The sequence below is a fragment of the Glycine soja genome, chromosome 2 (assembly GCF_004193775.1).
Source record: "Glycine soja cultivar W05 chromosome 2, ASM419377v2, whole genome shotgun sequence".
Lineage (NCBI taxonomy): Eukaryota > Viridiplantae > Streptophyta > Magnoliopsida > Fabales > Fabaceae > Glycine > Glycine soja.
This window is the reverse complement of record NC_041003.1, coordinates 46086971-46159059: the sequence shown is the minus strand read 5'-3', so window position 1 is coordinate 46159059 and position 72089 is coordinate 46086971. Positions and strand designations below refer to the sequence as shown.

Here is a 72089-nt window from a genome sequence, read left to right as displayed (position 1 = left end):
ATCAATAATAAGTCGATAACATAAAGGTACCATACTACTTCGGTGTAACAGCATTATACCGTTAAACTAATATATGATACAACAATTAATTATAAGTTATTATAGTTTAAATTTAAATTTAAGTTATAAATTTTTTAAAAAATCAAGTTATAAATAATTTAATAGATAATTTTAAATTTGATATTCCTTTATATTATATATATATATATATATATATATATATATATATATTTGTATACTCATAATTTGAAATGAATAAAATTTTAATTATTTCACTTTTTAATATGATATTATAGAGCCAACAGGTTAATTTATATTGATCCTTCTTTTTTCTTGATGGTCATCTATCATTTGCTTTTAATCTATCCATTAAATATAATTTCTACCAATTATCAAATGACTATCTCCTTGAAGAAACTTTTTGGAGGCTATATAGTGAAATTATATCATGTCCTCCATTTGAAATTATTTATGGTGATTAAGCCTTCTTGCTTATGTCATTTTATGCAATTAAATCATTTTGTTTTTGTCTTTTAGGTGATTAAGTCATTCTTTTGTTTTTGTCTTATAGATGATTAAGTTATCTTATGTTTCTGCCTTTTTAGGTAGTTAAATTTTTTTCTTGTTTATGTCTTTTTAGGTAATTAAGTCTTTTTTTTTTATTTTACCTTATGGTGATTAAGGGTGTTTGCTTCTCTTAAGAAATTAAGTCTTGTGTTATGACTTTTACTTAATGATTAAGTTTTCATTTATTGGTTTTGATAGACTTGCATATTGTCTCTTCAAAGATGTACATTTTCATGCAAAAAAATTATGAAAAACAAGATTGACCTTGACTTCACCATCACCATCTTGCAAGAAAGTGTTAGATTATTGATATAATAGAACAATTAGTTATAAATTGTTATAATTTAAATTCAAGTTATAGATAATTTTTAATTTGTTATTTCTTTATACTCTATATATATCTTGTATACTCATAGTTAGATATAAATAAAATTTTAATTATTCAATTCTTTTAATATAAACATGCTCAGCTCCTGATTCGTGGACATGGCTAGCTAATACACGAATAATGTTTTTAGTTTAGATTCATGATAAAAAAATAATTATAAATTATATTTTTAGGGTGAAAACTAAAATAATAATTCATTACTGTTATTATTTTATGATATTATCATGATTTTGGGAAGTATAATTGATGTTTGGTGTTATCTGAATCCACTAGAATAATGGTGTCTGGAATAATAGGTCATGTTTATGTTTTTGCTCCACACTGTTTTTTCGGTTTATGGGCGAAACGTGCTTGCTTGGTTCTCTAATTAAAATTCTCTGTCTTCCAAAATATAAGGGTTTGCTGGAATAACATTTAAACAAGTATTTTTATAAATTTTAATGTACGAAACATATTGTACTTGTTCAGGACCAAGGTGTATTGAAGCAATTTTTTTTCTTTAGTAGCCTTGCTTAGTACCTCTTTGTCAATTCCTGTTTTGTTTCTCCTACTCCAATTTTTGTAATTTACTCGGCAAGAACACTCCGACACTAAAATTAGGAGTATACTCTGTATGATAATTAAAATGAACCTAACATTCATGCATTGAGAATCTATTTTTTTATATATACAAATATTTATGAATCATAGGATTTATAGACCTTATATTTTGACAGGGACAGATCTGTTTGTTGCACATTGGAGGTAATTGTCTCCACAAATTTTTAATATAATTATAAATTATTTCTGTAGTTTGAAATATAATGCAAACAAACAAATTTATAATATGAGTATTGTCCCCAACAAATTTATGTATATGAATATTGTCCCAATAGCATAAATTTTAATGATTTGTCACTGGGTTTTGATTAAAGAAAATTATAATTTGATATTATCTGATAATAACATATTAACATAAGATGATTAGATTAGGATAATACTAAAGGTCCTTCTTAATCCAAGCTGAGATATACTCGGCCGAGGTACCTTCTGTTGTTTAGGGTAGGAATACTTGGTTATATATGTCTACCATCTACTTATATTCTTCCGCTCTTCCACTTCAAATCTAAAATCTAAAATATATTAAATAATAACAGAAATTATCTATTTAAACTTAAAGTGATCGAAAGAAGTCACGGATCACTTCGTCCTCCTTTACAAACAAAGACATTTCTTTAGTCTTCACCCTAAGTTTTTGTGCCCATGCTTGATCCAAAATTAACACGTTTGGATGAAAAAGTAATTAACTTTTACAGGCAGTTCTATTTTACGCACACTAAGTTAGACATAAGATTATATACTACATAGCATGATTTAAGAGAAAAAAAAATTTGAGTGTCCTTAGACACTTAGACTTCCCATTTGATTAGAAAACATCTGGCAATAATTAATTGGATTTATACACAAATTTGTAGTAATAAGTTACATATAGCTTTGAGGACATCTTTTCAGGAATGAAGTTTTGTTAATTTGTGAGAAGCATACACATTTATTTGCGATTGTTATAAAGAAGATATTTCTCTCTATAATCGAGTTCCTTGAAGGAAAGAGTATGCAATCCTTAAATCAATTATAACCCTTCAAGGAGCTCAACTGTATCATGTTGGTATAGTTAAAAATTTCCCATCATAAGTTATCTTAAAAATAATATATTATTTAAAGATTTTGTAATGCATCAAAATATTATTTTTTTACCAAAACTACACGTGCTTAAATAAATCATTTTATACCTTTATTGACAATATCTGTTATTTTGTTCAATAAAACATTAGACAAACAAAATAGAAAGTAATCAGTATTTTTTAATTTTTAAAATATAAATATTTTAAATTTAAAAGAAAATTACAAATTTCCAATTTCTTACTGTTTATAAATAGGTACCGCATATTTTTATTTTATCCGAGTTAGTTGTTAAATAGCTGTTATTGTTATAAACCTTTTCTTCACTTCTAATAAGAGTTTACAATTTAATTAACATGAGCTTAAAATCTTTAAATTTTTCATAAAATCAAATGCATTTAGACATTATACAAATTTAAGATAAAATTGGCCAACTTGTTCCAACCTGCTGATGAGTCATCGAACTAGGTGAAGCAATAAAAAACATAACCCATAAGAAATTCACATTGGACTTATTGACCTGTTGAGTTGGACTCGATGACTCATTTTAGTATCATTAGTATGTTTTGCTCTCCCTAATTTCTTTTTAAATTCGGTTTAAATATTTCAGAAGTTTTTGTCCTATTTTTTATTCTAGTTTGCTAAATACTTTGTATTGGATCTTTAAAATGCATTTTATGATGGTTTACAACTATCATTAAAATTAAAATCGAATTTCAAAAATTAGAACAAAAATATACTTTAGTTTTTTCCTTTTTTTTTTTAAAGAAATAAAATAACTAAAAAAACAATTTATTGAATAGAAAAGAAAGCTCGCGTACCCGTGCATTTATTGCAGCTAATTTCTGAGTATTCACAGGAATCCCGTGAATCAAGCACTGGCTGACGTGGACCAGTCGTACGTGGGCATCGATGCATCGTCGTCGGATTTCAAGGCTATTATTCAATTTCATTTATACCATTTCCCGCCAAAGCCAAGCAACAGTAACCTTTCTCAAACTAAGTATTCAGCATTTGTTATTAATAAAAAGGCAAAAACACCAAAAGGGGCACTTTTACAAATTATTTATCAAAAAGGGATTCTTTTGTAATTATTTTCAGGAGGGGTCTGTTTTTTTATTGCAAAGCGCCCCCCACCCAAGCGCTTCAACTGTGCACGTGACACGTGTCACAGGGAGGTAGCGCCCCTGACGCAGGCGCCTTTGGTAGTGCCCAGGGGTCAGGCACTACCGGTGGCGCCCCTGCTGCAGGCGCTACGGCTAGCGCAGGGCAGCCAGGCGCCTGCCCCCCCCCCCAGCCTCTTCTTCTCACACCCCCCAGTCTCTTCCCGCACCCCCCACTCCAAAATTTTATATTTTTTATATTGTTTATCAAAAATTTAAATTTTGTTTCATCTTTCTTATTAGTATTATTTGTTATTTTTTTATATTCCCACACCCCCCACCCCAAAATTTCAATAAGATTATTTTTTATACACTCTAAATTGTATATTTTTTAATTTGTTTATCAAAAATTTAATTTTTTTCATTTTTATTATTAGTATTATTTGTTATTTTTTTATGTTTTATTATTCTCTCTTTTTGAAGTATATATAAGTACATTTTCAATAAAATACATTTTCACCTAAAATACATTTTGAAATCCTAAAATGTTTTAAAATGCTTTTTGATTTGGTCAATTCTTTTTTTATTTGGCCATTAAATTACGTTAGAGATCATTTTTTTTTATTTTTATTTATTTGTCGTTTCAATCTTATTGTGCAATGCTTTTAAAATAAATAAAAATAAATAACCATAATGTTAATGACACATAAATCAAAAGTGATCTCTAACGTATTTTAATGGCCAAATCAAAAAAGAATTGACCCAATCAAAAAGCATTTTAAAACATTTTAGGATTTCAAAATGTATTTTAGGTGAAAATGTATTTTATTGAAAATGTACTTATATATACTTCAAAAAGAGAGAATAATAAAACATAAAAAAATAACAAATAATACTATAATAAAAATGAAAAAAAATTTAAATTTTTGATAAACAAATTAAAAAATATACAATTTAGAGTGTATAAAAAATAATCTTATTGAAATTTTGGGGTGGGGGTGTGGGAATATAAAAAAATAACAAATAATACTAATAAGAAAGATGAAACAAAATTTAAATTTTTGATAAACAATATAAAAAATATAAAATTTTGGGGTGGGGGGGTGTGGGAAGAGACTGAGGGGTGTGAGAAGAAGATGTTGAGGGGGGGGGCAGGCGCCTGGCTGCCCTGCGCTAGCCGTAGCGCCTGCAGCAGGGGCGCCACCAGTAGTGCCTGACCCCTGGGCACTACCAAAGACGCCTGCGTCAGGGGCGCTACCTCCCTGTGCCACGTGTCACGTGCACAGTGGAGGCGCCTGAGTGGGGGGCGCTTTGCAATAAAAAAACAGACCGCCCCCCGGAAATAATTGCAAAATAACCCCTTTTTGGTAAATAATTTGTAAAAGTGCCCCTTTTTGGTGTTTTTGCCTTAATAAAAATAAAATATGTGGAGTTTTTCTTTTTTTTGAGATAAAATATGTGGAGTTATAAACTCATAATTCAAAATTATCTGTTTGCATCAATAAATCAATAGGTTGACACGTGACATTGCACAAATTATAGAGGTAAAAAATAAAAAGAAATAGTTATCATGTTAATATTGATTATTGATGATAGTGTGAAAATACATCATTTTTTAAAAAGACTTTAATTCTCTCAAAATTAGAACTTATTTGATCATTTTTAATTAATATGCTAGAATGCACTGTAAGATTTTAGTGTTTTTTTATGTTGTTCTTAATAGTTTAGAGTCATTTTAGATTATTTTTGTTATTTTTTCTAAAGGCAAATAATAATTTATTAATGAAGTTCAAAGAGTACAAGGTGTGATCAATCCGCCAAATTACAGTGCATATGCTGTCTTGCACTCTTCATGCATAAAAACTCTCATTATCTGTCTCTTATTTGATTTTTTTTTTTTATTGTGATACCTAAATTTCATCTTTTTTGTTTAAAGAAGTAAAAATATAAATTTTGAAACCTGTTATACGCATATACAAATTTGAAGCTTAACACACGTTGCGGACGTAATTTCTCATGTATAGTGTAAAATTAGCTGTTCATGTTTGAGTGTCCGTTTGCAAGTTTCAAAACTACGTTTCTGATCCGATCCGATCTGGAGTGTTATTTTTGTGTTGGTATATTAGATTAGTCTTAAAATGCATATCGCATGTTGGATAACAACTCGTACATACTCTATAACTTTAAAGTTATTTTTACGAATAAAAAAATTACTTTTGAATTATTTAAGTGAATTAATAGCACCTAAATTTTTACATTTATTGTATTTTCAAAAACACAAGAGAATAGTTTCTTCTCACACGTGTCTCTTGTGTTTGGTTTTGCATTACTACCACGTAACGTGGTTCTTGGAAGCTAATACATATAGCGTGTGTTTGGAAACAACTTTTAGCTTGACGCGATGTGAATATTTTAAAACAATTATTCTTAGCTTCTCCATCAATACAAGATTTTGACATGAAAAATAAGAGAATACGTGCGTCTAAAATATATTCCCAAACACACATATAGCTTCTTGTTGGGCGTGGGCGTCAAACAAGGAAATTCACTAATGCACCTAGACTTTCAAACATGCACATCATATCTTATGTCGGGATAGTCATGTTCAATCATTAAAGGAGAAATACGTGTTTTTAATTGTACCACTAAGAACATTTGGGACACGATTGTTTATTGCTCAAAAATAAGATGCACTATTTAAGAAAATTTGCCATTCAAACATCTGACCTTGTGATGTTTTTCATGCAATTAATGCTAATTATTTTTTATGAATAAAAAGGTACTTTCCAAATTAAGAAGGAAAATTAAGTAAAGTATAACCTTAGCATTTACTTAAAAAAACTTAACATTAGAGTCAACTTTTATATGGAGTTTTTAAATTTATGTGATATTGAGGAATCCACAAGTTTAACATTAACCATCTATTTAAGCAATTACACAAAAGTTAAACCGATTATTCAATTGCACAACTAATCTTATAATTTAATAAGACTAATTATTCATCGGATCAATTTAATTGATGAATCATTCATTGGATAGAGTTTTTTCTTATAATAATTTTGTTCAATTTAAATAAGATTATATCAAAATATATATATATATATATATATATATATATATATATATATATATATATATAAATCATACTAAAACCAAGAATAATATTTACATTTTCTGTTCACTTGACCTTAAATTTTGAGGAAATATAAGATAATAATGTCAATCCAATTACCCTATTAGTTTTTGTTTCTGAAAAATTGAGATGAGTTAAATCTAAGAAACTCGTTAGGATTAGTCCAACCATTAAGAGGCTAAAAATACTTATAGATATATTTATAAATTATACATTTAACGAAATATTCACATCCAAAGTAAAATTAAACTTTTGCATTAGATTAATAAATATAATGTAACCACAATAATATTAATTAGTATAATAGAAATGTTATTCTAAATAGTACTTGATGATATCTTAATTAATTATCATGTCATAAATTAATTTTTTTTGGATGAATCTTAGTTTTTTAGCAGCAATTAGGTGAATCATAATGAAGTCAGAGATGAAATTTTTAGATACTAAAATTTATTTAAGAAGTTAATCTCTCTCAACATATATTTTGTTGATACTCACATACTAGTGACCAAATGCATGAGCCCATGCTTATCCAAATTATTTACTTATGTATCAATATTTTATCAAATCAATTGAAACTTGGTACCAATTGGCATGCAAGTCAACTCTTGTTTTAGGTTAGCTCAATTACACAATCAATCTGATAATTTACAGGTTAGTTCAATTACACAACTAATCTGATAATTTACTAAGACCAATTTAACATTGATTAAACTAATTTGTGAGCAAATTACGTATTCTTTTAACATAAAAAATCATATTATTCTTATTGTTTATCATTTCTTCTTTTTGAGCACTGTTCATCTACTTGTGAATTTGAAGTAATTGAGTTAAACAAAAATCAGTTGAAGGGTATTAAACAATTGATATTTTTTTGGCTGAGAATTGGCGCGAAACTTGATTTGGGTTGATTGCCTAAAAAGCAGAGAGTGGTGCACTGGTCTCAGGTTATCAGCGATTGCTTCACTTTCGCTTTCACTATCAAAAATATCTGCTGCTGCTTCATAAAAGGCTGACGATACTAGAGGACACTAACACGCGTTGCATTTTCCTGTATCTGTATTCTACGTTTGCTTTTCGTTATCAGTACAGTAAATACTGTAAATTGAGGGAGGATTAGTAACATAATTTTCAATATACATTTTATTTATTTACTAAGATTTATTAAAAAAAATAATAAATATAGAAAAATCATTAATATTTTTTGAATGCTAAATTGAACATTGAATAAGATAGAGATATATATGTAATTGATAATAACGTTTCATTTTATTTAAGAAGTACCAATGATATATAAATCCTATTTCATTAATTCTATTATTGGCAAATGTCCTTTGGAGAAATTTTGTTTCTTTCTATTCGTTCCTTTCATCTTTATTTTGTCAATGCTAATTTAGACATATAATAAGCAATATGTGTTCTACAAAAAACTGATGGGTCAAGTTCTTCACTCCTTCCCATCAAATTAATAACGTGCTAGCAGATCGACCCACATGATCTTTTACCATCCCCGTTACTACTACTCATGAGTGAGATATCATGACAAGTACAGATTAACCACAATGATATTGAGTCAACCTCAATCTTTTTCCTTAATTTCCTGCCTATATTACACTGTTTCCCCGAATACCTCTTGCTCTAAGCTGGCACTTGAAATTTTTCAACAGAGTAGGGTCCAACCTTCACATGTCATACACCTGACATGCACAACCCATTCTATCCCCAACCAAATATATTAAATAACTTTGCTTCCATTTTAATATAAATAAAAGGTGTAAATTTACAACATTCTCTGTTGAAAATATGTATAGCATAAACAAGCCATTTTTAATTATTACTTGCTAAATTTATAGCTAGTTTTTTTCTTTTTAACTTGTTCACAGGAGAATATGGTTAAGAAAATTTCACATCACATATATAGATTAATTAAGTATAACGACATTTTTTTTTTTTTTTTGTATAGAACAAGGTGTTTGATTCTCAATACTGTATGGATGGCCTTTGACGCTGACATAAATTCAAAATAGGTTAAGTTGTTCATTAATGTTGGTATTACTTTTCCCCTTTTGATCAGATGCATGGGATGTGATTCCTTTGGGACTAGTCATTAGAGTATAGTATCCTATCCAACAAGAGGCTCACGTGACTAGCAAAATGATCACGTGATCCATAGACCAAAATTAAACTCTAAAGTCAAAGGTCAAACTTATGGTAAAAGTGCACATGTTTAGTCGTTGAATACTTTGTGCATAAAATTTAATTTCTTGATTATGCTGTACTTAAACAAACAATTAATCAAACAGATAACATGATTTATCTATTCACTATTTAATCACATCTCCATCCAAATTAAGCTAGGGGAGAAGGATATAGTACTATTTTTCCCGTCGTTATCATGTGTGCCAAGATTAAGAATACGACACATACATTCATCGATGCACCTAATAATATATGCTTTGAAATTGGCTTTTTTGGTGGACGTACACCTCCAGCTTCATACAATCCGGCCAAACATATTAGAGTTTAGAGCATAATGCTGGACTAGGAAAAAAACAGTACAAAGTTACAGGCAAACAAACAATCACACAGAGAAGCAGTTATGACTTAATAATATCAACGATTTGGATCTTCTGAATTATTATTACTATTCTTCTTTTTTCATTCAATTTGGACCACTACTACATTAGGGCGCACAATATTTATTAGCTTATTCGATGTTAATACAAACAGATAGGTAAACAATCTCCAGCAGAAGGACAATGATTCGTATTACGATGATAAGTGGTGTCATTGGTTCAACCTTTATGTAACATGGGTTACCGTGCAGTTTCACTTTATTACTTATTTTATGAAAATTTCGTCTTTATGAGCCAATGGTGCATATGCCACCACTTTAACGAGCCAGTACTCTGGTTATATCTAATTTGTATTCTCTATTGTGCTTATATCTAACCAGAAGAATGACAAGGTGTTAATTGATTAATGGGCTAGTTATGGACTACGGTGAAAGTTTATTTTTAACGCATACAAATGTGAAGTTTATGTATCTCTTCAAGTTGAACGGCTTTCAGTTTCATCACATAGCAATGTCAAGAAATAAACGCACCAAATCTGATAACATGTCACGACCACTAACTACTAAAATTCAATTCATTGCCTTTTGGAACAAGAGGAAAGAAAAGAATTAGTTACCCTTGCATTTTTGGAAACAAAAATAAAGCCGACTTATGTTGTAAATAACAAAGAGAGAAAACGTAAATAAAAAGTTTAACACAATTAAAACTGGAAAAATATCTAATTAAAAATTTGAAGAGTGGGAGGAGGGGTTAAAAATAATTGAGAAAAACAATGACTACGTAGGGAATATCGCTATAATCGGACCTAAAACGGGAGAGTAATTTCCACTGAATATGAACAGATAACAAGCACACACAACCAGCAAGCAGCACGTTATTTTAAGCAAAACAATGAAATTACACTCATAAAGTTATAAAATTAACTTAATAATTGAAAATAATAAATTTAATTTTTTATACTTATATTTAAAAAAATTAACTACTAATATTTATCTATAAAAACACGTAAAAAGAAAGAAAGAATGACATTAAATAGTACAACTAGAGATTAATCATGTGGACGAACATTTCTCATTATTATGTGGGGAAGAGAGGACTTGTCGGGGAACTCTGGTTTAGAAGATTCTCGGAGACTTTAGAGTAATTCTTGATTCTTGCCTCCATCAGCAAATTTCCAAGCCTCGGTTACCGTTGCCAACTTTAAAAAAAATCCTAGACTCCTAGTAATGACTAATGAGTAATGACAACTATTGTTTGATAAAAATGCACTGTAGCCAATAATTCAATAATTTATACTATAATATGGTGAAAGGTCTTGGAACTAGGGTTGCATTCCACTGCTCCTCCGGTACCGAGAAGTGTGCATACGCACAATATTTTGTGCATCAGTATTATACACCTTTTTTCGTATTAAAAAAAATTAGGTGAGTTGAGTTTTAATTTAGTGAAACTAGAATAATCTTACAATTCATAAAAATATATAAGATAAACATTCATTAGTCGTGAATGTGTAAATTGATGATGAATTTATCTTTAAAAGATTAAAATTTAAAATTTAATTTTAAAAATATAAAAATAGGATAAATTTATTAGACCATCAACTTTCATCTATTAATGTTGATAAAATAATCTATGTAATATAGAAGGACGAATTTATTACAAAATTAGTTTTTAATGTGGTCATGTTGAATAGATTAGATGAAAATATCAATAAATTACCATTATTAAATCTAAATGTTATTAATTTTTTGTTGGACAAAAATGTTAACAATTTTTTCTTGGACCTAAATATCACTATGTTTCTAGTAGATTAATTTGTTAGACTCGACTCTAAATTTCAATTCATTGAAGAGTAAAATATAACTTTAGAATAAATTTTTCCTAAATTTTAAATTTTAATCTTTTAAAGATAAATTTGTCGGCGATATACAAATTTAGGGATTAAAATGATAATTTAAAAATTGACAAATTTAAAGATAAATTTAATATACAATTACTTTATGAATTTATTTTTATCTTAAATATGTTGTACTTTCATTTGAAATATTATATATATATATATATATATATATACTGCTTTATTAAAAAGAGTGGTTTTTTTGTAGATATTTAGTTTTAATATTTGCATAGATATTATTTAATTTGTTTCAAAATATACAATAATATAAAATACTTAAAGGAAAGGCTAAATGACGTTAATTGGATTTTTATTAAAAAAAAGTCTCTTATTTAATGTTGAATATTGTATCATATTTCAGTTTTGTATTAATTTTTTAAACATTGTATATAATAGTATTAGTATATTTGTTTTACTAATAAACATTTGGGGTATAATAAATTAGTCTAATGGAAATAAACTCATATTTAGATTCAAAAAAAAATTACTGACATATATGTTCAATAAAAAATTATTGGCATTTTGATACAATAGAAAATTAATGATATTGTGGCCTATTAATGATAACTTATTGACAGTCTTGTCCAATGGAAACGTATTGACATTTGGTAAAAAATTAAAATGAATGACATTTTCATCCAATTAAAAATTACTGACATTTAAGTTCAATAATAATAATTTACTGATATTTTTGTCCAATATATTTAGCATGATCATGTTGGTAATTAATTTTATGAAAAATTTGTCTCTCTGTATCACGTATATTATTTTATTAACGATAACGAATTAATAAATTTGTCGCCTTTTTTATATTTTTGGGGATTAAATTTTAAAGCTTAATCTTTTAAGAACAAATTTATTAACGATTTACATATTTAAGGATAAAAATGACTATTCACTCAAATATTTATAGATTTTTTTAGAGGATAGATATTTATAAATAGTACTTAATAATAAAGTGTTAGCAGCGGAGTTTGAAGTTAGGTTCTTATTAGGCATAAGTTCTATCTTTTCAAACTCAACCAACTTTTGTTGGTGTAAGTATGCAATACATGCATCAAGAGTCAGCACGATATATATATATATATATAGAGAGAGAGAGAGAGAGGATGCATTTAATGGTTCGCGAAGGAGGTCATGAATTAATATGCGAAATTGATTGAATGGACTTTCCACAACATGTACATTAATTTGAAGTATACTACAGATACGTGAAACAGTCTTGTCTCCTTCGTGAGGAATGTTATTACTCTGTCTATGGAGTATATCTTACTGACTACTCAACACCGATCTACAGCAACAATAACAATATTAACCTTATTCCACTAAGTGAGATCCACTGTATAGATCATACAACATTATTAGCTTGGTTAAAATCTAAATTCTCAAAGAATATTATTAATCATAAAATATTTCTAATAATTTCCTTCAATGACCTTACTGTTGACTGTTGTCAAATAAATTTTTTAATCCCATGAACTTAAGCCTTTGGCAATGGTCATATCCAACCATCAGGCAGAGAAGTCTGAACTCTCATACTGAATCATCAAAAGGGTGCTCCCCGTTAAGTTAACCAATAGAGGGGATAGAGGAAAGAAAACAATATGCAGATAACTTCATTTTAAAAGGGGAAAGGGAAAAGAAAACGATGCTGATGGCTTATTTTTAAAAATATTGTTCAATCAAAAACAAGTTTAAATGTAGCAAATAAAAAATGCATTGTGGTTAGATTACAATACAAGGAACTAGCTTGTTGAAAGCTGACCAGATATGATATGGTATTATATTTATATATATATGGTGCACTAGTTCAGTAAGCTCACCAATAGAAGATCCTCATCCCTAGCGAAGGTTTTGCGGAGCTTTTAAGGATTTTGATGAAACTTTCTTGTGTTTCCTGCATAACTTTTAGGGAATTCTGAATTTATAAATTTACAAAGTTGAGCAATATTAAATTCTTAGTGTAAGATCAAAATTAAATAAAAGAAATAGTTATCTAGAACGACTACACAATAGTTTATCCACTCTATAATTTGCTGATGTTAGTCATATTCCATCAATTAAAGAAAGAAAACTCTGGCAAATGACAAAGATCATTTGTATATTGTCTTTCGGTATATCAGGAAATCCAATCACAGAAAATAATGAAAATCTAGTTATCTTGAATAGATCTCATAAGATATTGTAGAACCATATATGCACAATTTTTGGCAACAAAATCACATGGATGATTTTTCCTATCATGTACTTGTTTAAATTTATGCAATTTAAGGACAGGAGGGTGCCTAGAGCTCACAGACAATATCTCTACATATTTGCTCCAGCATCATAGCCATATAATATGTACTGACAGTAATGGAAATTGTCTACTTTTTAATTGATTAATTTCAGAATGCTGCAATGAATAGTAACAGAAGTGTGAAGCTACAATGAGAAGAGTGTCTGGTTTCAAATTTTAGAAAAATACCAGCTCTAGTTCACGACTGGAAAGCAAGCACAGTCTTAGAGTTTAGGAATTAATTAGAACTTTAGAAGATCAAAGCTAATTAATAGTCCTTTCAGTGATGTTGAGCAGAAGCATCTACATAAGCTACACTATAGTTTAAGTGTTTAACAGACGCATACACGGGCATGATGATTTAACTAACAAAGGTTCCTGACCTAAGAGTTGAGAAACATGATGGTAGAGTCCAATAAAAGAGAGAATCAACAGTATCTTATTGACGCATATGAGAGAGATGATACAATTAGGCCATATACGTGCCTTATATACAAGTTGAAGATCAATTGTCAACCAACTTCAACTAATTTTAACTACCCATCATAGATTATATTGCTGATGTTTACTTCCAAATGAAGGTTTAGGACAAGAATACAGTTTGAAGGAGTAAATTATGAACCGTGGTCATTATCTTCTGCCCCGAGTCTCAAGTCTGAACCAAAACAAAATATATAGATACTAAGATAGTAGTATATATAATATACTATACCTGCAGCAGCTTTGACATGAAATTTATTAAACGTTATGCATACAATTGTTTCAAATTTCCAATTTCTTTCTGGTTAGGTGCTCCAGCTTCTAAAGCCATTCAAGGGCACGTTAGTAAGGAAGATGGAATCACGATTTGATAAATCTTTTGCTCAATAACATTGAATATCTAATATTTAAGCTACGTGGTTATCACTTATCAGTGTATTTAATTACATGTCTGTTACAACTGACGTATCATTCGTTCAATAGAACTAATAGTTCTAAATTCTAACTATCTAAGAATTAATTGACCTTATCACAATATATGAAAAAATATAGTAAAGTCATGGGATTGAAAACTGGAAACATGCAAAGAACCCGCTCGACAATTCATATTTTTGTCTCTTTCCGTTTTCACGATCAGGATCGACAAGTTGGGCTATACTTGGGCCAACATTGCTTTGGGCTTCATAGTTAATTACTTGACTAATATATCCACTCCGTGTTTTTTTAAGTACACCCCTTCACTATTTTAGTTTTGGTTATGACTTAAATGACCTTCTTTTACAAACCTTATCCTTTCCCTCGTACTATCACACACTCTCTCCCCATGATAATACACTTCTTCCGAGTCAACAAAACACTTCCCTCTCTTAGAATCGTTTCTCTCTTTCCCTCCCCCACGATATAGCGCATTTGACAATTACTTTATAGAAGTAGTTACCTTTGGATCAACAGAGTGAAACTCGTAAAATTGTAAGTTTAGTAATTCCTAATAATAACCTCTCTTTTTTAAATTTTATTAATTTATTTAACTAACGGAGGGCATAACTCTATTTGGGTGGCTCTGGCTATATTTAAAGGTAGACCAAGAGTTAGAGACTTTGTTTGGAAGGCAACGCGGGGAGGGCTTATGAGGAATGACATGCGGTATAGTAGAGACCTGTCAGATCAAGACATTTGCCCCTCGTGTCACATGATGTCTGAATCTGTGTTGCACTCCCAGAGGGATTGCCCTTGCCTGCAACCTATATGTTCTTTCTTTAGAGCTCAAAGGCAAAATCTCTCGTTTTTCAATCATGATCTTAAACCTATGAGTGTGCATATGTTGAAAGCCCCTCCTCCCCTGCAAGCTTCCTTGGGGGCTTTGCTAAGTGCACGAGACATATTGCCCGTGCACCCAACATTAAAATTTAAAAATATCCTTAAATGTTTTTTATTTTTACAGATTATATAATCCGTATAATTCATATGGATTACGTGATCTATAAGTGTTTTTTTTAATTTTTTAATAAATTAATCTTTTTAATGCTAAATATTTTTTATTTATAAAAAAGATATACAAATTAAATAATTCGTATAAGTTATATCAAAATTAATTGTCATAAAATTTATTATTTAAATTTACATGCGCATTAAATATATATTAAAAATTTTAGTGTTATATATAATATTATTTATTTTATAACATAATTGGGTTATTAATGTTAATATCCTGAAAGTCACAGGTTGAATTTCTTTTTGGGTTATTAATTTTAAATTATTTTGTAAAATATATTTTTGAAAAATTTTCGTTGGGTTCCTTGCTTATGTATCTGGGCCTTCGGCCTGTTCTATTAAACTTGTGTAGTCTTGGGCTTTTGCCCTCCTTCAAACCGAAAAAGGCATTATTATTCGCTATTCAGTGAATGGCAAGCTCCTTTCCTATCGCCTTAGTTGAGTGGTGATATTGTGACATGAGTGATTAGGGTTGAATTAAGATGGGACTTCGGGAAAAATATTTCAAATTAGTTAAATGAGTAAAATGGATGTTCGAAAAAAATATATTACTCAACTAGTGAAAGATTTAGAAGAAATTTGAGTCGATACAGATCCAGTCTTGGTTATAGAAAATATTGTTGTTCTTTTATCGTAAGAATCAAACTTTTCAAGGGTGCAAGATTTCAGCCATGTTAGGACTATGTTTAATTATAACATAAAAATCTCATGGAGGAACTAAATCCAAAGTTCAAACAATTATAGTTACTAACTTTGAATTAATGGAAGATTGGAAAGAAATTGAGACTTTGATCCACAACTAATTACGAAATGATCAACAACCATGATAAGAAATCACTGTAAAATTTTAGCAACCACAAAAAAAGGAACATGAAACAACAAAGCAGAATCAAAGCATGCCGGTGTGCCACCTTAAAACCTACGATACTTTACAAAATTTGAAAACAAAATTTCTAATCCTTGGGGGTGGGGGGACCATAATATATAGTGAGTATTTATTTCATAAAATGTTCAGCGCTGCTATTTCAAACAAAGATTCTACGTGAGTTCACATGAAAAGTAATGTAGAATTAATGTTAACATTTTTTAAACAAGTACGTGTTAATTTAATAGAAATCACAGTTCATGTGATTAACGAAAACCGAAACAGTTAGCAATTTTTTTTATTAAATAAAACGTTACATGTTATTTGCTATTGATCTATTTCATTTCAACCCAAAATTAAATCAATGGTGAACTCCAAAAAAACGTAAACAATCGAAGCATTGAAGATGGAAGCTAAGGAAAGGAACTATGAGCAAAACAATTTCCAATTGCGTTGTATGAGGCTAGGATAAAACCTCATAATGGAAGTAGAAAGTAGAGAGGAGTTAGATGGGGATCGACCATTTTCGTATTTGTAGCTATAATTGAAGAATTTATGGAGATTATTGAGGCTCAGAACATCACGTGCTTGGAAATATGGTTACGTTGGTTCGGTTTGAAATCCACCATTGGAAAGGACGTAGTCTTTATTTTGGTTTAAATTCAAACGACTAGTTTAGGTGCAAAAAGTAGAAGAAAAGCTTACCACGAAGATACGGAACTAGCAAGTGGTAAAAGATAATTATTGCGTCGAGAATATGGATTGAAGAGCAACTATACTAATAGCCAAAATGAACCTTTAAATGCAACGCTAAGAAGAAGGATACACCGTGGACCAATAAAACTAATTGCACCTTAATATTAAAAGGAAAAAAAAATCAAGTTGGAATTCATTTATCAACATTTTTTTCTTTCATTTGAACTTATTTAAATACTTCTTTTAGTTGCTTTAATTGGTGTAATTGTTGAGGCTCGTGAATAAGAAATTTTAGAACTAATAATATAGATCCAAATTTAATTGTTAGATTTTATTACATTTATTTTTGTAATGTATTTACCAATTAATAAAAAAACATTCTTAATTTTTAAGATAATTATTATTATAATTAATACATTTATTATGTACAATAAATTTATTGATCATTATACATATAAAAATGAATGGGTTGTTGTAAATCTTATTAATAATAAAGTGCTAAAGTTTGATTTCTAAAATATTATTTATAATAATTTGTGATTAAATGATAATGAAAAATATTTTACACATTATTATTAGTTAAAAAAAAAACTTTTGAACTATGTTGAAATTGCTTCAATAAACAAATCAAAACATTAGTGTTTCTTTTAGATTTTTTATCAGGAAAATCTGCAAGATATTCTTACAGATTTTAAAATCACAAAAAACTTATTATCCACGAGCAATTTACATGCGGATTTGAATCTGCATGAAAATTCATAGAACATATGTTTCCTGCCATTTTTGTGAAAAAACGACAGAAAAATCCGCATCTAATAAGGAAAATTCTAGTAGTGTGATTACATGTAAATTATACTTCTCCATTGACCGATTAATTTGCTGCACATATCATGCATTGCAGGCTAGCCAAAGTACAAAATGTTGTTTAGTTATAGGCACAACCGGTGAATTACTCCTTGCATAAACAAGTTAATGGGTGATGCCATCACTGTCAGAGACTCAAAGGAGGGAAACTGAAAAGGATAGAGTTGAAAAGATAGTATTTGGTGGGATCCAAGTGTGTATAAAATGAACTTTGGAAAAATAGTAGTCTAGCACAAACCAAAGTTCAACGGCTAACAGTACCTCTGCTAACGGATATAAGAAACATGAACTAATTTTTTCCACTTTTGCTCCGTTATTGGTGTTGGTTGGGAAGATGGATGCATAAAGAGGGAGAGACATTTGAATTTGCAAAGCATCTTCTAAACCACAATCACAAGCCTTATATACATATTGTAGGTAATAAAACAACAGAGACCAAAAGGAAATGTTTATTCATTTATGTACTTAATGCTTAATGAAATCAAGAGCTATTCATTCCTTTTGGGAAAAAAAGGGGCTATTCCTCTTGGAAAATTCTAGTCTAGTATAGATAGACAAAACTTACAATTAGATGCAGAGTGATTATGTGCAAATTATGTCTTTACAATATAATTGCAAGTTTCTTTTACATATATGTAGAGATAGTTCAATAACATTTAATAAAGAAGAAAATATTTGACTTTAATTTAGGTAAGAAAAATAATCCATAGGCTACTCCTTTCTTTATCCTTGCATTCAAGGTGATATATGTGAACTTATTATGCTTTTCGACCAATTCACCATTGAGTTCACTCACACATAAGTTTTCCAAGTTTTAGTAAGAATGTTTGGAAAAACATAGAACGTAAAAAATTACATCCAAATAACTTTTGGGAGGATCCGAGGATGCATAAACTCACATCAGAAATGGGTAACGAACACATTGTTAACTATGGCAAAACCGCAAGTTGATTTTTTTATTTATAAGGAAAAACATTTAAATTTTACGTAAAAGACATTTTATTTAATAATTTGATTCTTAATTTAAATAGGATGCTGGAAGAAATAATCTTTTTTTAAAACTTCTTGAAAAGAGTTTAATATAAATATAATTGTTTTTTTCCTCAAAAAGTGAAAATTAAGCCGAATCAAGCATTAACAGTATCAAACGTACTAATTAGAATGAACATAGTTTTATTTGGTAGGAAAATGTTAACTACGTACTTATAAGCACGAATTGGTGATTGCTGATTTCTTATTGGTTGATCAATAAATTATATAATAAAAAATTAAGTAATGAAAGAAAACAAAGTCACCTCCATTCCAGCATCATATTTCGTGCAAATGTTTCACATTGTCGTATTTACATTCTTAATGATTATGCATGCGGGTTTCTCATGGTTTGGAGGCAGTTGAGGCAAGCTCAAGGAAAATGACGCGTTTCTCTGTTCTAACTTCTAATGGATTTTTCCTCTCAAAAAAACTTCTAAAGGATTTTAATGACAAAATGATGCATAATTACAGCATATCATAATTTACAATGACAATTACAAATTGTCAAGACATATAATGAGGAGATGAAATCAATATTTGTTACCTTAAATAGAATCACTGACAATGGAATAAGGAAAAACTCGTCTTTGTATATGACGGCTAGAATTTTTTATACAATATTATATCATACAAATTTTTCTAATGGAAAGATACTTTATAATCACTAGATGAAGACATGAGATTCCTCGTTTGAGCACCAAGTGAGGTTCTAATTTTTTTATTTTAAAAATAGAACGTGTGTTAGGGTTCTTATACAATAATTGTTGATAAAATTTTGGAAATAGAATAGAGGTTTAATATTTTTTTTTTTTTACAATTAGAAAAGTTGTTTTGTGAAAGGCTAGGGAGTTTAAATGATATGTTTTTCTTTTCATGCGCGAAGACAGAGTTTAATCACATGTTTTTTTTTATTCAATTACGAAATTGAATTTAATTGGTGCTTTGTTGAGTAAATTGAACCTTGCTTTATGAGAAACTCCTTTACAAAGCAAATGCATCAGACATAATCCACAGCAATTCTGTACTATACTGTATCCTCTCTCCCATCTATTTAAAACTATCCTATGTATATTTTCTTGAGGCGAAAATATAATTAAGATGGATTTTATTTTACCGAAAAATTATTTCAAGAAACATTCTACTTGAATATTTATTGGACAAAAATTGAGCTACGAGCCTACGACATGTGGTAGTTCTGGGTGGGTTAGGACCTTTATGCTTGCCACTAATCAGTTTCACTCACTTTAGAGTGGAATTACAAACGTATTATATTTAAATTTAAATTTAAATCAAGTACACTATCAAGTATCAACTTACAATTCTATTTCAATTTCTATTCAAATAGATACCTAATTCAACTGTTTCATTCATTACACATGAATTTTCTATTCTTCCTTTCAATTAATGATGATATGCCATTTTATGGCAAAATTTGTACTTGAATTTTATTAATATATCTTTCTAGTTTCAACACCATCCACAACTACTCGTGCAAAGCATGCGAAATCATGCCAATGTAGATGTACCGTTTCTATGCATCAAATCAAGGTACTCAGTTTTGTTTGTTAAAGTGTTCTTATGTGTATTAGCATGTAATTAGATATTAATTTGTCTGATTTTAAATTGTAATTAAAGTGCACTACAGTTGTTTTAAATGCCGATAGAATTCAAAAATATTTTAGAATTTTTTTAATAAATTATAAGAGATATACACAATTAGTTGTTTAATTAATAAAATCTAAAAAATTGATTAAAAAGAAAAATTTAAAATTATAAATAAAATATGTATTACCCATTCAAATTTGAAACTAAAATAGAAAAAAAATAAAAATAACAAATAATTTTTTAATAAAAAGCAAGCCATTTTAAAATAACCAACCTTTTGTAAAATATAATTATAAATTGCATGAAAATAACTAATATGATACTCATATATTAGGTCTAAGATTCAATTGAATTATTTTTGAACTTCTTTTATTTTTTTATCTGATTTTAATTCTCTTATTTTTTCCTCATGATTTTATTTCTTCAATTTTAAAAAATTCATAATTTTAGGCTAATTTTCAAATTTTCATATGTTGATCATTTAATTTAAAGATTAGCTGATGATGTGTTAGAACTGCAATGAGATAAAAATTATTTTTTAATGATTAAAATAATCTAATTAACTTAAATGTAAAAGATAAATAAATAAACATCTAACATTAAGAATTGGACCGAAATGTAAATTTTCTAAAATTTGACGATTAAAATCCGGAAAAAAAATTTGAGAGATCAAAATTGTAGATTATTATTAGGAATTAAATAAAGATAAAAAATATAATTTAATCCAAATAAAATATATGACAAATTGAGGGTTAGAGAAAAAATATTATTTTTAAAAATCTGTATACTAAAATTACAAAAAGTTGGAGAATTAAAATCGTAAAGGAGATTAAAATTGTAATTTAATTAGTTTTTTTAATATATGTAATGTGTAATGTGAGTAGAAGAAAATGTCAAATTAATTATGAGCTAACGATAAAAGAAAAAGTCAAAGAAATAATATTGGCTATTTGGCTTGTCTCTTACAGACACAGCTACCAGATTTAAATTGTTTATTATTATTTTGAACGTAACCAGAAATTTGAGTTACTCTGAGAGCGAAAGCCAGAGAGACGTTGGTATGTCATGTGGCATTCCACACTTCAAATTTGGAAAACACAGAGAGAGAGAGAGTGAGAGCAAAAAACAACAACAACTGTTCAGTCTCACAAACAAACCTTTTCCCAAAAAGCCATAATGTTCTTCTTCATTCCCTCGTCTTTTCCAGGATGCTGTGCCCACAGCAACCTCAACGGTCCCTTCATACACGATAATCTATAAAACCCACCTCCCAAGTTCCTTGTGTTTTTCAAACTCATTCACTGTTACTGCAAATACTGTAACTGTTGCTATTTTGGGACATGTTGGAGGAGAGTGAGCCATTATTGGGGTGATTTTTTTTTTTTTGTTCAAAAAGCAAAGCTTTTGCTTCTGAGGGAAAAAGTTGCGCAAGATGGATGCTTTATGCAACAAGGGTGAAAATTTTCAAAAGAAAAAAGATGGGGTTCCTTCTTCTTCTAGTGATTCAACTCACGAATGTTCTTCTCCTTCTCTTGGCTGGCCTATTCGGAAGGCTACACTCTCCAAATGCCGCAAATCAGATGAAAAAGAAAATGAACCTGTTTCTCACTTGGAAGATTCAAAATTTACCACTGTCAGTTCCAAAATGTCAGGTAAGTTAGGACTAGAGAATTTGGAATACAACATTTTTGACAAGTTTTGAATTTTGATGCTTTTATGAAGCTTGGAAAAAGACCGATAGTCTGTTCAGACAGAGTCTCACCTGTTTTAGTGTTTATTTTTCTCAATACATTAAAACTATAGTGGTAGTGGGTTTAGTTATTAGTATTTATTTGGTTGTTGTCTAACTACTGGGAAATAATGATGGATCAGGAATTGATGCAATGAAGGAAAGGTTTGCAAAATTACTGCTTGGGGAAGATATGTCAGGATCTGGGAAAGGAGTGTGCAGTGCTTTGGCCATCTCTAATGCTATCACTAATCTCTGTGGTATGCTTTCTTTGTAACATATGTTTTGAGAAAGTGGTACCTTTTTCTGGATTGGCAAATTTTTAAAATTTTCCTATTATGGTGTGAATTTTAATGTTTTTATAATAATGTTTCTAATTTGAATTTCATGCAACATGTAGCAACTGTGTTTGGGCAATTGTGGAGACTAGAACCTATACCTTGTGAAAAGAAAGAAATGTGGCGGAGAGAGATGGAATGGCTTCTTAGTGTTAGTGATCACATTGTTGAGTTAATTCCTTCTTGGCAAACATTTCCAGATGGAAGTAAGCTTGAGGTATAATTGGATTGAGTACTCATTTGTTACTTCAATTTTCTTCTCAATAAAGAGCTCTCTACTTTGATTTTAATTAACACAGCAGTTACAGTTGTGATGTTTGTAACCATGTGTATTCTGCAGGTAATGACTTGCAGGCCAAGGTCAGATCTTTTCATGAATCTTCCAGCTCTGCACAAACTTGACAATATGCTTCTTGTGAGTGTTGGATTTTAATGTTTCATGGTATGCTAATAGAATAGTAATTGGTAGAGAAACTGCTCTGATACTTTCATGTAAAATTGCGTTTATCACAGGAAATTTTAGATGGTTGCAAGGATATGGAGTTTTGGTATGTTGACCAAGGGATTGTAGCCCAAGATGCAGATGGATCAGCTTCATTTTGCAAAAGAATTCAACGGCAAGAGGATAAATGGTGGCTCCCAGTTCCTCGTGTCCCCCCTTCTGGCCTCAGTGAGAACTCAAGAAAGCAGTTGAATCACACAAGAGAATGTGCAAGCCAAATACTAAAAGCTTCTATGGCTATCAACAACGGTGCTTTAGCTGAAATGGAAGTTCCCGAGTCATACTTGGAAACCCTTCCTAAGGTATGATTTTGCACATAAATAGAAGTTAATGTCATTGTATTATTAAGACAAACGTTCAAAGAAAGCATAATATGAGATTGATTACAGACCCTGCAAGTGAGGTTTAATTTCATACACTGTTAGTGTCAAGACTTTTACACTGTCCACTAACTAGATGTCATTTTACACATAATTAAAGTAGTTTTTACAAAAATTAATAATCATATCATAAAAGGTAATCTATGATAGAATGACAATGTAAAGAACTTTTACACTGCCAGTGTATTTAATTAAATTCCACAGTAAGTTTACCAAGGGGGAACATTCGTAGCAGGTGTATCATGTATTAACTTTGCTGCATCATGAACTCAAAGGAGCTAACACACGTCTTTCTTCTAAAATATATGTATACTATCTGCAATGGTAAAATCTGGTTTAATTTCTCTGTTGACTTATATGACATTGCGGTGAAATTTTAATTTGGTTTGCACAAAGAGTTCTTCCAACATAGTTGATTCATGGTTAAACTTTCAGAATGGAAGGACTTGCTTGGGGGATTTTATTTACCATTACATCACATCAGAGAAATTCTCTCCAGAGTGCCTGCTTGATTGCCTAGACCTCTCCTCTGAGCATGTTGCACTAGAGATTGCAAACTGTGTGGAAGCCTCGATATACGTGTGGCGTAGAAGAGCTCACTCTAAACCCCCAGCTAATCCTAATCGTTCATCTACAAAGTCATCCTGGGAAATTGTCAAGGACTTCATGGCTGATGGAGATAAGAGAGAACTACTAGCAGAAAGAGCTGAAAATGTTCTACTTTCATTGAAGCAAAGATTCCCAGGTCTCACTCAAACTACCTTGGATACCAGCAAGATCCAGTGCAACAAGGTTCCATTCCATGCTTCTGTTACCTTATTTTCATCCAATTTGCAATATTTTCTCTCAAAGCCTTTAACATTAACACATTTCATTTCAAACATTCAGGATATTGGAAAATCCATACTAGAGAGCTATTCAAGAGTGTTGGAGAGCATGGCATTTAACATCGTGGCTCGCATAGAAGATTTGCTATATGTGGATGACTTAACAAAACATTCAGATAGGTTTCCTCTGGTTCCAATGACAGTGTCTGTCTCAGGCACTCCTCATAAAGCAATTGGCACACCAAGAAGCTTTTCACCTGCACCACCACTAATTAGTCCTGCAAGGGGAGAGAGATCCCCTTTCCTTGGCAACAACCACAACAACAATAATAATATCAAACCTCAACGTCGTGGCTTCGGGGTGAGAAGAGTATTGTCAAATTATCTAGGGGCAGAATCTAAAGAAACAAAGATTTTAAGCAATTCAACTGTGGTGAATGGTTCAAACACAAGCAACAATAAGGAAGAACAACCAGAACGTCAAAAGAAATCACATGCCATGCATGGCAAGACAAAATGACTGGTGGTGAGGTTGTGTATAGTAAAGCAGCCATTTCTTTGTATCTGTTTTTTTTTTATCAGCATTTCTTTGTATCATTTACTAGTATCTTCTATGGTTGAGTCCTAAAAAGTTCTGTTGTTAGTTGATAATGGAAATGTGTAGTTGTTGGGGTTATTATTTACAGTCTTAAGTGAAATCTGACACGGATCAGTTCAGGACCAATTGTATTAATTAGAAGATTGTATTGTATGATCAATGATCTAATGTAGTTAGAGGACATGGTTTTGTGTATTCCTTCAAGATGGTGTTGTTCTTAATGATCTAATGTAGTTAGAATACTATTTTTAAATTTATAAAGTAAAAATAAGTATTTAAAACAAGTTATTAATTACATTTAGAGCTGTGCAAAGAGAAAAAAAAAACTACTTTTAATAAGTTAAATTATATTAAAAAGAATCCAATATGATAATATTTTCATTCCATGCAAAAGAAAAGTATAATTTTCTAAGGTATCCTATTATATTTATTTGAGTATAAAAATATTGACATAAATATAAATTATGCTATATTATTCCTGTAAAAAAATGCTATATAATTATTTTTACCTTTTTTTCCGGTAGATAAATATCTTTAAAATATATGTCAAAATCGAGACAACAAAACATTAGCACACGTAAGTAAAATTCAATTTGATGTTGAACAAGCCTTTTCCCTTTTTTTTTAAAAAAAAACAAAACATAAGCATTTTAAACATTAATAACAAATGTAATTTATTCTAGAATTGTTCAACTAACAGTGATTTTGTTGAAATTCCCGCAGAGGAGGTCATACTGCCATACACTCAAGTCCAATATGAAATAGAATTCTAACCAAACTAAAGTTAATATCAGCTGTCGTTGTAGTATAGTGGTAAGTATTTCCGCCTGTCACGCGGACGACCCGGGTTCGATCCCCGGCAACGGCGTTTGACTTATAACTTTTTATATTAAGAGCTGTTTACACAAATGCTTTAATTGGGCTTTAAATTAAGAACGATACGCTTTGAATGGGCTCCCATATGTCCCCTTGGGCTTCACGCCAGAGCACTTTCTCTCATCGCCTTTGCCAAGTAGTAAATAATGATACAATGTTAAGTTCCTTTTCTTTTCATTTTTCTTGTGATTCTGGCAGTCTTTGCCACAATTTAATCACTGAATTAATGGATATCAACACAAAAACAACATGCACCCATGTGTATGCTCAAAAGAAAGCACAAGGCCATATTATTACTAGTCATAGAACGGGATCACATCATATTATAATAAAGCAAAAGCCTACAAGGTTACAAATATAAAATAAAATTAATACAAAGCAAATGGTAGTAATTAATTTTGGCCCCAAGCTGCTGTCGCGATTTGACTGCTGTGGAGTACTTAGCCAGATATCTGGGACAAAAAAGGACCCAATATGTGGACAAAAGAGTACTAAACTTTGTAGGATATATGCCCTACCCATGACTTATTTCCATATAGTTAATTAGGGTATAGACTACACCGCCAGTGGTCGATCTTCATCCTACATCAATATGAACTCGGTTACGTTAATAAATGAATCAATTAATGTCCATAGAGATTGGCCTCAACCATGGACATGTTGGTCTTTAACTATGTAATAAATTTTTGTAAGCATGGTGTGAGCAATGAGCATAACAAAATGAAGAGGAGTGGTAATAATACACTTTATAATGCATGTTTTTTTTATTAGTTATAATTTATTAAAAATTAAAAAAAATTATGCGTGTAAGTGAATTTTACAAAAAATTATAATGTTTAAATAATTTCAATCCATAATAAAAGAATCTATTGCTAATACCACTCTAACTTTAAAACGTATTCTTCTAGCCAATTGTTATGACAGTTCCAATTTCACTATTTTATTTCCAATACCTCAATCAATTTAATTTAAAATTCTTGTTACTTTTTTTGTGAAATGAGCATCGAGTTAATTATTCGTGTTAATCTATTGAGTTTTATGTATCTAGGCAAGCCAAAGAAGATAGAGAGGGAGGGAAAGATACCTGGTCTGCAGGATGCTGTTTTTATTTTTTACGTAGTGCGATGTTAATAATAAAGGGAACCTGCAGAAACCAAAAATAATAGAGGTGCACTAAAGTTAGTAAATTGTAGTTGTTTGACTTATAATATCTTCTTAGATAACATTTTTAATTCCTTTAGCTACTGTTCCAAGACTATATATCCTGCTCCTACCTTGCCACCAGTTCCCTCTTGCAGCGCTGTTTGAGTCGTTACTATTGGAATCACCATCATCCTTATCTTTCTTGAACTGCAAAGGTCAACAATATAAATTACTTAATTAAAGTATATATTAGCCAGCTTCGATATCATTATACAGTCCAATAGCAAATTATCTTCTTGTGGTCTCTGTTTTTTTTCTTAAATAATATTTCTCATGATTATGAAATCAACCTCGTTGCATGATATTCTAATTACTTGTCCATTTTACATATGTATTCATATTTCATGCTGCAAAGATATAAATATTTTAAACAAAAAATTATACAGGAAATTAATTTATAGCAAAATTTTCCGGATAATTAATCAATCGGGAGAAGGTATTTTGATTTTATTTTGAATTTTCATGTATAAGTTTTTGATTAAAATTAATGTTGAGTTAAATATATATTTTTTTCTTTTTAAATATCATAAATTTATCGTTTGACCCTTTATTCATAAAAAGTTGTAATTTAATCTTTGTATTCTTTTATGCAATTTATTTGTTTTATAATTAACGTTCTTATTTTTATGACTTAAACAGCAATATTTTTATTTGATCTCTCTATAATATCACAACTTTTTATGGGGGACGAAATGATAATTTGTTAAGTAAGAGCAATTGAAAACACCACTTAACAGACAAAATAAATAAATAAAAAAGACTATAGATGAAGTTTGTATCTATGTCTATACTATACCCACTTTTATAATAGTGAGAAAATTGGTAATATTGAGAGGAAAATAAAACATATTTACACCTAAAATATAATACTATTAATTATATATATAGGATTTATATGAGTGAACTGCGACGACATACATATAATGTCATGAAGTCATTTTCCAAAAAAATGACAGATATTTGGGCAATATAAGTAAAAACAATAACATTAGCCAATTTGATGAAGTATCACTTTTATAACATATAGTGTCCTCATGTGAAACAAGGGCCACAGAAATAATGGATGAGAGTCATAGCACTAACAACATGGTGGGGTTGAGTGGTCCTGCTTCTTGGGGAATAATTTTCTTGACCACCATAGTAGATAGAAGAGCTGAAGTAGCTAGGCTCCACAGTCTCATTCTGATAATTGGTACTAGTATTCTTGTTACTGATGCGACTGCTGCTTTCACTTTTATTGGTCTGAGTTCCTAAAGCAAATCCAAACTGAGCCAATTTACTAAATAAAACCAGACATTCAAAGAGGTTTAAAACCATTATATGCTCCCAGTACGTAGACAAGATTTGAGATGTGATGAATTGAAAAAGGTACGTAGTGCTAGTGGTATAATGGTATATATCATGCAAATGCAATATATCAAGTCAAAATAATTAATATTAAATAGAAGAATACAGCTAGGAAGAAGTTTTGAAGGAACCTGGTGCTCCCACTTCTTGCATTCTTGATTCTCTACCCCCAACCTTACAAGTTAAGAAAAAGTAACAAGTTGAGTATATTTGACTGATTATGGCAATTATAATTCACGAACAAGTATATACTCACTCTCTCACTATATATATATCGTCGACCTAAGTAAAACAATAGTTTTAAATTTATCAATAAAAAATGTATTTTATTAATTTTTATAGATTAATATAAAAAGTCACATACGTTAATAAAATAATTTTAAATTTTGTTAAAAAATCTAATATATAATTCTCTTATTTAATAATTTTTTTTATTAAAATTTATTTTAAGTCTCACTTACTGGATGACTTGATCTATATTTATCATCAAAGCATTTTACTTTGATCAAGAGTGTCCGGAATGTGCAACCATATTCAAAAAATTACTCAGAGCAAATTAAGACCGAAATGATTCAAACAGATTCATGACACTCCAAGGCAAAAGAACAGCTTTAAACGACAAACCCTGTAGTTACTATAACTACTAAAAATTCCGATGAGTTTTACCATAATGACCTCAGCAGCTACATGCTACTTAAAAAAGATATATATATGCTGCGTACGCAGAAGTGAAGTCAGAGAACAAAATATTTAAAAAATATGTTGGCTAGAATAAAATTGAGTACCCATGCATATATAAGTTAAACAGAAATAATTAAGTGATGACTAAGAATAGATAAAAAAAAAAAATTGAGAAGGTGATGCATACAGAAGGCGGAGGTGGAAAGATGGAGCCAAAGAGGCCGGTGGAGGAAGATGTAGTGGAGGAGGAGTCCTTGGGGCCAAAAAGATGGTCAAACTTCATGGTTGATGAAGAAGAACCTCCTGCTTGCTTTTTGTTGTTAGCCATGTGTGTATGGATAGATGGTGATGGGTTTATAATATATCAACAAACTTAGATTTTGGAGAGATTTGGATAGAATCTGAAGGGAAAACAGATAATAAGGGGAAAACCAAAGGATAAAGAGGAGAGGAGAGCAAGTGAAGTTGGCAGATGCATAGGAAGGACACGGGGTGAGGGCTATTTATAAGCCCAAAAATGTATGTTCTCATTCCATTGAGTGCTGATTAACTAACTACACATGATCAAGGAGAGAGAGGAAAAATGATATGTGACAAGTCACGTGAGAAGAAAAGAAGAAAAAGATAAAAGGAAAACAAGATAAGGAAATAAGAGAAAAGTGAGAATATAATCTAATTAATTTATTTCATTTAATTCCCACCCCTTTGCTCCATGAATTCTTTACACCGGAGAATGTTAACAAATAACTATACAATAAGTACTCTTTCGATCAAGAATTAAAAATGATTTTTTATGAATAAACGATATATATATAATTATTTAATTAAAATATATTACATATACACAAGCATAAAATCTCTCGCCCGCGAGTGTATATATATATATATATATATATATATATATATATATATATATATATTAATTTAATTATTGAAATATAGTCTTGAACCTAAGTCGTTTACTCCCTTTGCAAACTAACATTGGCACTAAAGTCAATGTGCCACCCACCCACTATTCTTTTATGAAAAAAAAAAACAATGAAAACCCACAATGCTATTAGACATCCGGTGAGAAAAAAAAATATATGTATTATAAAGTTTATGAAGTTTTTTTATAAATAAATATTAATTGTTAATTTTTATTGAAAGATATTTAGACCCACGAGGTCACGATCTTTTTTTTTTTCTTTTCCCTTCATTCATCAAATTAACTTTATAATTTCTTAAAGTTTATGATCTCATAGAAAAAAAATAGAAAAAAGAGAGGTGTGTTGTTGGAGGGAAGAATAAAATAAAGCGATGTTGAAGTATCATTCCTCTTCTTCTATCCCGTTGCACGCTGTGAACTTCTCATTCCTTGCTCTAATTGTAGGAAATTCATCGGTCGTTGTTCTTGTTCTCGTTTAATGTTACAATGTCTTCAATCGAGAGTGTTGCCATGTCGTGAAAATACAACACTTCTCCTCGCACTAGTACTGTACTCAACTTCTCATCGTTGTTGCCTATCTTGATGGAACTAACTTTTTATTGTGATGTGAACTTTGAATGATTTGAGAATGAACTTTCGATTCAATTATAATATTTTTAATTAGTATTTGACTTAAATGTGTTTTTATCTTAAAATAATAAATTAATGAATTTTATTTTAAATATTTAATTATTTTTTAGGTTAAAACTCTAATAAAATAAGTTTGTTTTATTTTTAATTTTTCTTATTTTGTTTTAATCATTCTAATATATTTATTTATTTATTTTAGTCCTTATAATATTTTGTTCATTTGTATTAATCCTTTTGAAATATATTTTAAGAATAAAAAAATATATTCTAGAATGATTGAAATAAAATAACAAGGATTAAAAATAAAAAAATTATTTTATTAAAGACTCAATGTAAATAATTTTTTTATTATTAGAAATTAAAAACAAAATTCACTAACTTATTAAAAATTAAAAACACGTTTTAATTTAAACCTTAACATTTCTATTGATTTAATGATTTTCTATGAGTAAAGTGTGACTAGAGTGTAAGTATATGTATACAGTTACTTATCACAAACTAAGATAAAATTTAAAAGTATTATTCATGTGAGAGTGTATGAGAGATTAAATACAACTAATTTCTTTTCCAAATGCGTGCATCAAAACGATACTATATACCCTATTCATTGTTATCACTAATAGTCATGATAATGATAACATTCCAAGAAAAATAGCTCAACAACAAATTAAATTATGACTATTATCATGATTATTAATATTATTATCACCATCACTTATTACCACCATTACTATTATTAATATTATTGTTGTCCCTTGAGCCATCATCTATTCATCATTTTTTTTTTCAAACCCAATGTAACCTCACCCTTAAACATCCTTAATTAGGCCTATCAGGACAATATTATAATTCAACTTATAATTATAATTTTTGCTCTATTTTTTATGTAAGCCAAACAAGAATTATGATTTTAAATTAATTTCAATTCTAACAGAATGAAAATTACAATTTTAAACTACAATTATCAAATGAACCCTAACATTTTTTTTAAAAAAAAATCTCGAGGTCGCTTCCTTACACATGGGGGTTTGATGTCGGATTCTAAGTGGATGGACCTTATAGACATCCTTAATTAGAACCAATTCTTTCCATTCCATCCTAAAGTTTTGACCTTCAAAAGGGCTAAGATATGATATTTTTATATTAATGATTTTTTTTTCGAGGCTGACGTTAAAGAGTATTATATATAATTAAACATATTTCACTAAATGATCATAAAAATGCGTTTTATTAAATATTTTAATTATTAAAAAAGAGTGATGAATTATATAAAAAATATTAATATATTTTATTAATTGATTTAACTTATAAATATTGAATGATCTTTATAGTTATTATATAATACATATTTTCTTTTTTAATACTTTTATTTTTAACGTCTTATATACAGTTAAATTAATATAAATAAGAAAAAAGGAAATAAATAAATTTGAAAAAAGTATTAAAGATACTGATTTAAAGTGTAGATAAATGAAATGAATGTAAAACAATAAAAAAATATGTTTATTGTAAAAAATTGAAAGTAATTATGTCAGGAAAACAGTAATTAGAAATAAAATATGAATATAAAGTTAGAAAATAATTATTTATTTGATATTTACAAAATAAAAAATTATAAATAATAATATGTCTGTTTGTCTTATAAAAAATTCGGTGAGAGATGTTCACTTTTGAGTAAACATGATTTTTTTTATCAGACGAGTAAACATGATTTAATAATCAACTAGTTATTTTTCAAAGTAAATTTTTTATTTATATGTTTTCCTAAAGTATGGCCGATCGTATAATAGGATCTTATTCCATACCACTGTAATTTAGGGACGGGCAGGGAGAATGGAGGTTCTTTGGTTGTTTCCAAATTTTCTAGACGACCTCAATATTTTCTAAATTTTTTAATAGAAGTTTTTGCTTGCTTGATGTGGGAAATCAAACGCATATTCGCATTTTCAACATGATATCCAGGATCCTACTTAAAAAGTGTGTGTGTGTGTGTGTGGTGGGAGGGGGGTTATGATTTACCAAACGAATTGTACTTACTTCTTTAAATTAAGTACATTATGGTACCCTTAATAAAAGTACATTTTAATGTAAAAAAAAAAAAAAATCCCAGCTTTAAAGTTAATTATCCGATGCTTACTTATATCAGCAAGTAATTGTTTTACTCTATGTTGGGCGATTGGACCCTGCAGAATGCTTGCAGCAAGTAATCCCACACCTTTAAAGTGGGGGGAATTATCTTTTTTTGCGCTGGGATGTTGGAAGGGTTACTTATGGGTAGGGACCTTATTTTGTAATATATGCTGGATAAGTTTTAGACCAATAGTTTATTGCTAATATGTACATGCAGGGTCACCATCTCCAAGCTTTGGTTGCATCGTGCATGGCTCCGTGTTTGTATCATGTATCAGGGTGACACTTCTTGTGGCAAAAAAAAATGTTTTACTTTATCACGTCACGCATTCACCCTTAGATAGTCACCTTCACAAGTTATTGGCCAAATTATATTTACATCTCTAGTGTTGTTTTTAAATTACACATAATATTGTTCCTTATTTAATGTTTACAATAACTTTTTTTTTTTGTAAGAGATGTAAAGTGTAGTATATAAAGAGAGAGAGTTATGTTACAGTTGATAACTTGTCAAACAGAAAAGATATGTGTCATATATGAAAAGAAAAAAAATATGTCTTATGATCGTCTAACGGTTAAGTTTAAGGTTATAAATGAGTTTAGCCAAGTTGGTCAACTCACTTGACCGTTGAAGTTGGCTTGTTGAAATAAAATAAAATTTGAGTTTCGCTTGTTTATCTCATTCATAACTTAATTGTTTTTTTTATGTTTTTTCTTTATCAAGTTAGTTTTTAGTAATCATTTTAATACTATGATAATCTATAAATTCAAATATGGATGTGGTATGTGAGATTAAAAAATATATGCAATTATATTTTAGTATTTCAGTGACTAAATTCAAATATATGAGATTAAAAAATATATCCATAATATAATATATAAATACCAAAAACTAGTAAATTCTCATAATCAATTTAAATAAATAAATTATTCACGAGTTCTTAATATCAACTATGTAAAACTTACGCTTGACTAAATTAAATAATTGAGCTTAATCTTAAGCTCAAATTTATTTACTTAATTAAATAAATAAACTTGATTGAGTATTTATCAAGTTAAACTTGAGTAGTTCACAAATAATTCAACTTATTTACTCCGCTAGTCAAGTTCATGCTCATGGGGGAGGGGGTACAAGATTGGATTGTATTGCTTTTCTCATTAGTTTAGTCTGCTTTAAAGTGTCAACTATCCTAGAAAGGATAAATCTTGACATATATATTGTTAAATAAAATTTAAATTTAAATTTATAATATTTTAATTTTGACTTTTCATTTTAATTTAAGATTTATATATATATATATATATATATATATATATATATATATATATATATATAAAACATATCTTATGAGAATAAATATTTTATACAAGAGTGATAGAATTAAATTTAAATCGTATAATTATACATGAATGATTAAGATTCAATGTAAAAAAAATTACATAATTTTTTAAGTGATTACATAACATTAAATCTTAATGGTCTATATTTGATTATATAATTCAGAGTTAATATATATATATATATATATATATATATAATGAATTCAGTTATTTTAAGAGTAACTCTTTTAATTTTTTTATTTTTTATTTATTTTTTATTTTTTTAAATTTAATAATTAAGATTAATTACTTATTATAATCATTAGATTTTTTAAAAATAAATAATAAGAATGAGAAGTAAAGAGTTACACTTGGAGAGAAATGGATCCCTCTTGGTGTGTGTCTATATATATATACAAGACTGTCCTTTCACGGAAATGAATGAATCAATAAAGCTAATATTTCACGGAAATGAATGAATCAATAAAGCTAATATGACCGGGGCAAACTTATGTCCTTAATAATGATTAGATGATATAATATCAGAAAAAGTTATTAGATGGATATGTTATCGTTAACTAGATTCCATTTTAATGTAATATTTCTAATATTGTTTTGCAAATGGTCATATGGGAATGGTGGTATATAAAAAGGGATAAAAGTAGATGGAGGAAGATGTATGTGGAAAAGGATGTGAAAGAATTTTATTTTGGAGAACATACGGAACTAAAAAAATTCCCTTCGTTCTCCCAGATTCCTTTTGGATAAAAAACATGATAAAGAAATGCATGCCGGAATAATATTGAACCAGATACTCCCTCCATTATTTATTATTTTAAAATTCTTGTATAGGTCTTTAAAAAAAAACATTGTTGTGCAGGGGATTAGTAGTTAAGAAAATCATTAAGTTATAAGTGGAGAGTTCGAATAATTTACACATTCTTAAATTCAAATCAACTCTGTTGTTGTCTCTTAATAATAAAAAATCATTAAGTGATTTTGATTATAAATAAAATAAAGTTTATTTTATTACATTACTTTCATTACAATTAAATACTCAAATATGATTGTTGTTACTATTATTATTACTAGTTGAAAGAGAGACCCTTAGTGCCTCTATATGTATTTTTTAAAATAAAATATAAAAAATTAGTTGAAAAAAGTAGTGATAACAATCTTATTTTGAAGGTTGATGAAAGAAATAAAAACAATTTTATATATTAATAAATAATTTATAAATAAAAAATATGTCCACCAAAATGGGCAATTATATTTATTAATAGTTATAGATAATTATTATTAATTGATTAATTAATTAATTAGTTAGTCATCTTCATCTATTACTTATCAAGAGTGAATTAAATAAAAAAGTAACTAATATCTTGTTAATATTTTAAGGAAACTTAAACTATATATAAGAGACTGATAAAATAGAACGGAATATCTTCTAAAGTAAGTTTAAAGTACTCTTTAATCAATAAAGAGCGGTTCCATTTGGTCAGATTTCCGAATGATAAGCATGCAACTTGTGCATAGCTAAAACTAATATTTCCATAATATATAATATATAATACATAGGATTAAATTAAATCAACACATATATCTCTTAATTTCAGGTCTTAGCAATAATATTTTACTGATAAATTAATTATAAGTGTGACAACAAGTTTTTATTTAATCTATATATAAGAGATCTTATAATTTCTATATATATATATATAAGAGATCTTATAATAGATCAATAGTGACTTTCCCGGGATCTCTTCCTCATTTTTGCGCAAATAAAAGAGATAGATGAACTTATACGTTGTAGAATGAAGCAATTCGAACAATTCATCCAACTTCCATATTTTAAAATTCAAAAATAATACTCACTCGGTCTCTAATTATGAGATATTATTAATTTATAAATATGGTTAATTTAATTATTAACATTAAATTAATTTATAATTGTAATATTTATTCAAAATTACCCTTAAATAATTACTGCTTGGAGTGAAAATAATAATAATGAAGTTTTAATTTTTAAAACTTAACTTTTCAATTATCCAATCTTATAAGAGAGAAAAAGAGATAATTCATAACATTTATTATTTATGGATTAAAAGAATTAATGATATTTTGATGAAAAAACAATTATTGTAAGAGACAATTAAAAAATAGTTTTATAAAAAGAGAAAATAAATTTTAAAATAATGTTATTATGAAAATGGACGAGGAAGCAGTAAAAAAATAGTAAAATATCCAAATTCTTAAAAGAAAAAAATCTATAATTTTTTTTAGAAAAATGTTGTATGCTGACCGTGTAAAGTGTTTTATATAATCATTTAATTACAACTCATCATGTATGATAAAATAATTCAAACAGGAATTTATGATTAGATGATGGTATAAAATTATTTTATATTGACAATTTTACATTAATTCAAATTTATTTTTATGTAATTAATATAATATAAAAGAAATATGCAAGTGTGTAAACATTAAACTTTTTTTTGCTGAGTAAAAAAAAAAACTATAATCTTGCATTGTTGATCGTCTAATTTTTTTAAAAAAAGCTATACTAATTGGGAATTTGAATTTACAATTTTGAAATAATAATAATAATAATTGGGATTAATGTTGACTTGATTGTGAAGAAAGATGGAAGAAGGAGAGAAATTAAGAATTTGAATCTTTTCAGTAACAAAATTTAACAACTAAAAAACTAACATTCAAATTAAAACTTTTATGAGGGCAACACTGGAGTGATCATGATCTATTTCATTTAACTGGCTTGACTAAACTTGAAATTTTTAACATAATCTAGTGTCTTATATGTGATAACTGTAAAATACGAACTGTTTTTTATAATGAAAATATAATGAAAATAACTTTAAAAATAATTATTTAACAATTATTTATGCTTAATTATTAAGAATTGATGTTTTTCTTACTCATGGCTTGCAGATATGAAAAGAAGGGATTAAAAGTAAAAAAAAATGCTAAAAATAACAAAAATATGAAAAAGGAAAGCCCAGTCCAAGATGCGCTTAGCGCGCAGGCGCGTTCAGCGCGAAAACATGCATTGGCCCTAAGTGCGAATACAAGCACCCGTGCTAAGCGAGCAGCACATGCTTAGTGCGAGTACGCAAACCCAAGTGCACTCCAACACATATAAAAAGGGAGTCAAATCAAGGAAAAAAGACACACTGAGATTTAGAGTACTCTAATACACACCTAAAGTTTGAGAACTCTCCCTTAGATAATTCTTTCTTCTCTTCCATTATTTTCTATTCCCTTTTTCCATCTCTTCTCCTTCATCAATTTCTATACCCATTTTCAAGTGTAAGACCCCTTATGACTATGAGAAGTTAAACTTTTAATTAGGATTTGACAGATTTAAAAAGTCAAAAGATGTATTGTATGTTTCATATCTATCAATGCAAATAGGTATTTTCTTTCCTATTATCCTTTCTTACTTTAATTTCACGTATCATTCATCCTTAGGGGTTAGGTGCTCAACAAAGGATAATCCTTAATAGAAATATAAGAAAAGTTTTACATACATCAGCTTTAGGGATTAGTCGTTCGACAGAGGGTGATTTTTAATAGAATTAAAAGAAAGAAATATCTTAATAAAATCATTGTTAGACATAGAGTGATTCCATTATGCCCATGCATCTAGAATTAGAACTTCATATATTTTATCTATTGAATCTTTGCAAAGACATTTGAGAGATAGATAATTAAAATAGATTTATCATCGTGAGATATCACGAGCAAATATTCTAATAGATATGGGTCGAGAAAATTCACCTAATTAGTAAAGAAAAATATAAACTAATACATCTTAGACAAATAAGACATGATAGGTCCTAACATTCTCATCTCATTGAATTTCTTATTATTTCCCTTGTCTTCTATTAATAGTTATTTTATATCCTATTGTTTTAAACTCATCTTTTATACCTCATCTCATCTTCTATTGTTATAAATTAAAAATTATCCAACATAAGTATAAAATAAAGTTCTTGTGAAAATCGATACTTTTAATATTCATATTATTTCTTTTAACCATTATACATTAATTATAATTAAGGCTTTTTAAGTTAAAATTTTGTGTAACATCATATACTATATATTTATATTAATTAATCATTTTTGAAATATATACTATAGAAAAATATACCTTCTATACTTCTTATATATAGTATAATGCTAAAATTAATATATTATGTCAACAAATCAAGTTAAATAATCTTGTATCATATATTATTAGATGGTTGCCAAGTTAACTTTGAGTCTATGTTAAAAAAAGGTTAAATTTGAGTCTAAATAAATGACTTTACCAAATTAATTTTTTTGGCTAAGTATACACTATAATAAACATAATTTATAAGTTAATTAAAAGATAAAAACATCAACTTATGAAAATTGCTTCCTTTATCTATTAAATAGTGCTTCACTAAATTCGTACAAAGTGACATAATTTTGTGTTCGTCACAAAGGTCCTCACTGTTAGTAGTCCATCACTACATTTCCTTACTAATTTTAATTTTTTTTTAGTAGTGATCCATTGATAATCAATTCTAAAGAAGGGGATGACAATCCTAATAAATTTAATTAGTAGGAAAATATTTTATTTCTATGACACCTTTTTGTCGAAACACACACAAATTAATGTTATCTTATCTAAAAGTTGTCATGATATTAACAATTAATCTTCTTAAAATTAAAATTCTTAGGGGGACAAGCAGATATATAAATACTAATTAGAAAGTACGTACTAACCAAAAAGTCTCTCAACTATTTATGCCAAAAGTATGATATTTGGATAATTTACTTAATTAAAGACCTTTCAAACATTATTTCTCCGTTGTTATTTTCTGATGTTGGTGGTGAATGATTTATTAACACAGGCACGTGACTCACAAGTCATCAAGTGGTTAAAATTCATTATCCGATTGCAAATTTTGAATTATTGTAACAAACTCGTATAGTCGATCTATTGTTTATATTTCTATTATCAACTCTAGCTTGTAACAATACCTTCTATATAAATCTGATTTATGCACCATATATTCTTTGATGAATGATCAACAATTTATATGCATGGTATCCTTAAAAACCTTATTACGTGGCACGTACCAACAACTTTTGCTTTAACAACATTTTCAATCCACGGCCATTATGTCTCCCTCAACTCAAACCTCCACCTGAAGTCCTGAACTCAGTGCAACAAAAGAACATATATATATACTACTGTACTTCTACTCCAATCCTTCAGTATGCATGAAATCTCCACCATTCATATGATAATGTCATTTACAAATCACCTACGAGCTTTCTTCACTCACACAATCGTCTTTGTTGCTTTCCTTGATTGAAAATACTCTCTTTTCAATTAATCAACATATAGCCTTATTCATATCATCATGATCTTCATTTCACATTACTTCTGACAACCCCTACCTACCCTCAAAACATCCTCATTCAGAAAACCTGAACCCTCTATAGTATGAAAGAGGCAAGCCTTAGCAGAAGAATTTTGATGCATGTACTCATTAGAAATGGCACTTGGTCCTTTGAGCCTTCTTCAAAATATCAAAATGTCGTGGTGCATGTGCAAGTGCCTTTTTCACATAAAACAAATTCCAGATATGGATCCTAGCTCATTACAAAGCTCCCTTGGTAGCAAAAGGTTTAACAATGGCATTGATCTTCTAGAAACTTTTCCCCCTGATCGATGAGATTCGCGCGCCCACAAACTATCAAAGTTCATATATACTCCCTTCTTTCTGTTCCAATTCTTGGTCCATGCATCAACTTGCCAAATACGAACTATCAAGCACGTGACTCACCGCAAGTGGTTTATTTGAATTCTTGTTGCAAACTTGTACCCATTCCTATATGATATAAGATTTTATTTTACATTTGTATTTCATTAATCTCTCATTCAAGTGTGAGTTTTTTTTACATAATAAAATCATTATCATTGATGAATCACATAAATGAATTTGATATCACACCTTAATCTAAAACTTTAAGATTTAAATTTATGGATCTTCATTTTTTTTATATGATAAATTTTAACTTACATTTGTCATTTCTATCCGATATAGAATTTTATGTCACACTTATCATTTTTATTCGATATAGAACTTTACCTTAGACTTATCATTTTTATCCGATGTAAAATTTTATTTCATACTTGTATTCCGACAAGTTTATATGAAAAAGAAATAAAGAGAAAATGAGGAAAATGGACAGAAGCATCATAAAAAAAATTACACACGCTTTTTTTTACAATTTAATCAATTGAGCTGATGAGATCAGATTCATTTATCTAAGACCCTGAAAGAAGATTTAATTAACTTTATAAATGAAAGTTTACGTATGTATTTGGACACACATCAAATACGGGTGTATATTTATAAAATCTCGTCAAATTTATTCATCTTTGCAGAGTTTAAACCCATATGATCGACTTCTGGCGCCTAAAATCGACCTTGACGTGGAAACAAACACACTGTTAATGATGTTAATGTTACTGCTATATGTCTTAACAATCTGAAATAATAACATTTAGATGTGTTGTACAACGGCAATTCATATGTATATATACTTTCTTTTCACATTTAAGTGTTTTGGAGAGTGTACCTCCAAACCAAAAATACTAGTAGAAGTTTGGGAGAATATTTAAATACCATCCATAGTTTTGTCCTCTCCTCAATGTGTCAACGTTGATATTTAATTTGCCCACGCTATATGGTGCTGGCTTGGGGATAGTAGCCGGGTGCATGTCAACTATATATTGCCAATAGTATCAGCATCAGATTACGTAACACGTTGATTACGTAACAAGTTTATGCTTCTGATTGTCAAGTTCATCAACTTGCAGATTGAAAGAATATGGAACAAAAAAAATGTTAATTTCAGTTTTCAAAATTAGTTTTAAGTATAAAAAAAGTGATAAAATTAAGTTCATTAAAAATATTTATTACACTTTTATATCTTTAATGTAATAAATATGTTTTCTCAACCTAAAAAACTTAGCACTTCAGATATACTTAAAATCGGTTCTGAATGTTAACGAAACTGTGCGCTATATACATATATTTTTATATATAGTATGTAGTTTCTTTTAATTTTACCCCACTATTTAATGTCGAGAATCTGCTAGCAATTTGCAGGGTCGTTGTCCAGATGTCTGGAAATATCGCTTTGTATAGCAATAATTTAATTTGGCCCACAAATAATTTGACTTGTTCTTCTAACTATCATGTCAATAATGGGAATATATATGGGATGGACGAAGTAGTGTGAGAAGAAGGAATTTCGGAAACTGAATAGGCATTTGGACCTTTTAAAGTTCAGACTGCCCTGGAAGACGTGTTTGACAATGGAAAGGTCTTTAGTATTTGGAGAATATTGGCCCTTTTTTTTTATAAATTTTTTGAGATTTAAATATATGTATATTTGGTCTCTAAATTTTGATTAGAAGAGAAAAATATAACAAACTCATTCCAAAACAGACAGATCTATCGGGTATGCAAAAGAGATGAGATAAGCACATGTAATCGACCATTGCTATATATGTAATTTTGACTCATTGCACGCACAGGAAGCTGACTTCAGATTATGATCAATTGATCATACTAGAACCTAGATTTTGTTATGAATTAAGCACACGTGGACACTCATTAAATAAATTAGGAGGGAAAGTCTCGTGACTTAATTGATATCTATGACTTAAGCAAGGAGAAAAGGGGAAAAAAGTGACAAATTTCAAGTGAAATAGAAATAGAAAAAAGAGAAAGAAAATAAATGTGACACAAGCTATACTGAGAAAGTAATCCATAGTAATAGAATTCACGTATTGTTATAAAATTTTATCATGTTTACATGAGAAAAAAATAATATATTAATTAATGAAATAAATATGTATTTGATTTCGTTTGTGTATAATTTTTTTTTGGATGAATTGAATGAAATTAATCTTTAATTCAGTAAGTTAAAAAATACTCTTAATTTATGATTCAAGACAAAAAATACAATGAGAAGAAAATAAAATAATTTAAATATAAACAATATAAAAATTAAGGTGCGAAAAAAAACTTAATTATTCATATCTTGTAAAGTCATTTGTATGTATACTTAAAATTAAATCATGTAAACCGAAAAAAATGAATCAGACTTTATAAATGATACACTGGATGAGATAGAGTTATAATTCAATTAACTGTATCTGTAACACATAAAAAATTTGGGATAAAGAGTGTGTTAATAAATCACTCTTGTAGTTTATATGTTATTTTAATTAACTTATTATATACACTTTCATATCAAATTAAAGTTATAGTATCTATATAATACTTTTTTACCATACTAGTTTAATGTTTTATCAGATCAATCATTTTATTTATTAGAAATTTTTCTTTTTTATTTATCGATATCACTTTTGAAAAAAATATACAAACAAATTATATAATAAATACAAGTTTTCTTTCACCCATACTATAATTATAAACTTTTATTTTTCATACTAAGAAGGCCAAAGGTCCAACTGGCATGAAACAAGGAAACTAGCAGGAGCGGGGCACCATACTGACTGATCTTGGGCCCAAATAGTCTAGCTTAGTAAGTCACAACATACACCATTTTGTACCTGACCAATCTTCATATAATTTAGATTTTCAATTATTTACAAGAAAAAAGTTATTTTTTATACGACAAAATCTCATTGATAGATAAAAAAAAAAAGTAACTAAAAGCACAAGTGCCTCAGCTACATTACAAAACAGAATAATAAGGTTGCAACAAAGGATAATATCACCACCTCTAGCCTGTAAACAAAAAATCACAAGAAAAAGTTAATAACATTTAATTATGTATCACGCGGAGATTAGTTGGAACCATAGTATTCTTAGACCATGTAATAACATCTACTTTGCCATACACTACGATGGGGCTTCTAACTTGAAAAGTGCCATCATCCCACACCAGAGAAGCAGAGAGTATTTCCGTATTAATACTCCCTTCAATTATGACCGAGAATGACTTCTTCTGCCCAATTGATGTTAGTCCCTGGAGCAGCAAGTTCGGGCTAGAATTTCAAGAAATAATGTCAATGATCATTTTTTTTTTTTATCATATCAAAGATGATAATTTGATACGCATTTTAGAATTACCTTGAGAGAGTTAGGGGTAATTAGATTCGGACCTCTAGATGAAAACGAAGCTATGTAAAGGGCTAGTGAATTATTGTCTTCGTCACTCCTAAATATCGTGGCTGTTGAATTTCTGCCAATTGGGAAGCATATAATGAAACAGGTTGAAGTTAATAAATTAACATTTAAATAATTTTCTTTTTGTTCTAGATAAGTCTTGAAAGTTGAAAGGGAGAGGCAATGGATAAAGGAATGATAAATGGGGAAGAGTTCTTATATTTCAACACTCTTAAATATAAAACTCCCCATCAATATTTAGTTTTTTTTTTCTCTTCCTATCATGTCTCATTATCTATCATATAAATATTTTTCTTTATTTTTTCTATAGGTCTCAATTGGTTATGAGTGTTTAAAGAGTTTTCTTTTTTCAATGGAAAAAGACACTATGAAAGATACACCTTGCTACTACTGTTCTTGCAAATAAACTAATATACTTTTATATTATAAATTTAAATATGGTGTTTTAAATATTGTTAATAAATAAATGTATTTTTGAGAATTATTCTAAAATAAGAGTATTTTTTGGAGTTATTATCATTCTCATTGAGTTAGTTGTCTTATTCTAACTTTACAAATTGAACATTTTATTTTTATTTTTTTCATTTCAAATATGTTTTAAATTTAATTTATTTTTTATCTGTAAAAATCAAAGACAAATATAAAAAATTTACAATATTTATATTTAATTGACTTATATATAATCGACTAGGTTAGTTCCCTTGATAAATTTAATTTAATTTAACAATCAGTCCAAAATTTTATTTATCAATCATCTCAAGACTCAAATCAGGTTTTCTTTTAAGCTTTATCAGCATGCTTAATGTTCTTAAATCTTAAACTTTTTATTTTTGTCAATTTAGCATTTTCATGTCTTTTTTTTAAAATTGAGTTTTAATAATGTTTTTCAAACAAAAATCAACAATTAAAAAAATCTTATATTATAATATAAATTATTTATCCTAAATTTAAAATATAATTTATATGTTAAAAAATATTTATTGATTACGTATTTTAATTATAATACAATTTATATCTATTTATTATGAATTTTAGTTATATAAAAGTAACATTTCTCATGTGCATTCCACGTGCTAAAATAGTAATATAGAGAGATTCTTGAATAACCATTTTGCAAAAGAGGGTTTTTGAAAATAGAAAGTTTTTAAAAAAATAAAAGCCTACAACTAATTAAAAAGTTAAAATTATTCATCATTTCTATTCTAAAATAAATTAAAAAATAATTTAATTATACTTTTATATTATAAATTAAAATACACAATTTAAAGAGTGATACTCTCACTTTCCTTACAATCTCAATTAAATATTTTTAATATTTTCTCTTTGTTCTCCTTTAGAAAAAGTGCATTTCATGACTCTATTGAATTAAAGAAGTTTAACTTAATTGATTAAATAAAATATGTGAATATTACACATGTTTGTATTTATTCAATTGCTACTAATAAAAAAATACTTTACTCTTGCAATTAATAAAATAAAAACTCTAAACAATTATAAATAAGAACATATCGATACCTAGATGAAGTCATGTAAGAAACTATTAGTTCAATGCTGTTTAGGCTTAAGGAATGCCGCGGGTAGTCACTACTAGAAAAATGACATTTTATGACACAGAGACTACGACAATTATTGGGGAACCGCCTTAAAAAGATGTGCGGTGGCTTTTTTGTAATTATCTGAATAATAATAGGATTTTACGATATTAAATCTAAGACGGTTATTAAAACCGCCTTAGAATGTGCTTTTACAATTAAATTTATTAACACATTGCGCGCTTCCTCCTCTTTCCCCTTTCGCGCTGAAGTCTCTCTAACCCTCTCTTGTTGTCCTGTTGCTTACCTTTCGAAACTCTAAGTTGTCTTGTTGTTTACCCTAATCTTCTAAGCTGTCAGCAAAGTGAGGCGCCCTTTCGAAGAAACTCCCCCGCTGCCGCTGAACACTTTCTTTTAGCTGCAAAGTGAACCTTTTAAAGGTTCAAAGAACCTCCCCCGCCGCCGCCGTGGAACCGTAGCCTCAGCTCCGTCGCCGCCTTTCGCCGGAGTATCACCCCAACGTCGTCGTCACTGGTGAGTTGTTGTTTCTCCTTACCACTTGCCCCTAAATGTTCTTCTTTCTCAGAAATTAGGGAACATTTTGCACAGAAGCCTCACCATAACTTGCATTTCTGAATAGTGCTTGCTTTATCTCTTCTTGGCTCATACAATTTCTCTGCTCTGCTACCTAAAGACCGTGAAAACAATAAGTTACAAGAAGTAAGTAACATGTTTGATTTCAAGAATGTAAACAAATATTGGGGCCACTAAAATATGTTACAATTACAAACCTCTGAGCAAGATGCTTGTATTGAAAAATCATTGAAGCTGCTTATAACACACTGGTGAATCTCAAGGCCTAATGCTTCTAAGGTGTTCACTGTGGACAGTAGTAATCCTGGCTTTGTGGCACAGCAGATGCTAATCCTTGTGTCCTGGTCTATGATTTGTTCAGGAATTTGGCCTATGATTATGGATCAGTTTAGGGGTTTGAGTGAGTGACTAGAACTAAGCATACCTTGGGGGAATTTCTTACCATTACTTCATTTGGCTTTAGCTCCTTAGAAATGCCCAAGAGGTTTATCCGATTTGTTCCCTCCTCCATTTCTTCTTCTTGCAACTTGCCTATCCTTTCTAGAAGCTCTTTCATGTAATCAATGGTGTCTCCAAGAATGGAGGTCCTGTCCATCTGTCAAAGTTTGTTGTGTCATGTTAGTGTAAACAAGGTTATAAAACAAATCAAACAACAAATGCAAGTGTTGGTAAGAAAAAAATAATCAATCATGAAAAGACCACCTAGTTTAGAAAGCCAATTTCATTTCCATTGATTGAGACATTCATAAAAAGGAAATGACAAGGTAAGAATGAGGTAATAAAAAGAAAACATAATATATCTTTTGAATCACCTTGCTAATCTTAGGGACTATTGACCTTAGCATGGAAAGCCTGTCATTCAAACACTTTCTTCTCCTTCTTTCTGCCATGAGATTCTTTGATGGCTGCCCTTATAGTTTCTTTGATTTGGGCTTTTTCTCCCCACACAAGCCCATGTTAAAGACTGGAATCTCTGTCAGTTCCTCAATTTTGCAGCCAATTTTTGCTTGTTCCAAGCTCTGGCTTTCACTAGTGCAAATGTTGCTTGCACATCTTTTGCAGCAGGGCCTCCAACAAGCATCCCAGCTTCCCCAGACAAAACCTCTGTTAGATATTAATTAGAATAATAATAATAATAAGTTTTATGAGCCTTAAATTGTGGAAGATGAAAGTTGTAAGGTTGTAAGTTACAAAGTCTTGAATAAGCAATTATGTGAGTATTTAGTATTCTTGAATAAGCAAATTATGTGAGTGGTCACTCTATTTTAGTATAAATAGGGGATCATACTCTTGTATTTGGTGTGTCAAATGAAATAAAATCTTCTTCTTCTTCCAACAACCTCAACATGTCCAATAGACTGGAAGCCACCACACAGAACAATTTTTCCTTTCACCAAATGTTTATCCACAGAGTTATCGTAGCAAAGCCTGAGAATAGTAAAATATGAAATTCAAATCCAAATTTCTTTTTGTAAAAAAATTAATAAACAAGGAAAAGTCACGTATGAATTCATGTTCTGATACCTGGATATGGAACTGTTGTATCCATCGGCAGTGTTGGGTACATCTCCAGCGTAAACCATTGGAAACATTTTCCTTTTGAGATCAAAAGTGTTAATTGAAACCCCCTGTATATAAAGCAGAGCCATTCATAAAAATTAAAACTTTATAATTTCATGTAGGTTTAATTACCATATGGTCTATAGTTTAAACAAATTTTTCTTTTAGTTTTGTAGTTTAAAATATTTCATTTTAATCCATATCATCTATAATTGCCTAATATCATTACATCCGGTCCCTTTAAAACCGCAACAATACTGAGACTAAGATTGAAAAATGGTAAAAAAAATTTAGACCATTTCAATTTTACAGTAGTTAATTTAAAGGATCTGGACATATAAAAACATTAGGGAATTTTACACATCAATGTTTTAAAAAAGTTCCAATAGAGGATAAATGAAATATTTTAAACTATAAAAAATTATTGCAACTATTTTGATAATTAAACCTTTCAGATGTAATTGAACTACAACTCTACAAATTAAAATAAGGGTACCTCAAAAACCATGCCGTTGTCCACTTGCACCTTGGTAATGAACTTTCTGTCGATAGTGCTAGCAGCCACAGAAAGGATCCACGGTGGATAAATCGTCGTAGTGTAAAATCCTGGACCCAAATTCATGGCAGAATTTGACGTTAATATGCCTCTTTTCATTGCATGGAAACTTCCTATATTATATGAAGTTTGGAAATACTGAAAAATGTCCTCTAAGTTAGTGGGTCAAGCTGAAATAGAAATGATATCAACTCCATCAGCAATTGCTTCATTAAATGCTGCAAGAGCGTCAACCTCAGGACAACCTATTTTGATCCAACATGCTTTGTATATAGGAAGACGTGCTGATGGAACTCATCCTCCACGGGCTGTCCCTGAGGCAAACCCTAGTAGACTCGCTGACTTAACCAAATTTCCAGCAATTGTGGATGCAGTGTGTGATCCGTGGCCTTCTGCATCTCTAGGAGATATTATATCATCTTTGGAATTGGCACCTTCGATATTGAAGTATTTAGCACCTATTATTTTGCTGCATAATTCATAATTAAGTGGTGACATGCTTTAATATAAAGAATGAATCCGTTGTTAGTCAAAATGCATATATACTCTTTAATATTATTAATTAAAATTTATTAAAAATCATAAATTTTAGGGAGTCTTTATCTGTTGATAAATAAATTTCAAACTAGTACTTATCAAATGTTACTCTATAATCCGATTGAAACCATCATTTTGATTTTGTTTAAATAAATTTCTCTATTAAGACGTACAAAAGAAAAGAAATAAGATAAAATAAATTTAATTTCTTAAGCTAAAATCAGCTTAGACATAACTTTTATAAAATTTCTCCAATTTTTTGTCTGTTTTTTTTTTGTCAATAAATATTTATGGACAAGTTTATATTTTCTTATCTAAAATAAATTTTAACTAATAATAAATAATGTGGTAGCAATAGTGTCTTAGAAAATATATTGTTAACACTTTCTGATCATCCGAGATATATCAAGAGACATGATTACTTGTTGCAGGTAAAGTTTTGCATGATCCCTTCCATTTGCTTGGTGGAGGCTAGGACCAAATTAATCCTTTGTCACTGAAGCTATTAGACTCTGGCCAAACTCCCGTGTCTATTACTCCCAAAATTATGTCACTCTCTAAACTTGTTCTTTGGATTTGATGCGAAACGCCTAAGAAGTCCCAGGATCTAGTTGTGTGCAGATTAGTCTTCCTATTTGGGAAGACAGAAACAACAGTGTCCATTTCTTACAATATGAAAGTATTAACATTTAACACCGTGGTTTTTTCTTCCGAGAACGTTGAGCGAATATTTTAAGTAATAGTTGTTGTAAAAAAAAGGAGATTATATATAGTACCTGCCATTTTTTCCGCTTCCTGTTCTGTTAATTTGATGACAAATCCATTAAAGCTTTTCTTGTAACTGTGAAGTATAGCTTCTGGTTCAAAGTCGCTGGACAAATGCACATTTGAACGGTCAATCTTACAAATTACAATACTTGTGTTGCATAAGGAACAAAGGATTATGTTTCTACAATAATTAATAACATTTTTGCATCTTTTTGCACTTGAGATTGACATTATTCAGTGATTAAGCTATGTTTGTGAAGAATTTCCAAAGCTTTTATATATAAAATGAGATAAAATGAGATTTCATTAACTAATTTGTTTCTTTTATTTCTTAGACAAATCATATGAGAGAATTTCTATAAATTAACTAATAGAAAATTCAATTTTAATTTATGAAAAATCTTAATAACTCATTTTTTTTCTCTTAAAAATACTTATAAAAAAACTTAACCAAACAACTCCATAATATTATATACTACAAAGTTGCCAGTCAAGAAGCATTGGCAATGCTTAAACTAACTCAAACATGAACAATGATTAGACAATAGATATAAATTATAATATCGAACCTGCCAAGGACTTTTTGAGCCATTGTCATATGAAGGGAAGGTAAGGATGCGGGGTCCATGCCCTTAGGGTGGTCGCCCATGTAGACAATATAAGTCTGCATTCGGAAAATGAAAATCTTAAATTAAAGAGTAATTTTTAAGCACCATCATCTTCTTGGTAGTCATATGCAAGGCGATTTCATAATAAAAGAATGTTTATTTATTTACCTTCCGATCATTCTTGGAATATGTCTGATGAATTATCAGACCGCAGTTAAGTGCGTGAAAAGAAGGCTTAGCCTTAAAGAAATCATATTTGCCAGTGGATATCAATGAAAAGCTGAAAGTTTTAAGGAGTGGATATATGAATGCATGTGCTCATGCTTTTTCCACGAAAGACTATTTATGCTGGAAGAAAGTCAACTTTACCTCTGGCTTTCAAAGTTGTTGCACAGGAGAACTTTATTATTACTTAGTTGTTAATCCTATCATTAAAATTTATTAGGTTTAAATTATTTTTTTTTTCATTTTAGATATAATTTTTTTATTGTTTAAAATATTATTTTATTATTTAAAATACTTTAAGGATAAAATAAGCAAAGACATTTTATAATAATTAAAATAAAAAATAATAATTTATAAAGACGAAAAAGAATATAAAAATATAAAATATATTTAAGCCAATTTGCTATAAATAATTTCAAAAAATAAATCTACTTCTCATAGATAAACTACTGAATGATCTGGATGAGATTAAGGCAGTTTTTCAAGAGTAAACAATCTTAAATTTGTAATCGATAATGAGGATGTAGGAAAATTCTAGGGGTGAAGGAGCAAATATGTGGTTCACCCGTGAACTAACATATAAAAAGTGTTTTGAAGTTTGAAAGCCGTTGGATGACAAGATTTGATACTGCTTTTTATTATACAAATAATTGAATTATTATATTAATTTTTTATTTAACTACGCATTGTCCGTTTTGACCCTAAACCTACTCTCTCTCACTTGCAAACCTTCTCTCAACTCGGTTTTTTGTCACTATCTTAATAGCAATTGCGTTTGCAGTCCCACCTCCCCCCTTTTGTGTGACAGAAATTGGTTGTTTGTTACACTGTGTGTGTTAAAAAATATGAATGTTGATTGTATAATTGAGTTGCGTTTATGTGGTGATATTTACCCCTGTGATTATTGATTTTGTTAAAAAAAAAAAGATGTTGTATTCGGGGGTTTCTCTTTAGCAGATTCGGTTTTAGCATTTACATGGTGAATGAATCAAATGCATGCAATGCAATGAATCACTGTATAAAACATTAGTTATGGATGGAGCGATGAATGATGATGGCCCTAGGAACGGGAATGGACAGGTTGGGGGAAAAGTTTTTCCAGTCACAGTTTTTCAATTATTTTAGGGGGTTAATTTGTCATTTTGCACTTTTTGACTGGTTCAGGTGAACCATTTGTTCTCCCATTGTAGGACGACCACACACACAACTAGGGCAGAAAAAACAATTCATGATTGGTTTTACTTAAAAAACGAGCCCTATTATCACATTTTCACGACCAAAAGGTAAACCTGACGCAAAAGCCATGTCATATGCTTCCGTAAGACGACTATGTGCAGTCCTCCCGTTAATAATCAATAATATCCTCCCACAAGGAAATAAATTGCACTTTGCCACTTTCGGGGTTCAGTTTCAAATTTCAACCATTGATCACCTTTCGAAAACTACAAATTAATTTCTGGCTAATTGAAGCCCATTGGAGATTCCCCAAAGGCCGAAGATAAGCTTGCATTTTGCTGCATGATCCCATGGCTACAGTGAAAAGCCGCTGTGCAAGAACCCAATAATGATCTCAAATAATACGGTTTCATCTTTGTTGCCAAATTAATCGGTGTTTAGACATTAAGTTGGAAGAAGATGACAAAGTGAAAAGAAAGAAAACAGTTAGATTGATTGCTCCAAATTAGCAGCAAAAATCAACAAGGTGACAATTTTATTGGAACTTTTGCATCCATTAATAGCAAGATTAGAAACCATTAGGATTATGTTTACATTTGCTATATATACAAAACAATATGAAAGTATTTTTATTGATACCCTCAATGTCTTTTTATTTTTTTATTTTTTATCAAAACTATTTTTTTATCTATCTAAAGTATGATACTTAATCATACCAATCTTATTTAATTATACTATTTATATATTATAGGCAAATGTTTGAAGTTAGATTACATATTTACAAAAGTTTAAATTATCTAAAATATTATTTTACAATGGTTGACTTACAATTGCTAAATAATATGTATTATTGTTATTTCATTTATATGTAAGGATAATTTAATTTTATTACTTATTTTTATATTTTCTCTTTGTCACTTTTGCAATGCAGACTTTGTACCTTTGTTCAATAGAGCTTAACTTTTTCATTTTCCTCGGTACTTTTTTCCTTTGTTCTTCCTTTGATGCATGTTCCTTTGCATTTGCATTCTTTATATATGGTATCATATACTATTTCAATAATGCAATAGTAGTAATCATGATATATATACTAGTATACTTTTTCACTTTTTTAACTTTTAATTATTTATTATAACTAGTATACTTTTTCTTTAATTAATTAATACATTTGTTCTTACAAGTAGAAGATAATATTAAGCACCTGTAACCATTCATCTAATTAAAATATTTTAAATTATTCAAAATATTGAATTTAAATTTCTAAATATTAACAAAATTATTTTCATTTACATATATGTTATAAAATAATTGAATTATTTTACATTTCAAAATTACAAAAACATTTAAATTTAAATTCTTTTCAAATTTTCAAACATAAATTTCCCGTACAATTTTCTAAACATTTTAAATAAAAAAATGTTTTTTAGTTTATAACCAAATATATTTTCGTACATAAAGTTAAGAAATAAAGTGAGGTGGAAATACTGATTAGTTGACTGTTGCTCAAATCATTTTCAACTTTGTCATCAAGTGCACGAGTCATTTCGTCTTGTTTCTAGGTCAAGGGTCTACTCCATCCATATATATACAGTATCAAGGAATGTAGTTAAGAAGAAGAAAAACATGCTACACTCTCGTGATATAACGTGTTTGTGGCCATATACTTAAAGATAAGTCGTAGCCAATGGTTTTATTTATTTTACTAGATAAATCTTTTGCTGATTTTACGTAAGCGTCACTTTATTTTAATATATTTATTAATTTTAAAATATTATGAAATAATAAATAAAAACTGTTATTTTTAATTTTTTTAAAAATTAAATTGATCGTTAGAACTCATCAAGATATTGTTTAAGGTTCAATAATTCAACTGTGGTTAATTAATTAATATTTATAAAATAATAATAATAATAATACACAAAATTAAATAATAGATTTAATTATATTTTTATTTCCAACTTTTTATTTTTTTGGACAAATTTTAATCTTAACAAATTAATTTGACACAGTTGATTTTCAATCTTTAAAAAAATTGTAAATTTTATCTTCCATCAATCGATTGGTTTTTTAATACACATTTTTTTATTGGTTTTTGGCCATTTTTTACTGGTTTTAAAAGCTTCAAATATAATACAAAATGGCATCATAAAAAATTATTATATAACTCAATTAATCAAAATATATGAAGCCACGGTCCACAAAGATTAGCTAGCCATAGTTTGCTAAGTCATCTGCGGTTGAATTACCTTCTTCGAAAATATGATTGCATCAGAGTTCTGACCAGTGATCTCTGAAAGACTGAAATTTCATGAGCCTACGTACGAGGGCTTTGTCTTAACAAAGAGGAGGACATCGTCACCAAAAATAGACGAGATGATGAGGGTTTGCCCTACTCGATTGAATCTAGTTAGAAATTAAATAACAATTGTTTAATATAATTTAAATTGCACATTTTAATATTAAAAAATAGGATCAAAACATCCATTAATCATTTAAATTTGTAGTGGACAAACAACTACAATGGTTTGCTATAGAAGATTTTGTTGAAGCTTCCTTTACATTGGGTGAATTGAATTCTCCTTCATGCGTCGTCAAAGCAGGGGTGTACTAACAGAAACTTCGACATCCAACTCCAAGTCAAAAACAGCATGCGTATTATGTATAATTACATTATTTTGAAGATTAATAGCTGGTTGGTGTTTGTAATACTCTCATGACAATTATACCCTCTTCAAGTACCTTATTCAAACACAAAAAGAAAGGTAAATTTTATTTTTATTGATAAATATTAGTTGTTAATTTTGATTAGTGAAAGAGATTTAAGCTCACAATTTTTTTATTTTTTCATTTTCTTTTCTATTATTAAGTAAATTTTATAATTTTAGAAAGGAGAAGATATGATTGTATATGAAGTATATAAGTGAATAATTTTTTTGAAGGACGTACATTATATAAAAGAATATTAGATGGGTAAATATAACATTGTCGTACGTCCTAAAGAATATGCATGAAAAGAAGTGGACAAAGCACTCAACTTTTGATTGAAGAATGAAAGCAACAATATAAAGAGGCTGTAACTACATGGAGGAAAAAGGTGAAATGTTTGGTAATCATTGAGTTTGTTGATAATAGAACTCACAAGTTCGAATAATGGCTTTGTTTTGTAGTCTTTCACACTAAAGTTGGCAATCAATCAGTGAAGAATGGAAGACAGCATTGATCGGAAGATAAATGGTGGGTGGACTAAATTCATAATGCATGTAGGCATTAATTAATATTTATTGAATTCCTATCCTATAACTTCTCTCCACTAAAGATTTTCACTAGACGAAAATGGATTTCGGATAATTAATATGCAAGAGGGACATCAGCAAGTAGCCAATTTTTGTAATCAATGAGTATGTATTAAATTGTTAATAGCTCAATAAATATATAATTTTTAAAAAATCAATAAATATATTTACTTTTATGGAAAATGAGTAAATATAGACCTTCACAATAAGTTAAGATGATAATATGATTTTTTTTTACAAATTAATTTATGTATAAACTAATTTTCACTTGTAACTTTTTTAATTTTATATTCTACAATAAATATTTAAATATGCATATACTTTTTATTTTGCAATTTGTTTTACTGTAATTTCACGTAATTATTACTGAAAACAGTATTCATCATTGGTAGTATTAATTGCGTATCATATCATAGATAATAAAAAAAATATTAATCTATAAAAAAATAAAACAAATTATTAACATTTTATCCTATTAATATATGATTTTTGTAAAGTGACTCAAATGAAGAATATGCTTTTAAAATTACATGTTATTGTAAATTTATGTATAAGTAACATCTTATTCATTAACCCACGTGAATCAGCCTAGCTAGTGATGAGAGTTTAAATAATTTAATTTGCACCAGATTTTAAGTTCAAATCTTTAAATAGACACACAAAAAAGAAACTTATTAATTATTTTGGACTCATTTTTGTTAATATTTAAAAAATAACTCAAATATTGACTAATATAAGGTTACATGTTCTTCATTTTGGCCATTATCTTTAATAAACGGCTCTCAAATATTGACTAATATAAGGCTAGATTAAAATAAACTAACAATACTAGGATGGAACTATTGCAAGTTTGTACCTATATTAGAATATATTTTCATATTCACAAAAAAAAGAATATATTTTCATAATAATTTACTTTTATATAATAAGTTCTTACAATATTTTTAATAATTATAAGAGAGAAAAGAAGAAAAAAATATGTGAAATTAAATAAATGATATCACAAAGAAAAATAACAAAATATTATAAACACGTTATCAATATTGTTATTTAGATATTTGTTTTATCATGTTACAAATGCAAAAAAAATTTACTGACTTTTATAGATGAATAATCTTGGTAAAATATTTCTTTCAAATAATTTTGTTTTGGCCATTCACATCACTAAAATATGTGAAACTTCAATAAAAATATTCGAATTTAGTGTAATTATACTCGAACCAACCTAACATTGTGAATATACAAATAATGAGTCTAATATATAAATATTATAGATCTAAATAATGTTTGCTGATAATCATAAATTTTGAGTTTAATTGATGGTTAATTTTGATTAAGAATGATTAGAATTTTTTCACTTTAACATTGTTTTTAATGAAATAATGAAGAAATTAATATCATTGTAATTTTTTATCAGCAAAAGTCAAAAGGAACAAATTTTGAGTGCTTTGAAAGAAAATTGATACAAAAACTGGAAGAAAAAATCTTGAAGAAAAGTTGGAAATTTTGACAGCTCACTTAATGCACAAGACCGACCCAATGCACTTGTTCGCTTAGCGGCCAACTCACGTTCAGCGCAAAGAAGGTCCACGAAAAAGTCCAAGGTCACACTTAACCCGAACTACACGGTAAGCGCATGATTACACCACCATTCCTGCTAAGCCCAAGAATGTGCAGCGTTGAAAGTAAACTATCTTAAGGAAGCAGAAGGAAAAGACACATTGACTCTCAAAGCTCTGGGTTGAATATATCCAAAGCCTCGACATTTCTAATTAGGAAAATTCTTCTTCTCTAGTCATTCTCCCCTTCCCTTCTTTTAGTTATCTAATCCTTTCTTCCATTCACAATCCCCGAAGTGTAAAGTCTCTCATAACAATGAGAGACTAAACCCCATTGTTAGGAGCCTGATAGGACAACTTTTGTAATATAACTCTTTCTTATTATTTATTTAATACAATTATATTTCTATTACTCTTTTCTGTGTCTATTTGTTTATTATGATCTCATTATCCATATAGTGTTTAGGAGATAATGTATTAAAAAATTATTATTTTTTAAAAAAACTAGAAAATCACATCTAAATGAAATCATTGCTAGAAATAAATTGATATTTGTTTAGCCTATTTATACATCTTTGATCTTAATGCAATTTATTATTTTTATCTTTGCAAAAAAAATTAAAAGAGAAAAATATATAAGTTAAACTCTTCATACGGGAAATAAAAAATAGAATGTCTTAGTAAATATAGGTGGAAACTAGGATATCATTAGATAAAGAAAATAAGTAATTTTGACATGTTAGGTCACAACATATTTATATTTTGAATTCATCTTTTTACATTTAAATTATTATTATTTTTTTCTTTTTTTCTTTTCCTTTTATCCTCAAATTTTAACCTTACAATTCTTTATCTCTTCTACTTCTTCTAAATTTTGGATTTGTATCACTTTAAATACAACAAAACTTCTTATAGAGTTAACACTTAAACTTCCAATTATTTTACTACTTTAGACGAATTAATATTGGTACAATTTTCAATCAATTATCACTTGCATATATAACTCAAAAATCTCGTGCATGACGCGACAGTTGACTCTCTCTGCTTGATCCCAACTTAGAGGCCCATCACTCAAGTGGTGGAAACTCCATTTCAATGTTCTGATCATGATGATTATACTTATTTTGCATTTGTTCGTCCACTTCCTCAGTAGCAGCAAATCGTATAACTTAGAAATGGATTCTGAAATTGTTTCCCATTTAGTATTGGCCAAGTTGCTGTATATATATGGCCACTGTGATGAGAGTGACCCTCATGACTCCAAATTCTTGCGCTGATTGGCTTGCCAAACATGGACAATCGTCGAATCATTCCCCAATTAGTAATCTGTTTTGTTAGACAGTAGTTGTTTTTCTGTTCTTGTTCTTTGTTTTTCCCAATAATAATAATAATAATAATAAAAGGATACCGATATAAGATGATGATGTAAAAAATGTTTTTTTAATAATATAGCAACGTTCATTCGTTCAAGACGAAAGTGTGGGGTTATCATATTTTCCCTTTCCCTTTAATTATTGGTGCAAGACAAAGTGAAAGAGCAATTATTGATTTGAATGAATCATAATTTCACTAGCTACCCTATATGAGTAAATCTCTAATTGCCCTCCATAAGTAGAAGCCCGCCTACACTGATCATATACTTCAGGAAAATAAGTTTTAAAAAGAACATGGAGATCATTAGCAAGAAGCATGAGCATATGAAACTAAACTTTAAAAAAAAATTCTTATCATTTTGTTTAGATCATTCTTCAAGCGCGCTTGAATGAGCTAAAATGGTGATTACAAACATTAGTTAAAAAAGGCTGGTGAATGTGAGTGACTGACTAGGTGAGAAGTACAGTTATTTGGAACTAAGTTCGACTCAGCAACTCATACATGAACAACTAATACATGGCGGCTAAATGTGTGTAAAACATGATACTCAAAAAGGTAAAAAGAGAATAAACAAAGTCGCCCTCATTCTTTACTCGATTTCACACTTGTAATGGTACATGTTATTTAATTTTCCATCTCACTACCTCAAAAATCTCTTCCCCATTTCATCCCTAAACAAAAGTGAAAGTTGATTTTATTTTTTTTGTTAGATTACTTATTTGTTCTTTATAATTTCATAATTTTTATTTTTTTAGTTTTTATAGTTTGAAAATGATCTTTTTAATTCTTGTAAATTATATTTTAATTCTCTTTTAGTCTGTAGTTTTAAAAGTGGTATTTTTAATCTCTATAGTTTCATGATTTTTATTTTTTTAGTCCTTATAATTTTTAAATTACAAAGATTAATAGAGAATTAAAATGTAAATTATAAAGACTAAAAAAATACTTTTAAATTATAAAAATTAAAATATAAATATAAAAACTAAAAAGATCAATTTCAAATTATAGAAACTAAAAGAATCTTAAATTATAAGAATCAAATAAATAATTTAATCTTTTTTTTAGTAAATAGTGAAAGTTGATTATTTTCAACTTTTTCATTTTTCTATTTCAAGTTTTCAACCCTATATTTGGATGGAAACAAACAACAAATTGTAAAGATAAGACTTGCTAAAGTTTGAGCTTTTTATTTGTCCGAGGAAAAGTGTGTGGTTCACACCACGCGTGGTTTTGTAAAATGAAAAATAATTAGTTTAAGAATAACCAAGATTATGCACTGTTTTTATTTTTTTTAATGACTACCTAACGTGACATTGGTTTGTAGCGAGTGAACTGAAATTAAATCCAACCTTTGCCCTTTATTTTGATTTCTTTTAAAATCTAAATATTGTTTTATTAATAAGGAAAAATGTTGTTTTATTTGGGTAAATCTAATCGTAGGAAATTGCTTTACTACTAATTTTTTTTAAAAAAAGTAATTAAAAACTCTTCTTCTTTTTTCTTTTATAAAAAAAATTAATTACTTAAATTTTAAACCACAAGAATTGTTCATGTTGAGAGTATATCTGTATATATATGCCGGTTGTGTCGGACATACTCATAATTTAGTACTATCTATTTTAGCGAAATTTTTCATACACAAAATTTTAATTTTAAATTTTACTTAAAGGGAATTAAACATGTATCACTTGAATGAACCATCTGTTAATTTTTATTACCTGATCAATCTTATACAATCTTTTGACAGCAGAGTGGATGAGATACAAAAGAATAATTGAGAGACAACAAAATATTAATAATGAGAAAGAGAAGAGTGGAGGTAGCTTTAATCATTTGATATATAACTATAAATTTTTTATTTTGGGATAATGAGTGACAATTGACAAGTGAGACTTAAAACACGTACGTAGACATTGTTGGTTTTTTTTTATAACCTCTTCAATTTCTTCTATACAACTCGTAGGCATTTTTATTAGTTCTTTTTTATACCTCTATTTCTTACAATGTACTCCCTCTAATTGTTTATATGTAAGAAATAAATAGGTATATTTTTTGTGATTTTAATTATAAAAAATGCACATGTGCACCTAGTCACTTTTATGTGTATTAATTGCTCATTCTTTTTTATATCCTTAATTTAATTTAAAATTTATTAATGAGATTAATTTTCAATACAAGTGGATGTATTTGTTTGCCTATTAAGAATATAATTACACTAAGAACAATAATTATTCCTTAAATAATGTGTAGTGTCATTAAATATAAATATCACTTAAACTATTTAGTTTTATAAATATTTTGAAATAAAAGTTAAATTTATATTTGACATTATTTTTTTAGGAGATGACATTATTAAATTTATATATGACATTATTAATTAAAGTTAACTATTTTGTTAATCTTAATTAGTTAGTTGTTTGTTTCATACATCAAAGATACAAGAGAGAAGGGAGTGCTCACTTAATGAATGCACTTTTTTATTCTATTTATAGGAAATATAAAAAAAATAGATATATTATTTTTTAATTTTTTGTACTTTTAATTTACAGTAAATTCTATTAATAAAAAAAACTCATTTATTATCCATATAAACGGATGCATTCATTGGCGTGTTAACAATATAAGGTCACACTCAAGATTGATAACAAAAATTAATCTCTTGACTTAAGAGTAATGTTATTAAATATAGCTACCTCTTGAATTATTTAATTATATGAGCATCTCGCTGAAGTATAACAAAAGTGAACATGCACCAGATCTGGTACAACAGTGGAGGGAATGATTGTAGCATGACCAGTGGGCAGTGGTATTGGATTTTTGTTAAAATACACATGTGCCAATGTAAGTCAGTGGTTCACTTTCTTCCGCCATACATGCCCTTTGATGGAAGTGGAACTAGCACAGACACACATTTATCCCCTTTAAAGCTTTGCCATCTGCTAGCTAGCCACTTAGATATCATAGCAGTGGCAAATATGGTCTCTTTAAGGCCATGCTTTCTTTTCATTCTTATCTGCATCGCGATAATTAATCATGCACATTCCAACAATGATCGGAAGGCAAATACACACTTATATCTTATACTCCTACCTCTTATTCGACACTTCTTTAATTAGTTGCATATGTTCCTTTGTCCTGTGGTTTCCTTCTTTTAGTATCTTGCTTATTAAGACAATAATGGTGCTTAAATTTAAATTCCTTCCTTTAATTTAATCTTATCATTTTCTCCACACAGACTTACATTGTCTATATGGGTGATCATCCTAAGGGCATGGACTCCACTTCCATACCTTCTCTTCATACATCCATGGCTCAAAAGGTTCTTGGCAGGTTGAACCTTAATTATGTCTATTGTCTAATCCTTGTTTGATTATGAAATTTTAATTTCTATTATGATAAGTCATGTTTGTATTACATTCCAGCCTTATCGCAAGGCGCTTCAGTACTTGGCAACTTCATAATTCACAAGTTCTGAATATAGCACAACAGCTTTAATATCTTTGTTACTGAATAAAGAAATCAATGCTTAACTTAATCGCTGCAATAGTAGAATAGAGCTAGATTATTTATTTTTGTTCATTATCCAAAAGTACAATAAGATTGACTATCCAAATGTACATGTGCATGCATCCAGCGACTTCCAACCCGAAGCTGTACTTCACAGCTACAAAAACTTTAATGCATTCGTCATGAAGTTAACAGAAGAGGAGGCAAAAAGAATGGCAGGTACTATAATCTCCTTTCCACACAACTATTTTTCTTAATTATTCATTATATGTTATGGAAGATAAAGCATAATGTTAATTACTTTGGAATTGCAACAGAAATGGACAACGTTATCTCTGTTTTCCCAAACAAGAAGAATCGTCTTCACACAACAAGGTCGTGGGACTTCGTGGGCCTTCCTCAGAATGTGAAAAGAGCAACCACAGAGAGTGACATAATTGTGGGAGTATTAGACACGGGAGTTTGGCCAGAGTCTGAGAGCTTCAGTGACAAAGGATTTGGTCCTCCACCAACCAAATGGAAAGGATCTTGTCATAACTTCACCTGCAACAAGTAATCATTTATTTTTAAAATTATATTTATACTCTTACATTTCTTTTCCTTCTTATCAATAATATTATTAAAATTATTCAGTCCACATCTGAATAGTTTTTTTAAAATTTATTTATTTATTTTATTCAATTTATTTATTTTTTACTTTTTTAAATCCATGTAGTGTACGGATTTCAATATTAATTTTATATATAATTCCCATTTTCTTTGTATTTATCTCTTTTTTTTTAAGTCAAGGAGTCTCACCTATTGAATGGTGTTATAGACTTTATTTTTAAGTTTAGTATGATTTATTTCAAAACCTGATTTGACTAATTAGATTACTTTGCATAGGTCTAATTTTTATATACATAAGTTATACAATAGACTCACAAATCAATGAAAATGGGAGGTTTGTCTATTTTTTACCTAATAACGAAATTTGTAGTAGTAAAAAAAAGTTGAAAAAGAAAATCATATTTTGAAAAAAAAAAACACACACACACATATATATATATATATATATATATATGAAATCGTCTGTCATAGGACGATTTATTTATTTTTATAATTTTTTTTAAAAATCTACTCATTTAATAATTAATTAAAAAATTACATTAGTTTTATAAAAAAAAAGTCAACTTTCTGACTAATTAGTGTCATACAGTGTAAAATACATAACTAAAAGAGAAAAAGAGTAAAATACTCATATTATGCAATTAAAATAATAGAGTGAGAATGCCACTTTCCAACTTGAATATTCCGTGCTAATTGGATGTTTACTTTGTAAAAAAAAAAAAAAGAAAAAAAAAAGTAGATTCATTATGAAAGTCAATATTTTTATGCAGCAAAATAATTGGTGCAAAGTACTTCAATCTGGAAAATCACTTTACCAAAGATGATATCATATCTCCAAGAGACTCGCAAGGTCACGGATCACACTGTGCATCCACAGTTGCTGGAAACTCAGTAAACTCTGCAAGTCTATTTGGATTTGGCTCAGGGACTGCTCGTGGAGGAGTTCCATCTGCCCGAATTGCTGTGTACAAAGTATGTTGGCTCACAGGGTGTGGTGATGCTGACAACCTTGCAGCATTTGATGAAGCTATTAGTGATGGAGTAGACATCATTTCTATTTCAACTGGAGCCTCTGGAATAGTACACGATCCTTATTTTCATGATTCAAATAATATAGGAAGTTTCCATGCAATGAAAAGGGGGATATTAACCTCAAATTCTGGCAACAATTTGGGCCCTTCTCTTTACTCAATGACAAATTATGCACCATGGTTAGTTTCTGTGGCTGCTAGCACTTTTGACAGAAAGATTGTCACCAAGGTGCAATTGGGCAATGGGGCTATTTATGAGGTATATATCTTTTGTGTAAATTCTCCATATATATAGCTTGATTTGAATTTATTTTAATTTAAAAAGTATTCAAAGAAAGGCTAAGTTTAATGGATGAGTTTGCCTATATCTACAGGGAGTTTCAATTAACACATATGATCTTAAGAAAAAATTCTATCCACTGGTTTACGGTGGAGATATACCTAATATTGCTGGAAGACATAACAGCTCCACATCCAGGTATCAGCAAATGAATTCTACAGTTTTATTGGTTGTATTATTATTTTTTTTTTTTTTAGGAAAAAATTGAATTTCAATTTGATACATTGTTTATTTCTCAGGTATTGCGTAGAGGACTCTTTGGATAAACATTCAGTGAAGGGAAAGATTGTTCTGTGTGACCTAATTCAAGCTCCTGAAGACGTGGGGATTTTATCTGGGGCAACTGGTGTTATATTTGGAATTAATTACCCTCAAGATTTGCCCGGAACATATGCCCTACCTGCTTTGCAGATTGCTCAGTGGGATCAAAGACTCATTCATTCTTACATAACTTCAACCAGGTATAAATCCATATTTTATTTTAGTTTTTCTGTAGGGAAAAATAAATTTAATTTTTTGAGATAAAGTTTAATTTTAATCTCGTCAATATATCACAAACTCAACCCCTCCTCCTCTTTTTGAGATAAAGTTTAATTTTTTGCGGAATTTTAGATAAAGTAAATGTATTGCGACGAGAATTATATTGGCATCTTCCCTCATGTTACAGCCACACACACTTTTCTCTAACAAAATTATTGCATCCACATCGATCTATCTTGAGTAAATTAGGTGTACGTTGGCTTTTTAACTTATTGTATAATTTTGTAAAAAAATAATTGTATTATTTAATTTCATTCAGGAGATATAAAAACTATTCATGTTACGTTTTAATAGTGCATTTTGTTATATTATTTATATCATATATTTTAGTAAAGGAGACTGTTCTGTTCACATGCACTTTTATTATTTTTAAAATGTCAATACATTTAAATATTAAGATAACTCAGCAAAAGGAAAAAAGTTCAAGATTGAAATCTAATAATACATTATCCCTTTTGGTGGAGCCTTCCCAATTCTATAAGTTATTTATATCCTCCCTAACTTTTTTCTTTTTCAAGAAAAAAGCTCAAGACTTCACTTGTAATCTGTGTGTGTTTGGTTGTGAAATGAAATTAAAAAGAAACAACTTTAAGCTGTCAGGATTCGAAGAGAAATAAGAAAGAAAAAGTTTCTTTATTCTTATTTAATTCATTAGATAAAAAATATAATTATATAAATAATATTTAAAATTTTATAAATATGATAAAACAAAACTCTAAATAAGAACATTTTTGTCGTTATAAAAAAATATACTTTTATTATTACACATATGATCTTTAGTAATAATTTTTGTTTAACTCATATTAAAAAAATTTAACAATATTTTTAATAAATATTAGATAAAAAAAATTGTTCGACATGTGTCATAGTGTTTCATTTAAGGATTTTTGCTTAATGTACAGAAAATTAACAACTCTTGTAGTTTTGCCTGTATTATGTAGGTTCCAAAACAAGCCACTTACATTGAAATTCAGATTTTCCTTCTTTGTTTTCTTTTTTCTTCAAGGTTGTGTATGTGTCCTACCAAATGAAACGTTATATATATATATATAATAGATGAGTCACGGTTAAATGATAGATTGATTCAAAATCAAACTTTTATCAACTAAATTTTAAACCTATCAAATTCAACCTTTTCTGAGTTTTCTCATTTATTGTTCTACCAATTGCTAGAAATGCAACAGCCACAATATTTAGGAGTGAAGAAATAAATGATGGGCTAATGCCTTTCATAGCTTCATTCTCATCAAGAGGTCCAAATCCAATCACACCAAATACCCTAAAGGTATAATCCAGATCAATTTATCATCCTTCAATCTATGAAATTCTCATTAGAATTAGTTATTGATATTTTAGCCTGACATTGCTGCTCCCGGAGTTGAAGTTATAGCTGCATGGTCTCCAGTTGCCTCACTTTCTCAATTTGAGGGTGACAAAAGAGCTGTACAATATAATGTAATCTCTGGCACTTCAATGGCCTGCCCTCATGCTACTGCAGCAGCTGCATATGTCAAATCATTTCACCCTAGTTGGTCTCCTGCTATGATCAAGTCTGCGTTGATAACCACTGGTAATGACTTTGCTAAATTAGTAATAATATATATACCTTTAAGTGTATTTAAAGTACAAAAATAAAACAAATTTGTCCAGTGCCCGGAGACTCCTCGCAACGGGAAGGTATAAGACACAATTTTACCGCTGTGTCAGGATTTGCCTTCATTTTTTTTATAAAAAAACTAAATTATAATTTAGTAATTAATTGCATAATTCTTCTAAGATACAACTTTAGTCCAGTAATCCGTTACACATATCGTAGGAGTTTCTTTCCACATCCTTTATTGTTATCTCATCTAATTACTCAGCCAAATTTGACCATCTTTATTGCATTCTAATGACAGCTACTCCAATGAGTCCTATTCTTAATCCTGAAGCTGAATTTGCATATGGAGCAGGACTAATTAATCCTGTTAAGGCCGCAAATCCTGGTTTAGTATATGATATTAACGAAGCAGATTATATCAAGTTCTTGTGTGGAGAGGGGTATACAGATAAAGAGCTTCGAATCCTCACAGAAGATCATAGCAGTTGTAGTGGACGAGCTAACAAGAAAGCTGTATATGAATTAAACCTCCCAACATTTGCTCTTTCTGTTAATGGCTTAGATTATAGTCGTGCTTATCGAAGAACAGTTACAAATGTGGGATCGGCAACATCTACTTATAAGGCCAAAGTAATTGCTCCATCCTTGTTCAATATTCAAGTGAAACCTAGTACTCTTTCCTTCACATCTATAGGCCAGAAAAAGTCATTTTACGTCATAATTGAAGGGACAATTAACGTGCCAATAATCTCTGCTACATTGATTTTGGATGATGGCAAGCATCAAGTTAGAAGCCCAATTGTAGCCTACAAGGCACCAAATAATTGATTGATCCTAAGAGTGTGAAACAATATAAAATAAATGAAAATGAAAGTTGAGTGACTGAATGTTTGTATGAGAATTTTAATAGTTAAAAATATTACATATTTTTAAAAAACATGACAACAATCAGGAACGCACATTTTTGTGAATATTTTTAATAATTGAAATTAATTAGTATAAAATAATTGAATATTATTGAGAAAAGAATACATTAATATGAAGGGAAATGAGAATTTAATACAGGAGAGTACCCTTGAGGCGTTAGTCTTTGACGTTGATCTGCCCAAACTGCTGCTTTGAGGCACCAAGGTTGGTTGGAATTCACCTGCACCGAACATTTAAATCAACAAAATACATACCAAGGAAAACAAAAACCAACCGCTGCACCTATACAATTCGTACCCTACTCCATTATCCTCATTAATTTTACCCAGCATATGTATTAATTGCTTTTACCACACCATTTTGTTGATGCATCCAATTCAATGATGAAGCAGCCTACTAAAATAGACAACCATCCAAATACATGTGCAATGGATAACGTTTCCAGGTTCGCAAAGTGCTGCTACCCCCCAAAAAAGAAAAAAAAAACTATTTGTCATCCCTATAACACAATATAGAAATAATTACAAATCAAGTAGAGAAGATTATAAAATGAAAGTGTTTGATTGAACTGACGAATTACTTATGGTGTTAATTAAGGAGTACATCCAGTGTCATGGTTGAGGAACATATTTAATTATTTATTTATGAATTTTGTCAAGAACAGTTAACATTGCTCAATTCCAATTATGTCAAAGCGTCCTTGGATGGCTTAAATTTCTGTGGAGATGAGTACGAAATTAAACGCTTCAAATCACTTACAATGGAGATGAATTTATCCTGGCATGAATGATTTCAAGCAACTTGCACTTTGGTATTTGTTACCTAGATATGACATGATTAATATTTTCAGTGTCCCTGCTTAAAAGAAAATCAATGAAGATTCACTGTAGAAAACCTCAGATACCATTCCTATAATTACAGAGGTGACAGAAAACCTGGATGTTATCTTTGTGACAAACAATTGCACGAAACACTTGTGAAAAACTGGATCTCATTCAAGTAAATGCAATCAAGGTACGTACCTGGATTTTCGCCCTCACACGTCACAAACCATGTCCTTGGTGGGCTTGCAAGGAGGTTTGATTTGGTTCTGATTTAATACTGCATTCAAACAAAAACAAATTAATTGAACTGCATATAATTTTTTTTTGTTTAATTTGTATGATTTTTTAACCAAAAAGTAAATCAAATCACACCGTGAATGCTCCTATAACAATAATCCAATTATAATTAAACTTTGAATCAATGTCATCAGATCAATAACAAACGTATATATAATTTAAAACATTGATATATTATTATAACAAGAATTACATTATCAAATGAATTGCTATTTTTTGTCTATGGAAAATAAAAACATATATATAATTTATATTACAAACGTAGTCTATAACAAAATAATTAATAAATTACTTTAATATAATATAATATTTAATATATTATACTATAATTTACCAATATATTTAAACATAACCTTATTAAAATTAAATGATTGGTATTTGATTTTATTAATCTTAAAAACGATAAACATATTACTTTTTTGCAATCCACAAAATTTTCACCATAGGAAATGAGATACAACTTTAACATACCATAGCTCTTCATCAAAAAGTAGTATTTCATCCCCTATAAATACTTGATGACATATCGCGGACAAGAAAGTAATATATATGTGTATTATTTTTTAGATTAATAGTTTTAATAAGGTTATGATTAAATATATTGATAAAATATAGTAATATAATGTATTAAATATAAGATTATGTTAGTCAGTGAATTTTGTTCTTTTTTTAGACTCACCAACATTACCAGGTTTAATAACCAACCCTGATTTAAAGAATTGATATATTATTTTTTAAAAATTTACACAATCAAAAGAATTGCAATTTATGTTTATTTTTATTGAAAATAAAAAAATAGATAAATTACATTACAAAATGTAGTCTATAACAAAATATTCAATAGATTACTTTAATACAATATAATATTTAGGATATTACCAATATATTTAATCATGATCTTACTAAAATAATTGATATTTTTTTTAATATAAAAAATACTTTATTAAATTCAAAAAATCAATAGATACAAAGCGATCCCATTTGGATCCAGCTATCACCCAGCACCCAGTAGACTAAAAAAACGTGGCAGACAAATAAATAAAACCTATATGCTATCCCCTTCTAGCATTAAGATATCTATATATTTCCTAAGCCTTTTATTATTCCACCCTCTATACACCAGTGTATTTATTATTTTCTTTCCTACTGTATTGATATCAATAGCTTGGCCAAAAATTTTGTTGTTCCGAATATTCCAAATCTCATAAATGGTTTCAGCAATCGCCATTTTGAGAACAGTCGCTCGAGTCCCTTTCCCTTTGGTGTGACGTATGAGCCAATGTAATTCATTAGGCCAATCACTTGGATCATGGCGAATTTGCACCCATTGTAAAACTTCCATCCAAACACGCTTACTGTTATCACACGCAAAGAATAGATGATTCATCGATTCCTCTTCTGAACAGAAACAACAGCTTTTATCATCAATCATTCCATACTTGCACAATCTATCCTTGGTTGATAATCTACCATGGCACGCAAGCCACAATATAAAGTTTGCACGGGGCCTCGCGATGTTTCCGTATAACAAATTCTTCCATTCCTTTCTTTGTCCACAATCTTGCAGCTTACGATATAGTTTACCCATATTGATGCTGCCTCGTATCATGAGTTCTTCCATATTGTTTATTTTTTCCAGATCTTCTCGCTGCTTTAGTATGGCTTTCATGATCCAAGAATCGGTGTTTTTCATCTCAATATGTATCAGGGTGTGTTTGATTTGTATTTTTATTTTTTGTTTTTATTTTCTAAAAATTGTTTTTATTTTCAAAATATTAAAATTTTAAAAACATATTTGACTTCTTGTTTTCTGCTTTCAAGAAATAAAAACACTGAAAATATGTTTTCAAAAGGAAATCTATTTTTAGATTTGCTTAAAATTACATTCATTATCACCGGGTTTTCATTTTACTCAAAATAAGGTTTCTGGTTTCAACTAAAAACATTGAAAACGAAATTTTATTATTTCTAGTTTTTTATTTATTTGAGAAAATATTTTTACTTCACCATTTTCTATTTCCAATAAAAAATGAAAACAAAAAATAATTAAATCAAACATCCGCTTACTTTCTTGTAACCCACGTAATTACATCATGTATTTATTGGAAATAAGATACAACTTTAACACAACATCGTTTTCAATCAAAATTTGCGTCTCATCATCCCTTATAAATACATGATGACATATCATAGATCCCTTATAAATACATGATGACATATCATAGATTTGAAGAAAGTAATACATGTGTATTCTTTTTAACACTAATAGTACCAATTGCCAATCATTTTAATAAGGTTATGATTAAATATATTTATAAAAATATATTCATATAATATATTAAACATTAGATTTTATTAGATAGTGAATTTTGTCCTTTTTAGTCTCACCAAGATCCAAAACTTTGAAACTATATTTACTATTAAAATGCATAGGTAATGTGTAGTTAATTAACTACCATATTTATTTGTAGTTACAAAATAACTACTAATTTTTTTAGCTAATTTCTAAAATTCTTGCACTGAATAACTCATGAACATTATGCAACCAACTTTATGAACTAGACTCCCTAGGTTTGAAAATTTGTTTATATAAAGATTAATGGTGCTTTTATATTTAATTAGTCCTCAATATTTTTTTAAATTTTAATTTTGTTCTCAACTTTTAAAACCAATTATTTTTGTGCCTATATTTTTATAACACCGAAACTTTAGTCCTTAAAACTATCATTTTCCACCGGCCTATGCATGCCTTAAAGTTTAGATATCAAAATTTATAAAGACTAAAATTAATGTTTTAAAATTCATAAAATAAAACCAAAACTTAAAAATCTCTTTATAACCATTAATAACATCTGATGGAAAATTAATCTCACTCTTTCCATTTTCATTCTTAACAAATCAAATCAGATGAGACTTCTTCGGTAGTAATAGTAGTGATTAATTAAGGTATTCAGTTGTCGAATACTAAATCATGATTACCAATAATATTGCTGATCGAAAGTGATTAATATGGTGAAGTGATTTCACAGCTAAAAACGAACAGTGAAAGTTGATTGTTTCTATCTTATCCATATCTTTGCATATTTGCTATTTGGATGGGGGCATATGAACAAACAACAAACTGTACAGACAAGACTTGCTAAATTCAATAATAAGATAAGAGCTGCTAAAACACGAACTTTTTACTTGCCCGAGAGCAAAAGTATGTGGGCATTTTTTCACGTGTTGGGGTATTCGTGAAACAAGTTTACACTTTTCCTATCATAATCAAAACTATGGAGTCAAACACCCTAATCTATTTTTTTCCTTTTTTAACTTCTAATTAACCAGTAGAAAATGTGCACATGTATTCATACCGTATTGGTGCAGTTTTTTTCGCACTAAATAGTAGGACTCTTTTTTAAAGGGTAATACTTACAAAAATATTAGACCAAAGATATACGAAATAATCGCCTTGTTTTTGCTAATTCAAGCACGTATCCTAATCTATTTTTTCCATTTTTAACTTCTAATTAATCATTAGAAAATGTGCACATGTATTCGTGCGGTTTTTTTCGCATTAAATAGCAGGACTCTTTTCAAAATTTGAATTAGATCCGATTGAAGTTTAATATCATAGAAGATAGTTAAGATTATATAAACCCTATTTATTGACAAAACATATTAATTTTAACATGATATATAATTAAATCATAAAATTAAAGAAGTATTTATATTTTAGAATATATATTTTAAAATAAATAATATCAATCTCAGTAAAATATTATGTTAGATAAAACATTATTCATTACATTAAGAAGTTATATTATTAATACATAATTGTCCTAAAAATTAAGTTTTAAAAGAATATAATAATTATAACATATTAGAATACTCTGAAATATAACCGAATTTATTTTCAAAATATATATTGAGTCTAACTAATTTCTTAACCATGCGTGTTTTTGTCGTAAAATCGTTTAAGAACATGAAAGATTACGTGTTGCTCCATTTTCTCAATGACTGCATATACACCAAACGTGACATTGGCTTCTAATTATTAAAATGAAGTTAAATCCATTTTGCCATTTTGAGTTATTATGTGTTATATATATATATATATATATATATATATATATATATATATATATATATATATATATATATATATATATATATATATATATACACGAGAAAAAGAATTATATATTTATAGTTACATTAATAAATTGATATAAGTATGAGTCCCTTAATAAATTATAACTAAAAAATATCTTAAAATATACAATAATATAATATAATCTGTTAGCAACACATTCATATTAAAAAATAAAAATATTCATATTAATAAATACTTATAAAATTTACTAGTGTATATACGTTAACAAGTTATGATTAGATAATATTAATTTATTCATACTAATAATAGTATATATATATATATATATATATATATATATATATATATATATATATATATATATATATATATATAAGTGAGAAGTCAAACAAATGAAATATTACATACTTATTAGCAAGTAAAGTTATAGCAGCTCAATTTTTGTGGAGCTGGACCAAATCCTCCGTCAGCAAAGCTATAAGAATTAGGCCAAATTCCACTATCAATTACTCCAACGACCGTTACTTTCTATGTTTGTTCTTCGGACATTTTCAGGGAGACCAAGGAAGTCCCGACCTTGATGTTTGGGGACTATGGATTCTGTTTGGGATAATAGAGACCACACCATCCATTCCTGGCCAAAATATCTCATTTTTTTCACAAAAAGTATACATCATATAGGAGTTATATATAGACTGAAAAGTATATATATATATATATTAAAATTACCTTTCATCCTTGTTGCTTCTTCATTTGTTAGCCTTGCCACAAACCCATTAGAAATTGTAGCTGTGCAGCAAAGCATCTGGTGCAATTTTTCTGGATGCATACATATATGCCATTAATTTGGAACTATGATTAATTATTTATGGTAAAAAAAATCATTTGAAATACAGGTAATTAGACACTATTATAGGTGGTCATTTTAGATGTATTCTATTGAAAATGGGGAGCTATTGGGTAATAATATGTGATCTGCCGAGGACACTTTGAACCAAGCTAGTGTGAAGTAATTCTGTGGATTCCACGCCCTTAGGATTATCGCCCATGTAGACGACGTACATCTATATATAAAATATTACTAGAGTATGCCCTTTCGTTGTCATCTTTTCTATCCAGTTCGTCTTTTTACTTGTCTGAACCAACATCTGGAAGCAACAAGTAGAAGGAAAAGACAACT

General features: G+C 28.9%; 4 protein-coding genes, 1 long non-coding RNA gene, 1 other non-coding gene and 1 pseudogene across 7 annotated transcripts; 3 read left to right on the top strand and 4 right to left on the bottom strand.

Moving 5' to 3' along the window:
* Positions 1-21679: 21679 nt before the first annotated feature.
* On the top strand, positions 21680-25212 carry LOC114398752 (rop guanine nucleotide exchange factor 5-like). Its single transcript, XM_028360909.1, has 7 exons — positions 21680-22286; positions 22507-22623; positions 22764-22918; positions 23042-23116; positions 23215-23505; positions 24019-24375; positions 24472-25212. Exons 1-7 carry the CDS (start codon positions 22067-22069, stop codon positions 24928-24930), a joined length of 1674 nt encoding a protein of 557 aa, XP_028216710.1. The 5' UTR covers positions 21680-22066; the 3' UTR covers positions 24931-25212.
* A 592-nt stretch (positions 25213-25804) lies between these two features.
* On the top strand, positions 25805-25876 carry TRNAD-GUC. The gene has a single exon. It is a non-coding gene; the product is annotated as a tRNA-Asp (tRNA).
* Positions 25877-26146: 270 nt separating this feature from the next.
* LOC114398746 lies at positions 26147-29602 on the bottom strand. Its single transcript, XM_028360905.1, has 6 exons — positions 29303-29602; positions 28566-28608; positions 28171-28337; positions 27159-27234; positions 26969-27028; positions 26147-26466 (listed from the first exon to the last, which is right to left on the bottom strand). The coding sequence occupies exons 1-5, from the start codon at positions 29441-29443 to the stop codon at positions 27012-27014; spliced, it is 444 nt and encodes a 147-aa protein (XP_028216706.1). The 5' UTR covers positions 29444-29602; the 3' UTR covers positions 26147-26466; positions 26969-27011.
* A 15591-nt stretch (positions 29603-45193) lies between these two features.
* On the bottom strand, positions 45194-48160 carry LOC114398735 (annotated as a pseudogene). The gene is made up of 6 exons (XR_003663611.1): positions 47536-48160; positions 47004-47107; positions 46768-46907; positions 46292-46583; positions 45677-46074; positions 45194-45573 (listed from the first exon to the last, which is right to left on the bottom strand). The product of XR_003663611.1 is annotated as a cucumisin-like (transcript).
* Positions 45475-46074, bottom strand: LOC114376838 (transcription factor bHLH93-like). Its single transcript, XM_028335136.1, has 3 exons — positions 45904-46074; positions 45677-45820; positions 45475-45573 (listed from the first exon to the last, which is right to left on the bottom strand). Exons 1-3 carry the CDS (start codon positions 46072-46074, stop codon positions 45475-45477), a joined length of 414 nt encoding a protein of 137 aa, XP_028190937.1.
* Positions 48161-48485: 325 nt separating the features above from the next.
* Positions 48486-49796, bottom strand: LOC114398744. The gene is made up of 3 exons (XR_003663612.1): positions 49677-49796; positions 49470-49564; positions 48486-49003 (listed from the first exon to the last, which is right to left on the bottom strand). It is a non-coding gene; the product is annotated as an uncharacterized LOC114398744 (long non-coding RNA).
* A 10182-nt stretch (positions 49797-59978) lies between these two features.
* On the top strand, positions 59979-65649 carry LOC114398726 (cucumisin-like). The gene is made up of 10 exons (XM_028360892.1): positions 59979-60194; positions 60371-60465; positions 60770-60861; positions 60960-61194; positions 62022-62541; positions 62657-62760; positions 62862-63083; positions 64336-64447; positions 64519-64732; positions 65061-65649. The coding sequence occupies exons 1-10, from the start codon at positions 60009-60011 to the stop codon at positions 65588-65590; spliced, it is 2310 nt and encodes a 769-aa protein (XP_028216693.1). The 5' UTR covers positions 59979-60008; the 3' UTR covers positions 65591-65649.
* Positions 65650-72089: the final 6440 nt, after the last annotated feature.

Excerpts from the sequence above, each read along its gene's own strand:
- LOC114398752 (XM_028360909.1), top strand. The coding sequence starts at position 22,067 with ATGGATGCTTTATGCAACAAGGGTGAAAATTTTCAAAAGAAAAAAGAT. Across the intron at positions 22,287-22,506 it reads TGTCAGTTCCAAAATGTCAG|GAATTGATGCAATGAAGGAA; the intron begins GTAAGTTAGGAC and ends ATGATGGATCAG. Across the intron at positions 23,506-24,018 it reads ACTTGGAAACCCTTCCTAAG|AATGGAAGGACTTGCTTGGG; the intron begins GTATGATTTTGC and ends TTAAACTTTCAG.
- LOC114376838 (XM_028335136.1), bottom strand. The coding sequence starts at position 46,074 with ATGGACAGGACCTCCATTCTTGGAGACACCATTGATTACATGAAAGAG. Across the intron at positions 45,821-45,903 it reads TGGTAAGAAATTCCCCCAAG|GACACAAGGATTAGCATCTG; the intron begins GTATGCTTAGTT and ends ATCATAGACCAG. Across the intron at positions 45,574-45,676 it reads TACAAGCATCTTGCTCAGAG|GTAGCAGAGCAGAGAAATTG; the intron begins GTTTGTAATTGT and ends CACGGTCTTTAG.
- LOC114398746 (XM_028360905.1), bottom strand. The coding sequence starts at position 29,443 with ATGGCTAACAACAAAAAGCAAGCAGGAGGTTCTTCTTCATCAACCATG. Across the intron at positions 28,338-28,565 it reads GCAAGAAGTGGGAGCACCAG|GAACTCAGACCAATAAAAGT; the intron begins GTTCCTTCAAAA and ends GATTTGCTTTAG. Across the intron at positions 27,235-28,170 it reads CCACTCAACCCCACCATGTT|TTCAAGAAAGATAAGGATGA; the intron begins GTTAGTGCTATG and ends TGACCTTTGCAG.
- LOC114398726 (XM_028360892.1), top strand. The coding sequence starts at position 60,009 with ATGCCCTTTGATGGAAGTGGAACTAGCACAGACACACATTTATCCCCT. Across the intron at positions 60,862-60,959 it reads GGAGGCAAAAAGAATGGCAG|AAATGGACAACGTTATCTCT; the intron begins GTACTATAATCT and ends GAATTGCAACAG. Across the intron at positions 63,084-64,335 it reads TCTTACATAACTTCAACCAG|AAATGCAACAGCCACAATAT; the intron begins GTATAAATCCAT and ends ACCAATTGCTAG.